The sequence below is a fragment of the Echiichthys vipera genome (assembly GCF_963691815.1).
Source record: "Echiichthys vipera genome assembly, chromosome: 5".
NCBI classification, from domain to species: Eukaryota; Metazoa; Chordata; class Actinopteri; order Perciformes; family Trachinidae; genus Echiichthys; species Echiichthys vipera.
In genome coordinates this window covers 11,912,672-11,984,760 of record NC_139830.1, presented here as the reverse complement: position 1 = coordinate 11,984,760, position 72,089 = coordinate 11,912,672, and the positions used below count along the sequence as shown (strand labels likewise).

At 40.7% G+C, this 72,089-nt stretch overlaps 2 protein-coding genes across 2 annotated transcripts; one reads left to right on the top strand and one right to left on the bottom strand.

Moving 5' to 3' along the window:
- Window positions 1–11,626: 11,626 nt before the first annotated feature.
- Window positions 11,627–61,696, top strand: sphkap (SPHK1 interactor, AKAP domain containing; the record flags this gene model as incomplete). Its single annotated transcript, XM_083914426.1, has 12 exons — window positions 11,627–11,670; window positions 38,575–38,677; window positions 39,929–40,039; window positions 51,453–51,512; window positions 51,876–52,016; window positions 52,722–52,986; window positions 53,694–57,060; window positions 58,757–58,918; window positions 59,906–59,989; window positions 60,448–60,500; window positions 61,099–61,280; window positions 61,538–61,696. 12 exons carry the CDS (start codon window positions 11,627–11,629, stop codon window positions 61,694–61,696), a joined length of 4,731 nt encoding a protein of 1,576 aa, XP_083770552.1.
- Window positions 61,697–63,260: 1,564 nt separating this feature from the next.
- Window positions 63,261–70,614, bottom strand: daw1 (dynein assembly factor with WDR repeat domains 1; the record flags this gene model as incomplete). Its single annotated transcript, XM_083914661.1, has 13 exons — window positions 63,261–63,348; window positions 63,533–63,695; window positions 66,224–66,300; window positions 66,676–66,790; window positions 67,252–67,354; window positions 67,491–67,597; window positions 68,213–68,320; window positions 68,585–68,684; window positions 68,782–68,904; window positions 69,012–69,070; window positions 69,554–69,698; window positions 70,283–70,355; window positions 70,575–70,614. The coding sequence occupies 13 exons, from the start codon at window positions 70,612–70,614 to the stop codon at window positions 63,314–63,316; spliced, it is 1,248 nt and encodes a 415-aa protein (XP_083770787.1). The 3' UTR covers window positions 63,261–63,313.
- Between the last annotated feature and the right edge of the window lie 1,475 nt (window positions 70,615–72,089).

Sequence of the window (72,089 nt, the reverse complement as noted above, 5' to 3'; positions counted from 1 at the left end):
AATTGGATCTCCACACCGGACCAGTCCCAGCCTGCTCAGATGCATGAATGAACTAATGAAGAAGGAGAAGAAGAAGAAGAATTCCTTTATTTGTCCCGCAATGGGGAAATTTAATTAGCCTCTTGGATGAGAGGTGAAACATCTTCCTAGACAAATAACCAAGTCCAGTTCTTTGGGGCGCATTTGTAATAGTTCTAAAGAGATTCAGTCTACTTTTCTGTTAAACATATACCAGAAAGAAAAAGACTGTGCTTTTGTACTCAGTGTAAATGACCAGCTGAAGGTCACTTTGCAATTATAACAATTTACAATGCAATTTATTTGCATTGATCCAGGAGCTAAAAGCAGCAGCTACAGCCTTCTGTCAGTGTCCACATTATACACATTCAGCTACAGTGTACTGTTGTGCTCTTAAAAGAATTGGACAGCAGTCACAGCCCAACCATCACGTACTTAATTGTGTAAAACTGGAAGAAAATCGACTTCAAGCTTAAACAGGTGCTTGGGGTCACAGTTAACCGACAACTGAATAATGCTGCTGAAACACGTCCTGTGTAGACAGGGTGTAACTGGTGGTGTAATAGACTGGTAGAGAAATAGTCCTCCATTGTTTATTTAGTTTTTTTTCTCCCCTGATTGGAGCATTGTGCTAAGGCTTTATTTATTCCTAAGTACCTCATGGAGCTGTGCTGCTTTAGCCCCATGACCATAACTGGTATATGAATACATCATCAGGGAGCGCTATAAATAGATCAACTGCTGCCTTGCAAACACACACACGCATGCACTCACAAACAAACAAACACCATGTTGATCACGTGCGTTTCATGCTCTCTTGTGTCCACATTCTGCCCTTTTCCAGCAAAAGAACCAAGACTGTTGTTTCCATCTGAGTCACGTCAGTCCTCTCCCACTGGCCACTGCATGGTCGCACCTGACAGGCCACATCAGACAGAGTGGCACTCACCAACCCATCCATCTACACACACCACGATCTACACCATGCCTTTACACACCAACGTGTGCGTGTGTGACACAACAGCGTGAACAGAGGTGCCTCTGACAGATGGACAGAAATGTTCCCTGACTGGATAAGCTGAGTTTTCAGATTTAAGTTGAACTCAAAATAATTCCAACATTTGAAACATTGGAAATCACAATTTGTTTATTGTTAGCTTTGCAAGTTCCTGACTCTCATGGCAACCGATTCCAAACAGAAAACTAGATTAGAGTGAAGTGCGGTAAAGGAGGTGTTTTTAAAACCCAAGTTTAGGATTTGTGTTAATCTACAGTAGACTACAAAAACATAGCGTGGTTTAAGTGGTCACCCCTCATGAAAAAGCCCTGAAAGTCTTTCAGAGGGCTAAATACTATTCTAAAGGCCTACAAATAGGAGATGTTACATGAACACAGAATATGTACACACACACACACACACACACACACACACACAGTGGATGCACACAATGATCAGGAAGTATCCATGTACAAGTTTAAAGATGCATGCATCACCTGCAATGTACCGTTTATAATCTGAAGGACACACATGCTGTAAAAGTATTGAATAACTAAAGTGTCTGCTCAGTGTTGGGTATTTGTTGACAACATCCACAGTTCCTTTCACCCTGTCAGCTCTTTTCACACATCGTGGAGAGGAGGGGGAAACCCGCACAAGGACACACATGCACACCACGAGCAAGGGTGTACACGCTTCTGCTGAAAAGGGCAGTTACACATATCGGTAGTTGTTGGTTGTAATGTAGCATGAGAAGAAGCAGTGTAACAGTTTAAAAGCAAGAGAGTCTTGGCATGTTTTGTGAGGCTGGAAATGCTTTCAGTGTTTGGTAAATCATCAAATCAGACAAAGTCAGAGGGATGTGACATGGGCTCGTGTCATGTTGGAGTAACTGGGGGCGAGGAAACTTGTCAAAGAGGAAAGTCAACTGGCTTCATATTGAAGAACTTCCCTGGGAAGATGCACCTGTTTTTAATGACAAGTGGTCTCATCAATAGCAGCACTTGCAAATATCTAAAACGTTTCTGCACCTGATTGAGACATATATTAAAGGAACACATTTTTGTTTGTAAGAAGCAGCTTCTTTGCATTGAAGTAAAATACCAAAAAACTGCTTTCAAGTGAAAATTGACTTGGTTTAATGATTTCAAATTCTGGAGCAGCAAAATTCTTTTCAGACCAACTGTTACAACATGTCAAGTTCTCCAGAAAGACAGCCCACTGTCAGCCGGAGATGTGCTCAGATTTGGCTACATATTTAATAATGTCCATTTGTTAGTTGACTAGCAGTCACAAGTAAAAACTGACACTAAAACCACCAACACTGAGCCAGCAGGAGCATTAGCTAAGCAGCGTCTGTCCCTCCTCCCCACTGAGAGAGTGGGCTGGGAGCAAAACACAAGTGGGAGAGAAGATAAAGAAGCAGAGGAACACAGACAAAGAACCAGCACAGTTCTTGTGTGAGTCAGTATTGAAAGACTGATTTGTTGTTACATTCAGTTAACATTTGCTCCTGATAGAAAGGACTATACGACTACATAACTGTGTCAGACACAAGCTAAAAACATTTTTCATAGATGATAAATCATTTTTGCAATGGTGTTATAGCTGCTGTTGGTGGTTCCTTAAAAACAGTCGGTCTTTTGCCGCCTTGACTTGAGCAGTAACGGGTGGATGATTCATTTGAAAATCACTTGGCATCCTTCGCAAATTGTTTAACAAACCTCTACAACAACTCCCAGGTCATTTTGCAGACATCTAACTCCAATTTAGGGTGCTTTTTTGGCAGATATAAGGATTGAATGTCAGTATTTTTTTTTATTTTCTTTTTGCAGCGCTTCTTCTCAACAGTGGTCCGCGAGAGAAGATTTCAATGCACACCAGAACAACATGAGTTGCGGGATCGGTTTTCTTAATACAATGATTCCTGCAACTTGAATCAGAGCACCATAGATATCTTAGTTCTACTTTTCTTATGACTATGAAATGTGACATTTTGTGACTGCAATTAGGGGTAGAATCGGTTAATTCCGACATCCCTACTTTTGAGTACTAGACCCCCAGTGCCGAGCTGACAGGCCTTGAGGCAATCAACTGACATCCTTACTTGTAACTCTGTGAACATGTAGGAAATATGGAAAATAAACACTGATGCGCTGATTTTTGTTTGATCATTGAAAAAAACATACAGGCCATTGCAGTGACAAGTAGCCTGTCTACACCATGTTTGATCTATTCCTTCTTCCAAGGTTCTTTACATTTCCTCCTCCAAAACTGCCTCCTCACTCAGCACTGCAAATGTGCATATTCACGTTCCCTATTCAAACATCACCATGTTAAGTTCTGCTGTTGGAAATAAAGAAACATACAGCAGCATAGCTAAATAATACAGAGAAAAGCAAACATTCTGGGTATATTTCATCACTCACAACAGCTGAACCCACACAAAACTCCTTCAAGTCAAACAAAAAATCCATAGCCCCATTTAGAAATCTCTTTATTCAATACAGTACAGTCACGATGCCAGACAAGCAGGCGGGGTACGTAGAATCAAATTCATACTGGGTTATCAAATATGCAGTAGGTATACAGCAGGGGGGAGGGAGGGAAGAGAGATGGTATGGCACTGATGAGTGTGAGAAGAGATCAAATCTGTCTCGGTTTAAAGAAAGCATCATTTCTAAGATGGCTACAGTACATGTTTGAGTTATGTGCTAATCACATATTGATACTGTTAAAACAGTGTCTCACCTACACTACAGCTGTCACATCACTGTCATGTACCGTCGACAGTAGAGAGAGGACATGATCAGTAAGAGAATTAAGAGAGGGAATGTTACTGAGCAGCTCCGACAGTGTAGCTGGGATTAAGGTGTAGTTGAAGCTACTGTGCTCCCATCCTCATCAGAAAGGAATCTTTATTCAGCCTTTATTTTCATGCTGTCTCATACAAACTAAACCAAAGGTCCTTGGATAGGTTCTTTCCCCTTGTCATTCCTCCTCGAAAAATTGATTTATTTCTTTTCATTTTTCTTACCCATCATCTTGATAGCCTTGCTGCTGTGTGGAAACACTGGTTGTTTTTTTGTTGCTGAATAAAACAGATCGGTTTTATTTGACCCGAGTCTGGTTAGAGATCTCTGAGTCAATGCTCACACCTCCAATTTGTTCAGTGATCTGAATACTGAAGGTCTGGTGTTGTGCTCATCCAAAGTGGGTTAGAGAAACACTGGACCAATCAGACCTTTTGTAGGCAGCATTACCAACAGTGACCTCATCTCCCTACGCAGCCTACATAGCAGAACAATGGTCCTAATGTGACCGTACAAGTTGTTGTAGTTTTACTATGTCACAAAATTTACAGTAACTGATTAGCACTCTTACATACTCTGAATTACAACTCTTCACTCCTGGCTCTCCATGTGCCTGCATGAAAACTTATGCCACATCCCATGTATATTTTATCAGAGCTTTTTATTTATTGAAGCGCATGCACCGTCCTTCCTGATGTGGTGCCACTTATGAGACCGACAACCTGCTCCAGGCAACACTTTTTCCAAACTTTCCCCCCCAGTCTCCTTGCTTCCAAGTTGCTCAGTTAACGTGCCCTTATACAGCCAGTCTATATTCCACACCGCTGCACACGGCCGGCCAGGAGCAGACGTTTCTGTGGGCAGAGCGAGCGCACACTCTGTGGACCATGGTAATGGGTATGAAATGTCAGCGCATCTGTCCATGCTTTCTACTATCCTTCCCTCTGGCGTCATCCTTCCTCCTCCTACCTTTTTTTTTGCTTTTCCGTGGGGGCTTTTGGAGCCATGCACTCACACCAATAAGAAATCACAGACGGTAATGTGCCACTCAGAAGGCACCGTCCCTTGATGGGACGTTGTTTGTTTTTTATGATGAAGAAGTGTTAATTGATATTTTCTTTTTGCTTCACCTGCCTCCCATATACTCTTTATGGTAGTGGGAAACTAGCGAGCAATATATTCTTCTGCACTGTTTTCTCGTATACAGCAGTAATGAAAAGCAGCTATTGTGGATTCAGTGTGTCATTTGAGTCATTACCTGTCTATCATAAGACTTCAGTCCCTCTGCAGCTTGGAGCCAATAATGAGCTTTTAACGAAACATCAGTGAGTGACAGTACCAAGTTCACCCCCGAGTGAGGAGTGACAACGAGCAGATTTTTCCAGAACAACCAGGGACTCTCTGTCTCTCACACATTTGCATAACAAACTGTGACAACGTACACACATTGCTACTATACTGTTCCAAACTGACAGGCTCTAAGGCTCCCCATGCAGATTAGTCCTCCAAGACTCATTTGCTTGACACCCTCTACCCACGTCATCCACCCTTCCAGGAGCCACTTTGTCACTTACTGACAACCTGAGAAGATACAGAGATGATTTTAGCATGTTACCACTGATAATCCTGTCATTGAGTGCTTTAAAAATGAAATTGTAAGATTTTCATCTAGTTTATTGTCTGCTAAGTTACTATCTACCATAGAGTGAGTTAAATCAATGGTGATTGATCATATGAACCACTAATGAAAGCACTTGTACTTGTCTCTTTGCAGAGTATTACAATATGTGTGTCTGTGGCGACATTCCCTCTCTAGCTAACCCTAACCCTAACCCTAACCCCCTAACCCTAACCCTAACCCACCCTAACCCTAACCCTAACCCACTCCCTAACCCTAACCCTAACCCTAGTACAAATACGCCACCATGTTAGTGACCGGTTGGCTGGTGGAGTCCGTCACTAACGGCTATGCTGCATTTCATTGTAATCAGAAATCGGGAACATACGGCTTCTGAGTCAGGCTTGTAGTAAGGGCAGAAATGCAATAGGAACACGTGTGTGTTTGTGTGTGTCTGTGTGTGTGTGTGTGTGTATGGATGTATGGCAGTGCCAAGATGGAGATCTTTTAAAGAACAGGCTCACCTGCAATTACATCGTATCGCCAAGAGGCTGCTAGAAACATTGTATTTCAAATCTTGTGGATTATGACTTGCTGTACAGTATGGAGCTTGGGCCCAGGTCACTGATTTATGGGTAACTTATTTCTTCTCTAGCATCTAACTGTCAAACCTCCTTTTAGGCACTCTGAGAAGAAGCTGGGTTACATTCAAGTCCAATAGTTTATTCGTGCATTGTTTTTGTTAATTTAAAATAGTTGGATACGTTATAAAGAAAATTAATAGAACAGTTTACCCATTGCGTGTAATGACTACAAATGAGGACCATGAGTTTTTAAACACTGCTGATTTGGTAATTAGCAATTTAAGCTACAATGATTAAAGCACAGCAATTAATACAAATAGCATTAGTGAAAAAAGTATTCTTGTAATTACTGTATTTTCATAGAGTTTAAAGAGGCGTTGATATTAATAAGGCACAACATATCACAGCGGGTAAATACTGGCCTAGATAGGATTAGATTAAGATAAGATGCTTTATTACAGCAGGGAAGTTTGCAGTGTTACAGCAACAACAAGGATACTGCAGAACCAAAAGCATCAGTAAAAATCCATGATATCATGAATAAGTAAACAGGGGAGAGGGAAGTCTGATTCCACTGATGGTGTTGTCTTGTTGAAAATATTCACTTGGCAGCTCTCTGCGTGTAGAGATGCGTGTATGATTGTGTTTTCATGAGTTTAAGTATAAGCTACTAAAAGAGCAACTATGCAGCATAAGTGAAGTGACAAGTGTGTGAGACAGCACGCAGATGGAGATGTTGTAACCGAGCAAGTCATTTATTTTTCGGTGAGTGTCGTGAACCAAAGGTGCCAAGCTCTCATGGGCTTACAGGGCATTACAAACATAACAAAAAAAGAGCAGTGACATAATGAGAGCGGATGAACAAATATAACGCATATCATACACCTCCATACATGTCAAACATACATGTCAATCAAACCAACAAACATAAACAGACAATGTCACAGCAGATTCATCAAAATCCTGCTCCTTAGGCGTTATGTCTATAAAACCAAACTTAGACACTACAATTGTCTCCACATTGATCTCACAGACCGCGGCCAGACCGACGATCAAAACAAACAAACAGAGAAACTCAAATTACAACACACACAGAGGCAGAGTGGCTTTATTATCTGCTCACTACTCCAATATATCTTTAAATATTTGTTTGCCGCTTTATTGCTTGAACACACCAAACATAAAGCGCTCTCCCACACTGATGGCAGGTATCTAACCCAAACTGAACAAGATGTAACATTTTGTCTGTAAACAGGTACTGAGGTCTACATTCATGAGACACAGAAAACAAATCAGGGCATTCTGCAGGCTTTTTAAGGAAAAACCTGTGTCTGAGAATGATATAATGGACAATAGAACCAAAAAGTGTATTTCATTTTAAAATCTCCCAGATCAGACATTTTTTATTTTGCTCTAGAATTGAGCGGAGGCATCCGATTTTCACCACCAGAGGCAAATTGGGCACAGACAGACCTCTGTGCTTTGGTCAGTTTAAGATTCTCCATAGAAATTTGTCATTTTTAGTCAGAGTAGTATTTACCAACCACGTCTGAGCAGGCTTCGGTTTCATGCAGGTAAAGAGTCCGCGTGGAGAGCAAAAAAAGGCGCAACGCATCGGCTGTCAGGTAATCATAGAACCCATCCACTATGTCTGATGCCAATTTAGCCTTTCATTCGCTTTTTGCTATTATTTATCTGTCATCGTACATACTGTTCCAGAAATCAGCTTTGTTATAGGCAAGTGAAAACTATAACCTTTCCTTATAGATTGTAGACTTATGTTTCCATTGAAAGTTGAAGGTTTTGACCTCCGTCTTACTTTAGGATTGGGGTGTTTTGTAGGGTTGGACCTGAATAATCGGCCTGTTGTTGGGTAGATTTTGGGTATGTATTCTGTTTTAAATTTTGGTATCCAGATAATTGTTTGTTTGTTTTTTTTACACATTCCTTAAAACACATGCTGTAAATGCTGGTTGTAAAAATAAGCAACTGTTCCGTAAGAAGTTTGTATCAATTTAAAAGGTGATGATATGCCCGTGTTGTGTTCACAGTTTGTTTCTGCTGCCCCAGAGTGGTCAAAAGATCTGATATTTCACAGCCTGCCTGGAGAGACACTTCTATTATTACACTTCTGTCCTCTTTATAAACCCTTTATCACAAAGTTTAAAGTGGTGACGTTTTTCTGAAGCGTTATGGCAAGAATGCAAAATGAAGAAATTCCTGCAGTGATCAATATAGCAAGGCAATTGTGTTTTTTCGTCTGTGCTGTAGATGGGTTGGAAGAGACCAACGGAAGGAGCCAATCAGAGCGTGTCTGTCCAATGAGGCATGATGATGTTCGTTACAGGCTTGGTGTGCTGCAGCAGGAGGGATTTGCTGCAGAGAGAGTGCAGATGCATTGAAACACCTTCATCCAGGCATATTCTGTGGAAGAAAAGAAGTTTGTTCTCTTTGTACGTTGGTTGCTGATGTAAAAGGGTGCAATAGTGTCTTTTCTATAGGAACCTCTTTGTTTGGAGGAAGAGACAGTGATGAATTACATGTTTGTTTCCCCCAAAGCTTCAAAGCATCTTGTTCTACTTAGGGTCGGATTAAACTGTCAGAGGTCCCTGGGGCAAATATTCGTGTTTTTCCCCACTCTGTAGATTGTGTATAGTTTTTCTACGCTGGTATACTACCTGCCTCCAGACCTGCTGTGTGGTCATTTGAACAAAAATTTCCTTCAGGATAATGCAACATGTAAGCTCTAAACTGCAATAAAAAAAAGGTCTTAAGACTAAATTTTGACAAAGCAACCTTCTTTAAGTCAGGACCTCATCATGTCAGTTGACATTTATAACCTACCAAACAGCTGTTGCATATTGCATGTTTTCTAGGAAATCGTTAGAATAGATCACTTTTTACCCAAAATAAATCCTATTGTTTACACATCTTTAACCTTTCAAATGATAGTGGTTTTGGTACACTTTGTTGTTAGCGTTTTGCAAAGTTTTATGTAATGCCCATGCTGCTTTCTGTTTTCCTCTTCTTTGGAGTTCATTTTCCACTTTGAACTCAAGTGAGGTGCAGAGGTGACAGTGAGATGACACAAGTTAAGAACTTGTATTCAACATGTACACCATGCATCAAGTCCTCCAAATGAAACTACAAAATATTTTGTTTGCAACTGCCCTCCAGGGGATATTATCAACCGGATAACATTATTTGTCTGTGACCTCCACACTTTTTTTTTATAATGTGCCAACACTGTGGTTAAGGCTTAGGGCCTGTTTTCACCTGGTTTTAACATTTCTTCCGAGTGATCGGATCACAGGTGGACAGCTCTAACTGCGTCTGCTCACACGCAGACAGCAGAATGTCTCTCCACATGTGCCTTGGTTGACTACTTGTGATCAGATCTCACTTCCTCGCACTATAGAAAAATAAACGCTTACATAATTCCTGTTTGCATAAAACAAAAAAATTATTACGTGTGTGTGTTGCCCTGCCCACTGTTTTTTCAGCATAGACAGAGCTTGTATGCATGTTTAAAATGCTTAATGTCTTCTGGGACAGGGAACAATCATGTTCATGTTCAAAGCAAGTTGCCTGTTGGTAACTCGTGATATACTAATACACTTGTGCACTAATGCATTCTTGAGAATTAATCAGGTTTGCATCCATCTTCAGCAGTCATCAAGAGGATGTGACCTTACTATGTTAAGGAAGCAATTAATGCGTGTATGTGGAGATTAACTTAAGTATCAATACTAGTCTAATGACTTAATCATTGTGTGCTCTGACCTCATTAAAATGCCCAATAACTTCATTAATGTGTGTGGGAACCTCATTACAATTTGCCATGACCTCATCACAGCGTTGGGACAACCTTCGTGCCGTGTAACTATAATCTGGAATCGCACTGAAACGGAAGCAGAGAAGTTACTGTTCCTGTTTGTCCACAGCTCGCTGCAGTTCTGAAACACAAACCGTAAATACAAATTAGAAACATGAGCATTTGAATGTCTGTTTTTGAACTGACTCTGCTTTGATACCATTGAAGTTGTAATATTCTTCTTCTTCAAGTTTATCTTCAGGTTTAAATGCTTTCAGTGGGAAGCCCAAGTGTCTGTGTACTCTGTGTAAAAGGCTCTCTAACACACTGACTCCAGACCAGGAGTTATGTATTGATATGGCCTCCTTTAAAATACATGTAGTGGATGAAATGTTAATTATTCACCTTTAGACGATAATGTGTAGATTGTGACTCAAACTTCAGCCATTAGCTAGCTCTTCCAAACTACTCACAAGATCACTCGTTTTAAGCGTTCTATATAAAATATATACTCAATTATGAACACAGTTATTGACTAAAATTAGTAAAACCATTGTTTTATGACTTTGCATTGAGATTGCAGTTTAAGCAGGAAAATCAGTAGGCTAACGTCCTATTTGGATGGGATTATTTTTACGTGGGGATGTGAGGTAAGAACATTTTTACCAGGGGTTTTAGTCCTGTCCAAATGCGGCATGTCAGTAATTATTCCAGAGAATGTCAGTCAAAATTACAGCATTTTTTTTCCTTCTGTAAAACGGGCCTGAAACACACATAGGTAATACTAATACGACCTTCTGTAAAATGTATGTAGATGTTCCGTAGCGACAAGGAGGTGATGGCAGTGCGTAAATCGAGTTACCCCTCCCACCTCTTGTAGAATACAGGAATTTCTTTATCCCGTGTGAATTCGCCCTTTACATTACAGACGTCCCGAGGTAAAACATTCTTACCCCACATCAAACTAATCCCGTCAAAACAGGGCTTAAGTGTTAAGTGCAAACTAGCAACAGTGTTCTGAGCTTATACCCAATGTAGGGTGACCATCTGTTGTACAGAAAACACACAATATCAAGTATGGATGTTTCCATGTAAAAATGTTGGTGAGAAGCAACAAAGCTGCAGCAACTAAAGTCAATCTCAATCAAGTCAAATGGTGTAGATCGAAACTTTGATATCGAAGACTTGTCAGCTGCCTTTCAAATTCACATACTACAGTAAAACATTTGATAGAGTTTTTTGTTTGGTTTTCCTCTTTTGCCCTTTGTTTAAGTCAGTATATTTAGTGAATCATAGAGTGAACTAAACAAAAGTGAACTGTTTTGCATTTTATCTGAATTCGTATCAAACACAACAAGCGGGTTCTGTGTCATCACCCGAGATGTATCATGTCGGCGCACTCCTTCTTGATAGCTGTGTGTTTGTTCATGCCTTACTTTCTTCTGTACAGACGCTCACTTATGTGTGTCTGTACAGTGTGCGGGGGAGAGGTGAAGACACACTGCTGTGCTTTTGAATTGCTTACATCTCTAAACACCTGCCAGATGATGCGGAGGAAAACTGCCGGACAAAGATGGCCTCAAGGATAGGCAGCCATCTGTCCCTACCTTTTGACACTGATTATAGCGTGTGCGTGTGCGTGTGCGTGTGTGTGTGTGTGTGTACCTTAAGTACAGACACAGGTTTGTATAAGCTATTTTACCCATTCAGCTATCTTTCTGTATTTCAGGTGAAGAAGCTGGACTAATACTTTAGGAACGTAGGCGGAGACTCTGACTGAAGATGCTGTCATCACTATTTTCTGTGCTGCGGAGCTTCACTGAGCAGTAAGAACTACACTTTCTTTTGTCAGTAGCATGTTGTAGGTGTATTTCCAACATTATATTATCACTGCAACCAAAGTGTGCCATGTTTTTTGGTAGCTACAATTGTGTCACCTTTTCACCTTAGCCAGATGATACAAGTACTTACACAGATGTCTTTTTTCCAAATAAATGATGTAACATAACAACAACAACACAACCACTCTGTAACATTTGAGCCAATGCTAAGCTAACTTGTTTTGTTACGGCTAGCCATGGCCACACCTTCATGCAGAGGTACAGTATGATCGTATTATCCTGTTTACGGTGTGACAGGCTGTATTTCCCAGGACATTCTGTGCCCCAAATACCTCAAAGAAAGGGAAGTAATAATTGAAAGTCACACCCATAATTCACACACGGTGACAAGGGTTGAGGAAAATCATGGATCAAGAAATGCCTCAAACCAAGCTACAGTATTCCAGGCCTGTAACACTTGTTCAAACTGCATATAAAAAAAAAAACAGCTCAATCCTTTAATGCAATTCTGATACTTTAAAAGGGATATATTTTTATATCCCCATTAAAAGATTTATTCAGGATTAAAAGACTTAATCCTTACCTCCACCAAATTTGTATTTCACATCAACATATCGTTATCTAACCCTGTCATATAACAAATGTTATGAGTTTGCACTTTTTTGATTGAAATTTTGTTAATACATATAGTGCTCCGTGTTTTTTTTAACCTTTTAATTTGAGTTTTTTGACTGATATGTAGTGAGTGGCTACCACCTTTGGCTAAAAGTGCAGAATGCAGATCTCTGTCTTTGTCTCCCAAACAGGGAAGAGTTGAGTGTCACTCTATTGTCCCTCCTGGTAGAGCCCTGCAAAACCCACAAAAATAGTGTCAATTCAGATGAAGTTCTGTGAGAGGCTGTGAGAATACTTAATTTCTGTCCATTTCATGTAAATGAGAAACATTGTTGTTAGTAAGAAGAAGGGTCAATACTTGGATAGAATTAAAATTATACTTGGTCACATGGTCTTTGGTGTATTATGTTTGCCGAATAACAGGAGATGCTTGGGAAGCTTCAGAAAGAGTGGTGAATCTAATTTAATTGTTGCTTTTGGTTGGCTTTGTTTGTTTATAACTGAGTTCTGTTGATACGCAGTGGTGTCTGTATCAGGTTTAATATTCTTTTCAACTTCATTTGTTGTCTGCATCCTTCTTAGCCAGGCATCACCAGAATAATCACATATACATATTACTTTTGTAACACTTCTAGACGCAGATGGGTAGACCTACAACCAATCGGAGCCATGAAACGTGACCTATAACCATTCACAGCAGCAAAACAGCAGTGCTGGCTTAGTGGAAAACAGTACATTAAAATATGTTTCTGAAAACATTTTAAGTGAGAAATAACACAGTAACAGGATATAGAGTCATATTTGATGAGCTTATGCCTGGAAGGAAATAATAATTCTGGGATCTACATTCATATTTTCTGGTGTTAAAACCTTTCAGTTGAGTAACTCACATATTTGCTAAATTCATTCTGCTTTTTCAAGTTTCTATTTTGTTGATTTCAGGCATCACTACTTTTCGCTATGGGATCATTAAATCTCAGTTTATATTGTCTTAAACCGACGTGATAAAACAAAAAGAGCCACCCCTTGCATCTCTAAAGCCTTTTTCCTCCCCACCACATAGGGGCACACTTTGTTGCTCCACTCCACTAACATGTGCCTCCAGTATCGGGGTGATTACGACATTTAATTGCAGCACTCTATCATCAGATCCCGGTGCTGGTTGTCCCGAGGGGACTCAGGTTAGAGAGAGAGGGAGAGGAAAATGAAAAGGCAAACACTTGCATGGGCCGGGGACTGCTGAGGCAGAGAGTTACTCATAAAGCGCTAATGGATGCCAAGCTGCTGAGAGAGCACAGGCCTCTGACAGACACCTCATCATCGGCAGCAGCACGGTATGTACTGTATAACAGGTGCCATAACCTCCGAGTCAGTCAGAAAAATAAATGGGACAGATGGTGAAAAGTGAGGAAGCGTTGTGTGTGTTTTTGTGTCCTGCTGTGACTGATTTGTTTTAACTTTCTGTTTAAATGTCACTATATCTTTATTTCCAACAGCCTTTGGTTGTATTCATGTGGGCAAGAAGTTAGATGGGAAAATCCAGACGTTGATAAATGCAAAAGACAGTAAAAATAAACGGCATCACGGGAGATGTGCAGATCAAACTTCAGGGGCGCACTATGAAGGACAGAGGTGATAAATGATGAAGGGCATCAGAAGCACCTGCTTCAGATGCACTGTGATGGTTCTGGCTGGATCACCTGGGACAGACTGAAGTAGGGCAGAAGATAATTGTAGGTCAAAATGCACTTTGGGAGAAGAACCTGGATGTGTATGCATGCACAGATACTTGAATAGTGGCCCTTACCATTTACAGATTTTTATTTAATTTTCCAGGATATAGAAAGTAAATCTGCCACAAAGTACTGGTAGAGTTCAAATTAAACATTACATTGGACTAAATTTTGTTATCTTTCATTTTTTCTTCTTTTCTTTTTATCTTTTTTTGTTGCCTGCTTACAAACCTCTCAACCCCAGCCTAGATGTCTGATTTCTTCAGCTCTTAAATACATCAGTGAGTAATGATGATAACAACAATTACTGAAGGGAAACGTGGGTGACCTACATTCAATACTGCCCAAATGCTTCCTTTCGGTGAAGTCAGACACGGTGCACTCGACTCAAGCGGGTATAATGTTTAGCATGGTCACAATATTAGTTTAGGTTGTTAGCATGCTCATATTTTCTTTATTAGCACCAAATACAAAGCACAGTTGAGGCTGAGGGGTCAGTTACAGGTATTGGGTCATAATTGGACAAATAAAAATGTTGTCCTGATAATAGCTGAAAAGCTAAGAATCTGAAACTTTACAACAATCTATCTTAAGGGGAACATGAATGTGTGTGCCAAGTTTCATGGCAATCGACCCAACAAATGTTCGTGATAACTTGCATCAACGTAACGGAAAGACTGACAGATGTAGACAATGGAAGTGCATGCTTTTAGCATTTCCAACCTATGTTATCCAAATATTTATCATTATTCTTCTTCCTTTCAACTATCAAAATGTTCAGCTCCTTTAGCTGCTTTATGCTCATCTTCAACTTCTTTTTCAGACTTTTTCATATATTCAGCTCTTTTTCACATTTTTTTAAATAATGCAAACCATTGGAGATCTAGTCCCACATACTTCCACCTACAGAGTTCATTCTAACTCCTAACGTACTGCAAGACTTTGAACTATTTCATTCTTATTCAGTTTTTTGATATCTTTTACAGTTTTCCTATAATCACGGTTTATGTTTTATGTTTTTCTTTAGACCTGATCGGAGTTTATAATGAATGTGTATTGCGCCGGTAGAGAATCTCTTAGATCTCTCCCCCTCTCTGGCGTTAAGGTGTGGGTTTCTTTCTGACTAAATCTTCTCTAGCTTCCACTACCTTTACTTTGCGATATACTTTTGATCTCAAATTTGTAGGCATTCTTGTCTTCTTTCAGAAAATGTGCTCATTGTAGCACTAGGACTTGTGGCTCAATGAGAGCAGGCATTGACTTCATGCTGACTCCAATGTTAAAATGTGATCAACCGGACGATCGGAGAGAGATAACGTAATGATTTTAAAACTACGATTTATCAGTAATTTTTAACTTTTTCCACACAAAACCCTCATAATACTCAAAGTGAAGAAATTTTAACGATACAAGTCATAGTTGTTCTGTGAGAAAGAGTTGTTTCAAAGCATGTTTTTATGCATTACAGTACAGAGACCAATGCTTTCGTTTGACCTACATATGAACTGATCTCCATGGCAACCTATGATTTGTCTCAGCTGCGTTATTAGGTCAAAAGGTCAGTCCTAACAGAACTTGGCTGGGAACCGTAGGGTCGCTGGTTCGAGTCATTGTATGGGGGAGCTGGCCTCTGATTGGCTCTCACAGAGCTGGCCTCTGATTGGCTCTCAGAGAGCTGCCTTTTGCACATATTCAGCTGTTTTAATATTCTCTTCAAATATTCAGCTTTTTCATACTTTTGCACATATTCAGCTTTTTAATATTCTTTTCAAATATTCAGGTTTTTGTACAAATATTTTTACAAATATTAAGCTGTTTTTCACTGTAGCTTCAGCATTAAAGCATTTCCATGTATTTCCGCACAAAAAGCATTTTCTAGTTAATGTCTTACATACTCACGTACCCATCCCCCAGCCTCCACTGCCCCAGTCTTAAAACATTTAAACCATGGTACATGACGTTGCATTTACATTTTTTATAGGGTGTAAAAGTTGAACCTGTGGAACCTCCTAGAAAGCACAAACCTGAACTGTAATATCACCAGCTAGACTGGAGTCACCACTCTTTTTGTATATGCAGCTTGAAGTCCTCAAGTCAAGGGTTTGGCACAAAATTGTTGAGCATATTTATGGCAATCTACACAGTCTAGCTTTATAGCTGAACAGACAGTTGGACTCAGCAGTGATCCCATATGGCATGCATGACACTCCAGCTTGGTGTTCTATGGGCTATCGGCTACCAGTGTTAAGGGCAGTGTTCTCGCTTAGCTGGAAACACGAATTGGTCTCAAATCAAGAGCTCTTCATGCAAGAATGGTAAGCAGGGTTGTAGTTGTTGCTTGGTGTGCAGGTGTCTGGTTCTGTAAGCATGTAATCAGTGCTCAGGGGGTTATCTCTGAAGTAGACTAATCAGAGGGAAGACGTGGCTCCTAACAGCAGGTGTAAATCAGCAATGATTATGTCTCTGTCGCCTCACTTTTTCAGCCTCTTTCTGCTCCTCTCTTGGCTTGAATGAGCTCACCATTAAGCATAACAATGCTAATGGGTCTGTGCCTTCCAACCACACTGCCCCTCGCCAGGCTCCGGCTTTATCTGTCTTCTTTGCTCTCAGCTTCTTGCGTCCTTACTGCGCGCTCCGATCCTAATTCATAGATGCATGAAGGGTTAGGTTAGATATTTAGCTGTATAGCTGTTAGGACTGCACAATAAATACTGTTTTATCGTCATAATGATATCAACAGAGCACTTTAAAATAAAAACCATCACTCTTTGATACTTCTTTATAATGGGGTCTTTTGTGTTCTTATTACTTAAAAAAAACAATTTGAGAAAAAAAAATGAGAGAGGAAGAAGCCGTGTTTAGACTTGTATACGCGAGCCAATCAGAGTAAAGTCACTGTGTAAGGGGCGGGACCAGTGGACAAGTTAGTGTGAGAGTAGGTGAGCACAGAAGATGAGGAAAAAAGACCAGAGAAAAAAAGAGAGAGAAAACCAGAGAGCTAAGAGAGGGTGTGTGGAGATGTCCACTACTCATGGTCCTGATATAAACTTCCGTGTGCCCTGCAAGGGGTGAATATGATATGTATGCCTGTATTTTGTGCTATATCTAACTGTTATAGTGAAAAGAGACTGGATGTGTAACACGTGTTAGCGACGTGCTAGCTAGCACTAGCATTCGGTGCTAATGTGCAGTATATTGGACATTGGGATATTTCTGAAATAAAGCAAAGCTAATGCTAATTCGACATGAGATAGCATTTGTTATTGTTGTTCAATTCGGACAATATGCAATATGCTTTAAGGAGACGGACGTTGTAGAGAAAGAGACACGTTTTCCAACCGATGGCCCTGACTTTGCTTCCGCGCCATTGCCCTCGCGTGTGTTTGGGTTGTGACTGCCAATGCCATTGCCATTATCATCGTGAGACTCAGTCCCCATTCCCCTTCTACCCCAACTAATAAAACCTTAGATTCGTGAGTACTATTCTACACATGCATCTCATCTAACGTGTTTCATATGAAAGTGTGTGGGCCCAGAGGTAAACTATTGAGTTTTGAGTCGTTGTAAATTAAATAAAACTGTATTGAAGGTAACTTAAAGGTACTGAAGGTTTTTAATTTTAAGATTATCTAACCATTAGTTTTTATGTTAAGAAAAAGGAAAGGTGTAAAACCCAAAAAGAAGAAACTGAGGTTTGTTAGTGAAACCCTCTTTATTCCTACCTTGAACAATTGTGCATTTTATTTTTTATTCTTAAATACATTCAACTCTTATTCTTGTGTTAATATATACCTGTGAAGGGATTTCTGAATTTAAAGTACAGTTGATGGGGTAATTATTAAAATAGCAAACCTTATTAAGGGTAAACATTTAAAAAGTAACATAAAAAAGTTATTTTATCCTACAACGACCCCAGGCCCAGTCTCATTTATTAACTACTCTAGCTTTATTTTTAACTACGTGGGACCTGGGTTACATAAAGCACAAGTCATAGAATGTGGTCTTGACCTACTATAAATGTAAAGTGTCTGGAGATGACTTTTGTCATGATTTGGAACTGTAAATAAAATTAAATCTAATTGAACATACTGTTGCTGTTCCTTGTATTTTAGCAATATACTGGAAGCAGCAGAACGGGGGGCACCATTATGTTTTATGTATTGAAGGTAATATTGTGATATTTATTTTATGATATTTATGATTATTTATCACATATTACCCTCATATTGTACAGCTCAAATAGCTAAGTTAGAGTAAAGCAAAAGATTAGAGCAAGATGGCTGGAGAGGTTGTATTCCTCTTTTCTTTTACCTCTTGCACTCGTGTCTACCCTCTACTGTAAAATGTTTTCTTCTGTAAAGGAGAACACACATTGATTTTCGGCAGAGGTACACAAGAGTGACTTTGACTTTTCGAGCCGATGGTGGGAGGTGAGAGGCTCACTTGTGGGTGCCAACATCACACCTCTCAGTTTGCCACCAGGTTCAAGGAAAGTGTTTGGAAACTGTTGCAGCATATCAGATGCCTGAGATCATGTGTGATTTGTCTGTATGTAGAAAAGCTATATTACAGTGTCTTGCAAGGCAAAAATTGAGAATTGACAAGCTTCCGTCAGGTGAGGGTGCGGGAAGTAATGTTGAATTTGTATTGCATGTACCATCACCAGGGGTCTTGCCGGGCCAGTGGCGAGGCTGTTGGAAGTGCTCTCATTTGCAATCCTCTCTCACCTGTAACAAAGCAGTTGTTGGGCACCTGCTTGAGTGAATCAATGCTCACCAGGGTGAGATTGTGAAGGCAAGAGGCTGGAAAAGTGGTACATTAACTAAAATAGGAATAGAATAAAAATAGAAACTATTCAAAAGCAAAATCAAATGCTAAAGTCATAGTGGTGTGAGTCACAAGTCTGTGTAAACAATCTTCACCAGACTAATATATGATATGATTAAGTACTTGTATTGTGTTTTTCTGTACTGACATGATGATATGATATCTTTTAGAATATGATGCAAGAGTCATAATATAGTGGGGAAAAAAAGAAAGCTGTAACATGCTAATGTTTAGCAAGTGTAATGATTACCACGATCACCATCTGAGTTTAACGTTGACATTTGCTAATTAGCACTGAACACAAAAGAACAGCTGGTATTTGGCGATTAACTAAAATTAATAATTTGAGCCAATAATGGCACAAGATGAAACCTTCAAGGATCACCAAAGTGATTCATCCTGTGGGGGCCATGATTGTCAATATCATTCCATCCAATAGTTGTTGAAATATTCCCCCAAATCCACATACGTGAGGAGGAAAAGCAAGAGGATCCCTCAACCCTTTTTCTTTTCTTTTTTTTTACAAAATAAAAGTTTTTCTTGAAATGTCTTGGTTGTTTAAAAAAAAAAACATGCTAGTACAGCAGAAGTATAGCCACAGTGGATATTCTATCAAATTCTGAACAGAAAAAAATAATATTTCAAAATAAATCAAGAATTAATACTTTGTTCTCTAATTTTGATCTCCACTGTATATCTTGGAAATTAGTGTGAACCCAATTTAAGCCAGAGCGAATTTTAAGAACTCTGGTTTGGGATGAGAATGAAAGCTATAAATTACATACATAGTCTGAGGAACATGAATATCTGTACAAATAGGGATCTGTAGTACTTGTACAGTGTCAGATATTGTAGCACTCATATGACATTAGCACATGACGGATGACCTGCTGAGCAGCAGGCCAGGCTTGCCACATGAAGGAGCAGGAATAATGAGAAGCAGAACTGAGGGTCATTAGAGGGTCTTTTTCGCCCTGGTGGCTGAAAGACTGCCTGTAGACTCTGCTTAGAAATGTGAATGGGGTGCTGTGTTTAGGGATGAGCTTGGGACAGTAATGATGTTTTTACGGTGTTGTAAATTCATTAAACTCATTACTGTAAGTGATTGCTGTTCTGAAACACTGTTTCACTCATCGACTGCTCTTGTTATTTCAGTCTTAGCTCCCTTTCTCACGCATCATATCCTTTCCTCTTAACTCACCTGTCGCTCTTTCACTTTACTGTCTCTTTTTTCCGTTTGACTGTTTCTAATCCTGTATGGACTGTCATTATTTGGAGATTTGAATGCCTCTGTAGTAATCTGCATCTTGGGCCCTGCTGGTGATACAATAAGGTTTTTATCTTGAAGAGCAGGGAGGAACATATGCACTTGTATGCACACTTATGGGCATATTGCACATACTGTATAGATATGCTGTACTCTCATGCATGAGCAATGCTAAACAAATATGAGGACACATAAACATAAATATAGATACCCACACACAATGACACACAGACCAGAATGCCTCAGCAGATGCTGTGTGGTTGCAGGGATCAGATGGACACTGTTGTATCTGGACTGAGGGAGACAACGATGTGGTTGCTGACAGTAGGACGCCTGATTAAATTTGGCTTGAGCCATCTGTTCCAGCATCTCTGCACACAGTAATGTAGGCATTTTGTTTATTCAAGTTTAGAGCACTCTGGAAAATGCAATGTCAACAAAGTCTGAGTATGATGTCAAGGTTTTAGGTTGGTCAGACAAACACAGCAGCTTCACTGCAGCCAACGAGTTAGATGAATGAAGATTGATACTATCAGGTCTGTAAGAAACATACATTGATATGAAGCTACAGCGAGGAGACAGTTAGTTTATCTGAGCATAAGATCATTTCACACTTAGGATTTTATATAAATAGAACAAACAATATATGACATGTTTAGTAGTGAGTTTCAGAGTTACTGGTGATTTTTTTTTCCCCCCTCTGAACTGAACGAGACTAGCTGTTAACCACTTCTTCTCCCCCCTGTGCTAAGCTCATCGGCTGGCTAGCAGTAGCTTCACTTTAAGCACACATACATGCGAATGACCGAGTAGCTTACCGATCTTCACTCATCTACCTCTCGGCAAGAAAGCCAATAAGTGTATTTCCCAAGCCGTCAGAACTATTGCTTTAAGGGGATATAGCGCTTACCTTTAAGCTGTAATATATGGACGTGCCTGCTCAATTGGGAGCGTCCCTTTGTTCCCCGGGTCCCATGTTCCGTATGTATAAAAACGAAAAGTTCCGATTGATTTATACTGCATGGAAAATTATTAGTGTCAAGGAGCAGTTATCCATGCAGAGTCTTTATGAACAGGCTACTTTGAGACATGCCAATAGTATCGTTAAAGACGTGAGTCACATTCTGCACACAGAGTATGAGCTGCTGCCCTCTGGTAGGAGGTTTAGAGTTCCTCTTTCTAGATTAAACCGATTCAAAAACTCATCTATTCCTATGTCCATTAAGCTTCTAAATAGTGGCAGATAAAAGCCAGAATAGGCCCGGGTTCACGTTTTTTTCAAGGCTACTGTTGCACTTGATGTTGATGACGATAGTCTATTCATATTTATTATTAATTTATTTAAGAGTTTTTGTCACTTCATGGATATTTATTTATTTGATCATCAGAAATGTGTTTAGATCGTGTGTGGCACCATGTTGTGTATTACACACCATTAGGGTTATTTTAATATTTGCTGTATATTATCTGTATCATGTTGTGTTTGTTGATTTTCATCGCTGCAGCATGGGTGAAGTGCCCAAGACAATTTCCCACTTGAAGGACAATAAAGTTAATCTTTTTTTCTTTTTTCTAATATCTTATCTTGTGTTAAAAAAAGTTTCAGATATTCCTGGCTTTTCAGTGCGTAATTCCAAGGCAAATAGGCCTTTGTAGACCCTAACACTGCCCCTTAACCGTAACCCCTAACCCTGACAAAATGCAGAATTAAATCAGTGAAGGCAGAGGTGTATGCAACCAGTGGAACATAGGGCTGACCCCACTCAATTGAAAGCATTAACACCAAATATTAGCGTATGTAACTCATTTTAGCAATTTCAAAGATCGGGATCAGGCCTTTTTTCAGCAAACATTTTGTCATAGAAGGAAATGCGCAGGTGCTACAAATAACATTAACGATGGCTCAGTTCTATTTAAGTGTCCCAGTAAGTCATGCATTACCAGGACTAAGAAGAATCCGGGTCTGTGAAAAAGGCCTTTAACAATAATTGAAACATGAAAATGTGATGAGAGCATCAAAATAATGGTCCTCCCATTTCAAAAACGGTCATTACAAAATCACAAGGGAAGAAAAAAAAGGTGTTGCAGTGTCTCAAGCCAATCTAGTTAAACTACAGCTCAGAAAGTGCCAGCTCAGTACACCATTCGACCGGAGACAAACTGTTCGCTTACAGCAAACTCCCACAGTCGCCTCACTCATGACCTTTCAAATGATTGCTGATTAGGAGCACTCACTCGCCTCTAGCGAGGAGAAATATAGGCAGTAGGCAGAGGAGAGATGGAGGAGGGCCATCCTGTCTAAACAACAGTGTGTACAGTATGAGTATAGTATTTTCATTCAGTCTGGGCTCAACAAACTGCTGATAGAAAAACATCAGCCACTCACTCAGTTAAGTTGTTCTTTCAGCAAATACTACTATTACTATTTCACTTTCAGGGTCTTTCATCATCTGAAAGTGCTCCAGTAGATCACTGTTGGTCTTCAGGATGGATGAGACTAACAGGTGACACATGGGTTATAACTCGTATTATACATTAGTAAGTTATTCTAGCTCTATAGGTTTAGCTGTATAATGCTTTTTTCTACAAAATGGCCAGAGTCAAAATCCCAGCCAGTTTAAACACAATGTACATGTAAATCTGTCTCCAAAAGTTACATTTATATATTATAGAATTACTTTTCCTGATTTTTTTCTTTTTTGGGAGGAAACTTAATTGTTACATGGATTATTGTCACTGGCCATGTGAATATCATGCCTATGTTAATACTGAAAGTACTGTCTCATGTCAAACAAACCATAAAAACGTGGCTTTAGTTTTTTGAGTGGTGCATTAAAGGAAAGTCCATCCTGATCCAACATGTCTATCACAGCTATACATTCAGAGATTTTTCACAGCATCATCCATAATAATGATCCCTCATGTGTTCTGGGACCCTGTCAAGCTTTGGTCCACCTGAATAATTTAGGGTTTCACTCTCATCTGACATAGGTGGTCCTCTGGTTGCGTAATCTATTTGTCATCTATTGATATGTGGAATTTGCGTCACACCTGTTCATAAACATAATGGTTATTGGGACCAAAATGTTGTATGCATTTTTTTATTGCTCCAAGGTTTTCAGTAGCTTCTACTCTCACTTTATCACTCTAGATTGAAATACTATTTGTTGGTGCCAAGAAAAAGTCTGTTTCAAAATGAAATTCAAAAAACATTTGCAGAAAATAATTTACTTGTCAATGACAGTGACTCTCGTGCGTGTGCGCACGTGCAAATCTGGGTTTATTACCTTCTCTGCTTAAGGAAGCTGTTTTTAGACACACAAGACTTGATGCATCATGGTAACCTTTTATGTGGGAGCATAAAACAGCTGATTGTCACTCTGTTTTGAATCTTGCTGGATGACTACCCCCTTTGTCAAGTTATGACCATACCAACTACAGCAAGAAGAATGTTATCATAATAATAAAAAAAAAGGTCTCCAAGGTGTGCCCTCACCCCAGTAAAGAGTGTACTGAAACATGAAAGCATATTACCAGGCCGTATCACATAAAAAAAACAGTAAAATAAAAAACAGACAAAAACAAATGGAGCTGATCAAAGAGGGTGGATGTGTGATGAAGCAGTGAGGAGGGGGACAGAAAGAATGAGTCAGCAGCAATAGCTTTGGCTCTCCTCCTCTCTAAGGACAGATGTTTGCCTAAGATTAATATTTCCACTCAGAGTTTATTCATCTGCGTTATCCCCGCCCTCACCAGGTGATTTCATGCCTCCCGAGCAGCCAGAAAGGCCCTTTTTACTGCAGCTGTGATGTCCAGCCTGTCACAGATTTTGATAAATGATACTGATAAGCCAGGCTTGCGGGACGGAGCGTAAGGCAGGGCTAAATTTAGCTCGCCAAAGAGCGAGCATTGATCACAACTGTTTACCCTCCGCCCTCCTCCCCATGCGCCATTCATAGCTTTTCCATTTCTTCATGAATTTTTTAAACTGTGGAAATCTTTACCATTAACGCCTCTTCCAGGCCAGTCATAATTCACTCATAGGCAGCTGTTGTGCTGTACTAAAGGCAGCAGTCATTACAGCTGCCCCCATTCACTGTGGTCTTAAGTGATCACTGATTTGATATATGGCAAATAAATTATGAATCAAGTTTCCACCGACGTCTGAAGGTCCTGTGTCCTTTGTCTTAGCCAAGTGAAAATGATCTGCCCGAGGTCATTTCCCAGCCCAAGAATGGTTGATCAGATTTCAGAGTGCACACCTACCCTGTGTACTGTATATACGCCTGAGTTTGTGTGCATGTGGAAAAGTAAGACACTCAGTTTAATCTTTAGTCATTGTATCCTAAGACATGAATGTGTAACCGTGTCTCTGACGGTTATCTTGTACAGCCAGATCCACTTCCCGCTCTCACCTTCACCTCGATCCGACTTCACCCACAAATCCTTTTGTCCTATGCCATCTGATGCTTCGTTTAATTCCCTTCCAATTACCTCTTCCGACAAAGCTGAAAGGTTTAGCCATCACTTGTCTCTTTGCCAGCAGGGAGCGTGGAACTGTTACAAATGGATGTGGCTTAAAGGTGACGCTTTTTGCCCGGAGAAGAGGTGATTCAGTTCTTGGATTTTTGCCGTTTTTGTCACATTTTCAGGTTGGAAAGTCTTTTATCCGGGACTTCCAAGTTGGCAGCTAAACAACTTCAGTGCTATTTTTATTGAGTGCCTTGGAGTCTAGAGAAATTTTACTGCAATTTAACATCAATGCCAAGGACATCAGCATCAGTGAAAGGCACATTTTATTTTGTATTTTTGTATTTGGAGGATTTTAGAGAGACACAGTGTGTGGTATGAAGAGACATTAAAAAAGATAAATACACCTTGAGTTTTATTAGCACGTATTTGCTCCATGTCTATATATTAGACAAAGTGAAGACATAATAAATAAATTAATAAATAAATAATAAGACTAAGAGCCTACAGCCATGCTAGAACATTCATTTATTTTCTGATTTATTTACTATGCAGAGAAAGTTCAGTATTGAAAAACTGTAAGTCCAAGTGTCATGATGACTGGATCACTAAGACGTTTGTTTCCTGTACTGTGAGCTTAGACAGATCCAGTGCTCCACAGTAATTATCTCCATCAGAGTCACATTTCCCTCATGTTTGGTGCCCTTACAGTTCCTTTAATTAGACAAACGCTGCCTTCTTTTACCATGCTTATTAAACACTACCACAGACGGCATGGTTAACCTTTTAAAGAGAGCCCTTTGTCCCTTAATAATGCTCAGTGCTGTTGCATAGTATTCCATAATTATGCCACAAGCTTGACCTTCACTGAGTCTGTTGCCAGTAAGAAGCAATAATTGAATTGTAGAGTCAAAGCACCTGGTAGTCCATTTGTACTTCATGTTAATTGTCTATGTTAATTAGGTTCTATCTTGTATTGGCAGTGTTTTCAGTGTTTTCTCTTTCTCTGTTTGTATCCATACAGCCAACAGCTGCTGACGCACGTGCCTTACAGCAAAGTCAGACCAAGCCAGACTCTGTTCCCTTTGTTATAAAGAACTGGCAAACTTTGGCAAAGTTAACTTTTGGTTTCCATGCCAACATATTGAATCGTATTGAATTGAACTGATCTGTTTGTCTGTGTTTGTCAATAATTGTATTCCAGGGTTTTACTAGTCATGATTAAGACAGCACCTCAGTCCCTTAAATCCAATCACATGGCGGTGAGATGGTATTTAAGGCCAAATTGGGCCCAATATCGAAATGCCTAACAAGAGTGTGTATTAATTGTATATATGCACTCATCTTTGCCTGCATCTGTCTCTCTACCCACACAAGTGAAGGGTGTAAACACAAAAGTCAGGAGGCTATTTCTCCGCCATGCGGGGAAGATTAGGGTGGACGGACGCTAATCAGCTGCCAAGGGAGAGCAAAGTGATGGATAGAGAGAATGAAGGAGAGATTTGTTGTGCATTCAGAGTGGGAGAAGGCAAGAAGAGTGGGACCAGGACAAAGACAGGGAAAGAGAGAGAGAGATATCCAGATAGAGAGGGAGAGATTATACTGACTCTTCATGAAATCAATTCAAACTGCTGCTCAGGTTTTCAATGAGCTTTGCAGCTTAGTGAGCTAACAGTGAAGTCTTGAGTCAGACTTCAGAAATGTTGCAGTCAGATACTCAATCTAAAACCACACGCTAATTCAGTTCAGTTTTATTTACAGTGCCAAATCATGACAAAAGTTATCTCAAGACACTTTACAGTTAGAGTAGCTAAAGACCACATTCTTTGACTTGATTTACGTAGACCCAACAATTCCCCCATGAGCAGCAACAAGTCACACTGCCAGTGACACATTTACTCAAACAAAACTATAAAGACTGATCAGCTAGGTAACGTTATGTTAACATTGTACTGAAAAACGAAACATAGAGGTATTCACAGGACAGCTACCATTCTATTTATCTTTAATAATAATAATTATTAGTATGCTGTAGTTATTATTTATAACCTGACTCCACCAGATGAATTGATTCACATAATTTGCATTTGCTTTGCATATCCATCTGGGAACTCTCGGTTGGAGATCTTTTGGGAAGAGGCGAAAATACTAGTTGCTGATTGGATAATTCATCTATCCCCACCTATGTTGGTGGGACGGACATCTGTCTTGACCGACAGCCAGACAAACACAGACAGACAGACAATCCTAGAGATGCAAGCAACCACAAAAGTAACAGTAACCATAATAACACCTACTGTATAGTAATGTGAATACATGATATGGCAGTTGATATACCAAGTAGAAACAACTACAGCTAAAGTTATAGAATATGATAATGATAATAATGGTGGTAAATATGATCAATGAGGTAAATAATTCAAGGTCATCTGAAGGAGTTTTCCCTGTCTACAGTATATACGTATGTACTGATATTCTCATCAGAATTAAATACAGCTTATTACATTATTACACAGCAGGCTTGTCACTGACTTGGCTCAAACAAGGCCTCTGGCTGTGTCTGGTCCAAACCCGCAGGCATCTTCCCAGCAGCAGACAGGAACCACAATCTGTCACCTCCACCACTCCTACTGTGGTACAGTGTCGCTCTGTACCGCTATCACCGCCTCTCCTGCCCTCCTCCTCATCTCTCACTTCCCTTCATCAATCCCTCCTACAACCTTCACTGCACCAGCTCCACCACCCTGCCCTCAAACCCTCCATCCATCCTGATAATCCAATCTCCTTAACACTATGTACTACACTCTTCTTCATCCATCATCTACATTTTCAGCAGAGAGTTTGATATTATATAAGGATTGTGACAATTTTCACATACTACAAGTAGGTAAAAGCAGTGAAAAAAGAGGATGGAAAAGAGAAACAGGATTTTTAGGGAAAAAACTGGATGACAACAAAGGAGATATGTTAACGTGACATATTTGAAAAGATGAGTTTTCAGTCAACGACCCTCCCCCCATCTGCTTTATTGAATCATAATGACATCAAAATGTCACTGCAGATGGAAAACAATGACATGATGTCCAGATAGGCATTCATAGCACAATAGACCAACTGTAAGTGTGTGTGTTTGTAGCAATATGCCAGTGCTCAGCTCTTTTAACGTATATGTTCATAATGTCAGATCTTGATTGGCTATGGAGAGATCAGGGGCTACCAGGTAAAGCTGAAGCAACAAAAACAACAAACCAATTTTACTCTTCAAAATCTGTTTACAGGCCTCGGAAAATACTAGTGCATTTGTGACAAAGGAGGCAGCACATGCCATGGATTGCAGTGAAGTAATGGAGCGGGTTCATAATTTGGTTGTTAACAGCCAAGTTTTACGACGTTCCTTTAACTTGTTTGACAATTTCTGCATCGTCCTTTACCAACAGAAGGTCCCGAACGTCTTTTCGTTAGACATTTTTGTTGCCATGGTTGCGTAAATGACCCTTCTTCATCCTCAGAGGTTTGTGTTCTTCCAGATTTCCGCGTAAATTCTCCGATGAGTGGCTCGGTTCAAACACAAGCTCGATTGGAGACAATCTCTCTTAATAGGGAGCTGGCGGGGTAAAGTTGTTTGATGTAGCTCAGGTTAACGTTATGAAACATGCAGGGACAGATCAATAAGGATTCAACAAGGACAGTGAGAGAGCCGAACCAACAGTCTGACTTTTATTTTCTGCAAAATCAGAATGAAATAAAACGATAACATTTTCATACTCACCCTTAAATGTTCAGTAATACATCAAAGCCACTTCTCTTACATAGAGAGAATTGGAGTCTAGACATTAACTAAAGAAAAACTCACAGTCAAATCCAAAATGCTATAGAGGTGAATGCTGGATGGGTGTTATTATGCAAACGCATGGATACCAAACAGTGAGCAGAAATATCTCTGGACACGTTTATTATGCTGCCCAAGTCTGTGAAAGGGTTTTCTCTCTCAGTACAGAGACAGCAGGTTTGCAGAGGCTCGATCTCGTGGATGATGGAGAGTTTTATCCAAAAAAATAAAGCAAATGATAAACATTATGAAATACATTACTAACAGTGATGTCACTGAGAAGGAAACCAAATGAGTCTGTCCTTCATTAACCTTTTCATTTGATTATAATGATCCCGTAATCATAGGTTTCCACTATAATGACAGCATCGGTGGAAAAGAAGATGGACAGAAAGGTTAAACAAAAATGAATCTGGAATAACTGAGGTGAGTGAGGCTAATGATCAGTCTGATTATCAAGGTCATTACCACTAATTGCTTCTAAGATCTGATTGTCAGCTAGTTGGTACTGTTTGTTCTTTTCTCACCACAACCTTGCGCTGTCCAGTTGTTGTTTGATTTAGTCTCATGATGCGATCGCTAAGAGAGAGCAGCTTACATTTGAAATCCAGGCTAAAGCTCCATGCCAAAGTAGTTTGTTTAAACCAGAGAGGACAATTGGCCTTTTAAGCTACAATCCTTGAACCTGCAATAACTCTGTGAAAACAACACTGACATACTATCAACTTTTAAGTTGGTACAGTAAACTTGTTAGGAAACAGTAAATGATTTACTCATAAGCGGAGGAGAATTTTTTATTCATTTGGTGTCACGTTTGTGTTCATCTCTACTAACTGCACGGGGAAATATCAACATGTAGGACTTGCTCTTGGGCTCCCTCTATGGTTGGGAAACAGTACTTTCTTCGACTACTGTCGTAAAACTACTTACTAGTAATCCAACGGCATAAGAGCTTAGTCGCCATCGGTGGTGAATGCCTCTTCCTCCTTTAGCTTATGCTAGCGAGTGATCGCTGGGCCAATATTGATCCATGTCCGCCCTTAAAGATTGTCAGTATTCCTTCTCTTTACTTGCTCTCCTAAGACAAAACCTTTGTTTTCTTTGGATTAGTTTCATTTTCTGCCTTGACATTAACACAGTACACACAGTCTACACACGCTGTACCCGCCCAAAGACAGGCATACTGATGCTACACTAGACAGCTGTGCTCTGGAATCCAAATTTGAGGAAATGGAGGGGGGGTGGAGTTTGCTGTAAAGAGGTCAAATTTGTTTTGTAGTTTTTTTGTGCACAGTGGTCGACTCAAAATCCGAAGTTGCATTGTGTGTCTAAGAGCAATAAAGCGGCAGACTCTGTCACGATACCACAGATGTGTCATTAAACTTATTGCAAGTTGATGTACCATCACAAGGGTCTTGGAAATATATTGTTAAGGCTGAGAAACTACATGGTGTTGCTTTACTGGCTAAATGCTCTACTATGTTCACCTGCTAGTCTAAAACTGTGTCTACAGGGAGTTTTTAGAGCTTTTATCCTGAAAACAGCTGCCTGCTGTGGCCATATGTCTTCAAATTGCATCTTGATATATAAAACATAGATTATTGAAAAAATGCCACCTGTAAACATTATCAAAAACGTGATTTGATTTCATGAAAATCTGAAAATTCCATGAAAAATAATTATTTTAAGTGCTCATTTATTTTACTGAAACATTTACAGCTATTAAACTTATTGAAAAGATTTGTTTAAAATGTTTTTCAATCAAATTCTTATACATAAATGTGGGTTGATCCCTCGTCCTCTATCCTACTTATCCACACTTCCTGTCTGACTGAGGCAAATTGTGGCTTAGCATCAAGCCAGTTGATGCTTCACTTAATGCGTGCCAGAAGACAGGATTGTCTTCATCATCCTTTAATATCATACTCAGTTGGTTTACCCTCACGCACACAACTTTTCAGGCTGCAGTAACTTTTGAATATGTGTTTTACATATCAGAATTTGACCTTACTCGCCACCTTACTTGCCTGTTTTAGAGTTTATTGGCAGAGTTTGGAGAATTGTCTCGACAGCTTATACATCACTGCGGAGAGACAAAATATATACTGACATTAATATCTGAGTTCAACTTCTATTTTATCTGTTTAAAATCTAATTCAACAGTTTATTGCTACAATGTTACCAGAATATTGCATCTGTACTTGACAACACAATATCTGTTGTGAACTAGACATCAAAGCAGAGCTACAAAAAGTCCAGACGTGAACTGCAGGTTGAATAACATGCTCTTCGACTTCCAAGCTTACAACTTTTCATTTTCAAGACCTGTTTACTTATACATGACTGAACTCCCAGCCCCCCCGCCCCCTGTAAGGTTGAACCCTTTGCACTCCTGATGTTCTAGAATTATCTTTTTTATGTCACAACCGCTCAGATTCATCATCTCATCTTCTCCTTACTCTCGCTTTCCTCCTCACGTGCCGTATTTTTGTTTTGTTGTCTGTAACTAAATTAAAAATAGCCCCACTGAGACATCAATACTGACAGTGGGAGCCTGTACTCCAGCTCATTCTCTCTTCAATTTTTTTCCCTCTCAGCTCCTTTTCTCAGATGTCTCCTCTGTGCTGATGAGAGCAGTCTGCGCTTTCATCTTCACTTTATTTGTCCTTCTATCTTTTATTTTAAGAACGTGTGCAATGGATTAGTCCCCCCCACTACCCCACCCCCGAGAAGCTGTTGGATTAAGATGAGTGGAGGGCAACAGAGAGGATGATGATGATGGAAAAGAAAAAAATAATAACTTCAGGGAAGAAGAAGGCATGATGAGGAGGAGGAAAAAGTAAGAGGAAGTGGTGTGAAGAGCAACAATGGGGAAACACTGAAGGAGTCAAAAGAGGAGCATCATATTTTCTGTGTGTTTTGGACTAAACATCTGTGAGGTTTGGTATCCAACATCTGTGCAGCTTCATGTGCCACACTTTATATTGTACGTCTTCTTGGTAAGCTGTTACTGGTTGTTTATTATCTGTCTGTCGACTCCTTTGAAAAACTGTTGCTATGTGTTTATAGCTGTTTCAAACCAGTTTGAAGCCCTGCGATCTTTCGCTGGAACGCATGCTGAGTCTGAATGCCACGAGAGCTGTCAGAGCTGTTCTTTCTGTAAGAAACAAAGAAGTTGCTCCTTTTGTGAGCTGTCAAGAGTCATTTTCACATATGAACACCAGTCAATCCCAGTACCGGGGCCAGTTGGTAAGTCTTTCAAAACACCCTTTTAAAAAAGATTACATACTACATTGTTGGTGCTTCGGTTAATGTGTCAGGACTCTTATAATACTACTGCAAGGGTCTGGTGTTATTTGGAGCAGTATTAGTGGTTAAAAAAAAGGTGTTTTATGCATTCAACTTGCCGTCCCCAAGCTTATCCATGTTAGCTGCATTTGGCTGTACGCGACTGTTAGCGTCTGTCCCGGATTTCTAGTAGTTTGTACACAGAAAATATTGTCTTGATGGCTTATTTCATGAGTGTATTTGCCTTAAAAGAGCCTGGGATGATTTTACACCGGAATTTCACTTTAATGCTTGAAGTTCTTATATCCTGTGGTCTCTAGTTAGACACTTAAGTTGCCATCTTTGTGTAAATCCCAATTCTTCTTCACCCTCATAAGTTTGTTTTCTTTTGATTTTGGCGAGACAGTCATTAACAACACACCCACTAGCTTGCGGTGAATTCTCTGCACAAGTGGCTGTATTCACACACTTGGGCTGCTTCAGGATTCACACAGCAGTCGATTGACAAGCAACATTTAAAGACAATGTGAACCGTCAAACAAAAAATCGGATTTGAGCAATAAATCGGAATGGTGCATTAAGACTTGCAATGTGAACGTAGCCTTAGTGCTGACCTCACATGACCCCATTTACGACCGACATTAAAATGTGATGTGTACCTGGATACACTCAAAGATGGGGGTAAAAACCTGCAGTCACAGAGCGCAGAGACAAATGAGGATGCGGAAAGTCTCTCAAAGGCATTAATGATGTCGCTTTGGCTGCACACACAAGAAGTGACTGAAGTTGTTGTGTGAAGAATAATGAGATCTCTATAAAGAAGTTCAAACCCTGCTTACTTTCACAGCTCTGCAGTTAGTGGCCATGGTTTCTTCGGATTGCTCCACCAGAAAGAGTGCTTCAGAGAATTAAACAAATCCTTTGTTTGTGTTGGGATGCATGCCCCAGTCTCACGTTGTATTGCACTATTGAAATAAGTCTGAGTTTTTTTCTAAAAACACAATCAATGCAATACATACAACAGGGAATTAGAGCTATGGATTGTCATACACCCCAGATACTGTATGTGCTGACCAGTAAATTCTACTTTAGGTAACAACTTAGGTATTGGCTTAACAACGAACAATGAACGGTTCAGTGATTACTGTACTTTTAAACAATGAGCAAAATAATTTAAAAGCCATCAATATACGTCAACCATGACCAACTAATACAAATTCAATATCTTTCTTATTGGTTGCAGTGATTAAAAGTGCTTTTTCTTGTACTGTCTGATGTAAAAAAAAAAAGTACAAATCTGTGCAACAGCATAAAACCCAACACATCATCCCATACAAATCTCTGGCTTTGTGGTGATGCTGGTATACTCCATGCTCTTAACTCTGATCCCACATCTATATTTAGACTGTGCAGGTGATGAAGGGGATTGTGTTGATGTTGTATTTGGGTCACCTTTTAAGGTCACTCATGCACAACACCGAACAGCAAAAAAATCTGAAAGATGATGTGGGAGTTTCTGTTCTGCCAAAATACTTTTCAGCTCCATACTTCGTACCTAATATCTGTTCTTGCCTCATACACATGCTTCTACTGAAGTTACTAGTTATTTGATCAAAACTGCAGCCTGTAATATGTCGGATTAACTTAAATCAGCAACTTAATTACTTTGATGTATTGGAAATATAGCGACAATAGCAGAAAGAGAGAGCAGATCCACTGTACCTGGTATTAATAAGGCTGGGTACCAAACTTTCATACTTTGGCGTTGACCCAATTGTCTCCATAATATTGAATATCGAAAAAAAAAAACCTTGTCATTCAATACCCAATTTCAGTACTGATCTGTACCGTAATGTGTAGGGTTGTCATTTATTTCTGTTAAAATGGATTTTACGAAATTGCCATCAAAAAATATATAGTATCAAAGTCAACCAGTACCGAAAATGTTTTGATACCCAGCCAAAAGTAAATACACTCATACAGAGAGTAGAGGAGGAAAGTGTGTGCGTGTGCGTGTGTGTATGGGTATCACACATTATAATACATTTTGGTCTCTTGGCACTTGATTTCAATAAAAAATATTCTGCTGGAGAAACTGTTTCCTTCAGCCGTGGAGCGTGAAATCCGATGGTACAGTACACAACCACAGAGGTCATTATCAGATGGTGAAAAATGCTGGCTAATGCACAACTTCTGCTATTTATATCACAATCTATGATGGGAGATTTGGGAGTTAGTTATGTCCATACACAGAGCTGAATGAAGACTTTGGGGACTATTGATTAATTCAAAATGCTCAAATATGAATAAATGGAAAAGGTATTTCATTTAAAAATGTTTTTAAGCTAGGTCTAGTTTGTGTTTTGTAATCATGCATTCCCTGTGAGTTGCACAACTACACTGAGAAATCACAGAAATCTGTTTTTTGATATTGTTAGTTGAATAAAAGCAAGTGGCATCCAGAGGGAGAGAAATATCAGGGAACACATAACAGCATGTACAAATCTTCTTTGAGGTAGATGCACGCTGAAAATAAGCATTCCCTTTGGCAGATCCTTTTTAGTAGAGTGAAGATACTTTGGCCACCGTACAAATCCACAAAAGCATTTCACACACACAAACAAACACACACACACAGATCACAGCAGGACCCCTGCTTTCTCTAAAATCTATTTTCCCGAATATCCACCATTTTCTCCGTTCTCTGCCCGCCACTTTCTTACTCCAGCAGTCTCAGTAGGATGATAGAGAGCTGAAGGTTGTGACTACTTAAACCCCTGATCCTGATTATATATTGGTATGTTATAGAACACATCCATTACTCTCAAGGCTCTTTTACTGAGGCTAAGGTGATGAAGATTACTGCTGTCTCGAGTGGCAATTGGGAGTCTGGGATATATGTGTGTGTGTATGTGTTTGCAATCCTTATATTTCAGCTCAGAGGGGGGGCAGTGAAATTATGTATGCTGTTTCTCTAAATAACAATGATTTTGGCCACTAAAGACAATTTTCACTTGCCAAATCAGAAAATTGACAACTAGTATGCCAGTTGCTGACCTGATTATAGTGTGGCTCATTAGTTGTACAGCGCTGGTATGTCAGGCATTCTCCTCCCCTTCTGCTCTCTCTACTATTGGGCTTAGCGCCGCCCTGGACCATCTTCATTGGTTTGAAGAAATACAAACAAGCCAGAGCGTTTTTTCACCTGTCCCACGCAGAATTAGCTGGTGTAGCCAGACCATACTCCAGCACTGTAGGTCTGGCTATGCAAGAGTACCTTCATTATAGTAATACAAAAATGTACGATACAACTTAAAAGCTGCAATTTAAAAAAACAAAACAAAACTGTAATATTGAAGTTATCACAGATATGATCACCAACAGAGCAGCTCCCCTCAGCCCTATGGAGTGTTTTACGGCTCTCATCAACCTGTTTCCGAATGCAGTTGGCAGCAAATGAGTGCTATCAAACTGTACTCTGTCTGCTCGGCACCAAACAGCACACAGACAAAGTTTGCAACTAGCTGGTGAACACAATAGAGAATTTAGCAGGTAAAGAGGCAGACATTTCCCTCAGGAGTTGGTGGAGGCCAAAAACAAAGCTTAAAAAAGGGTGACTGTTAGACTTACATTTAAGTCACCTTAAACCCCTGCTCAATCTCAATAGTGACTCTATGTTATAAATAAATGTCACAAATTATCGGCTGATATAAGCCGGCATCAGCGAGGTTCTGTAGGCATGATTCATGTTCCGATGTATTCAACTGTGACTGTACAGGCAGTTACCACAGGACTCAACGTTCAAATCCACTCACTGTAATTATACCAAAGAAGATGCATTGAAGACTGTGATATTACCATGGAGACTGCTCTATGAAAGAGTCTAAGTTGTTCTCCTATAGTTTGGAAACACCGTCAGTGACATCTGTTGCTGGGAAATAAGCAGGTGTCTGTGTGCTTGTTGACGGCAAAAGGCAGGTCAACCATAAAATTGCTACAATGAACAGGGGAAATAATGAAGGGGAAATTCAGATCTGAAAGTTGGAGTGATGTCTGATAGTGTCCTTTAAAAGCACGTCTCATCTTTATAGATGGGTGATTTGTTTCAGATGTGATGGAGATATTTAATGACCATTTATTTCCCCTTTATTAATCCCCTATTTCACCATTGTTGCTGCAGTTGGTGCTACTTCTCCACATCAGTGTTTAGAAATTAACCACATACAGTATTTAAAGGCTCATTAATGTATTAAGTTCATATTTGGTGTATTAGTAGCAAAACAACTACGTACATGCGCGTGCGTCTGTTTGTATACATGCGTCGACATGGACTGACGGTATCCATGCCCTTGCCTGCGTCGTGCCGCTCATTACGTTTTGATCTTTGCTGGGCTCCTGAGCCTGCACTCGGCACTTGGCGGAGAGACGCGCAGGGCAGGCAGTGGTGTGCTGCTGCTGCTGCTGCTGCTACTGCTGCTGCGGGCTCACTTCACCACAGTCCAACAGTCACGGTAAAGCTGTGTTGGATTCCTTCAGCGGTCGGTCGTAGGTGCGCACCTGGACCTGTGAGTGTCCCGGGGACAATTACGCATCGAGGCGCTCCGCTGTACCTCTCCTTGTGCCCCTGCCCCCATAGAGGAAATAATCACATCGGTTGAGGACAGTTTGGCTATTTTTGTCAGAATGGCAGGCGCAGAGTGTCTTCTGAAAACGCCAAGGTAAGAGGCTGTTTTTTTTTTTTTTTAATGTCGATGATAAGCGAATATTCCCAAATCAAGAGAATGTCTTTAGACACTTAAATTGCACGTCATGTATTCATTCGAAAACATTTACTTATTTATACTGTTTTTGTAATATTCCCCAATATTCTACTATAATAATCCACATATGGATTTGCTGTCATATTTGTAGCACTGTTCTCAATTATAGTATTTTCGATCATTTTACAAAAGCACCTGCAGTAAGTGAGTGTGATGTTCCATTGGATCAAAGCGTGGTCTTTCGATTGTGCACAAGTGTTTCAGTTTGTGTTCGGGGGGAAGCGCACCAACATCCACGCAGGGTGTTGTTGCAGTAAAGCCGCTCTCACAGTCGGCTGTGAGTGTTTGTGCAGTAAACAAGATGTGTCAGCGTGCCTGGCCTGGCTTACAGAAATGTGTGGCGATGAAGAAAAGTGCACATCATCCCAAACCTGCCACATTGATTATTTTGTGCAGCTGAGCTCTTTTTCCAAGGCACTGAGATCCCAAGTGTGCCTGCAAAAGTTGCCTGTTTTGTGCTCCACTCCATTGGCCCACATGCTTTCACAGTGCATTACAACAAGCGGGGCCGGGGGCAGTCTTTCAAAAGCCAGACATTTCAGGGGTTAATTGTGTCCTCCACACCAGGATGGCTGCTGGGGGGGGGGGGGGGGGGGGGGGGGCTTCGGGCCGGGAGCGCGAAAGCGAACCGACCTGTCAATCACCACCGTGTCGTGATGCAAAGGTCGTTAAGTGCAAAAATGAGAAAGGAGGTCGTGTGTGACGAATCCTGTCCCGCTGGTCTTCTTCGGCTATCTGCAGAAATCACTCACTATTTGCATGAACACCACAGACACCAATATGTCCTTTCGTCCTTTTTACTGTGTTTTTCGCTTAAACATTTTTTTTACAGTCGTGTCATTCGCTTCCACACTTCTGCTTGCATTCAGCATATTCACTGCATAATCTGTGTGTGTGTGTGTGTGTGTGTGTGTGTGTGTGTGTGTGTGTGTGTGTGTGTGTGTGAGTGAGTTGCCTCCCAGATACAGCAGCCTATTTTAAAGCACATCATATCCACTTATTTCCAGTACATCATCTTTTTTTTTCTTTTTTCTCTAAGTATCCAACATTCACTTTTCCTGTGACGCAATCATGTGCATCAGGCATGTTAATTAACTGCAAATACAGTACATAGTGTTGTGTGATCCCTCAGGGCTTTTAAAAATGAAATATGAAATATGTGGATTACAGAAGAAGAAAAAACAGCTTCTCCTATTTAAATATGCATCCTCAGCCTCTTAAGTTTTCCAAATTGATCCTCATTAATGCCATTCCAGATAAGCTTTGATTTAGCTTATCTCAGTGAAAGCATGCTTTGAGGATAATGATGCCTTCCTGGGATTTTTGAGTTTCCTATGTTGTGTTTAGCTGCGCCGTCTGACAGACATTCCCATCACCACAGGGTTTTTTTTTATCATTTTGTTCGTTGCACCAAATGAAGGTCACATGTTGTTTGTTCTGCTGTAATTTCCTGTCGCCGTTGCTGTCAAAGTGAATTTTTGACACTTTAATGCTTATTTTGGTATAATAGCCTGACAGCCTTCTACAAAAATCTACAATTCTTTAAGGGGGCCCAACATGCAGTGGGCTTTGTGTTCTGTGTCATAAGTGCTTTGATGCAGAGAGAGAGAGAATTGCTAAAGAAACTTTTCAGCTTGTGCTACAATGGCTTTTCATAAATAATGATGTGATAAAAAGGTCTTGACATCCAAAGAGCAACCCCTTAAAGCACTCTTCAATAAACGACGGGAGGTGTCACCGTGGTTGGCCATAATCTTGTATGTATTGTTAAATGGGGCATTAGAGGTTGCCCTAAAGTGGCGGTCTTCCTAGCGTGGGAATAATCTAAGTAAAGGAATTAAGCATTGGGCTCTTGACATTATTCTTCTGTCTGACAATAGCCGGTTAATTCATTGGCTCTGTGCCAAACTTGTACAGCATGAACACATTTGACAGGCAATGGGCTGCTCCCACATTACTGATCCCAGAAAAGGGAGATGATGAGCGTTTGACAAGAACTTGCTCTGACAAAGTCATCTCTGTGCCTTTTTTGCCTTCCAGTAACTTCCAGTCATCTGCCATGTTTGAAGGCTCAGAGGCTGTCGAGGTGGAGGGAGGCGGCACCGAGAGCACAGTGGCCTCGTCCATCAGTGCCTGCAAGAAGGTAAAAAACAGGATGGAAGTGTACAGCTATCTACCTGTGTGTCTGCCGTGTGACAACTTGTCAACCCCTTCTGCTTTTTGTCTCCTTTTTTCTCTGTTTGTGTGCCTGTGCACCTGTCCACATCATATCTGTCTCCTTATCAGTTTATCTGCAGTGCAAAATATTTTCATTTCCTCCTCCGGGGTGCCTGTGACACCCAGGGGTCGTGCAATAAGAGGAACAGCAGGGCCTTCGGGTCAGCCCAGTAGATTTATCTTCCCTCCAGTGCCACAGAGACAGGAGGGGAAATGGCACAGATCAGTGGGCTGAGGTGGAGGCTGGATTGAATTTTCTTTCAAATGTGTGTATTTGTGTTACTTGTGTGCATCCCTTACTACATGTGTATGTGCCAGTGCTTGTCCCTAATTAGCCTACCACTCTAGATCTTAACTGACTTCCACTCGATTGTCTTGTAGTGGCACAAGGTGTCTTTCTTATAATTAGGACTCAGGCTCCGCTGACCTGCGACAGCAGCCTTTGTTATAACCACTCTCCGTGAGATCAACTACGTCACCTTTACCTGGCCCAGGGCCGGCACAGATGGTCTGTTCCTGAGGCAGCAGGCATGAGGGGGCATGATTTGTCACTAAAAATACACAGTGCACACATGTTATATCTGTCATGTGTTAAATGAATGCGTATAAAGGATTTTATTTATAGCATGCTATTCTATGCTTTTATCTGCATTACATGGGTGGTGCAAACATTTTTTTTCCCCATCTTTTACAAATTAATAAATGTATACTGTATATGCCATATGGTCAAACTCTAGCAACGTGATAAGCATCAAGGGACTCTTTAATTTCACCCTTAAATAGAAATTGGCATCATGATTGAGTGGTTATTAAAACAGAAAGAAAATCTATAGTTAATGATAAATCAGTATGTCAGTCAGTGCACTTGTCTGTCATTGACAGAGGCAGCTCAATGACTGTAGGTTTCCTCCTGAAGACTTCATTAAAATGTCCCTCCAGGGAGGAGGCAGTAACTGTCGTATATACACTGTGCAGTGTCTGGTTAGCTGACAGATTGTTCATCCTGTGTCACAGACACTTGTCCTCAAATAAAGGTCCTTGAGAAAGGTCAATTGATCCAAACAACCAGAGGGGGAAACGCAGATCAAAGTGTGTGCGTGTGCGTGTATGTGTGTTTTTGAAGTCGTATGTGTCTCTGTATGGCGTACCTGAGCAAGGGTTATTCTGTGTGCTGCAGGTGCTGTGCAGTAACAGTGTGCTGGACTCGTCTGAGCACTGGCTGACGAATGAGAAAGCTCTGTGCAGACTGGGCCTGATGGACGATGACACAGAGGGCAGCTGCACCATGGTGAGTAGCATACTGTAGATGATGAAACATTCACACTCGTTTGGCAACAAAGAGACCAAGGAATCTCTTTTGTAGTGTCTCAAAGCTGCAGGAGGCGTGTTTGTGTCCTCAAATGACAGCGAGTTAACGGTTTGACAGTAATTATGACATCTAGACATCTTTCTTCTGCTTCTTCTGTGCGGCCTCATGGAGATGTTTGGTAAAAAAATGGGTTTGCAGCAGGTTGTTCGTGCGCCCTTGCTGCTGTTTAGTTAGACAGTCCTTGTTCTTAAGGTTTGGTGTCTCATTTCCTGTGTTAAGTAAATGTTTTAAGAAAATGGTTGTGATTTACAATGGCTCTACTTATATTACTGAGTTGTGCAACTGTACAATATATTAAAATCTAACAATGGAATGTTAATTTCACTCTGTTAACATGCACTTTTTTCTGTTAAGAGAGAATTTTGTAGACAACGACAATACTGTAGTAGAAACTGTATTTTAAGACACTACTGCAAATAACTGAAGAGAAGATCTGTTGAAATTTGTGATTGACCAGTATTTGCTCTAAAAAAGTGAAGCCTTTTATAACTGTACTTCAGAGGTGGAGATGGCAATGAACCGCTGCTTTTCGACCTGGAATAAAATATCTGAGTGCCTTGCCCATTGGTTATATGGAAGGTAAACAACACCTTAAATTAATCACAACATCATGTAGGTCAGTTAGGTCATATTTATGTGTGTTAGGTGGCACCCTCTAGTGGCCGTGGTTGTTTTGCGAGAGCAAATGAAGCAAAGTGGCGCTGTATAGGAACCATAAACTCTGCGTAAGGATGAAGTTTGGTGTGGTGGATGGGTCAAACAATTGCAAAAATTTCACCCAGGAGACTGGAGTTCTTGTCCCATGTGAAACCAAGAGTTAATGGTGACATTTTGTAAGCTAACCAACTTCCTCCTGTGACGTATTTACATCTGTGAAGTACTTGTGTCCGTAACCCATTTTAAGCCAATCCATGATCTACGCTAACCCTGAGGGTTTCACGTAGTTTTATTTCTAACATTAACAACATGTTTAAAACTCCGCCCGTTTCACGATAGAATGGTCATTAGTTACAGTCACATGATTAAAACTGCTACTGCGGTCAAGTGTTTAAAACGACCGTTTCACAATATTAACTGTAATGGTTATAAATGTCATTCTGGGAATCACTGGCAATCGTCTTAGCTAATCTGTCGTGTGGGTATGAGGATGTGTTGCATTCATTCACAAAAGAAAAATCGACATGTTGGCATTGTTGCCGGTTCTGTGAATGAAAGGAGGAATTTATTTGTGTTTTGCATTCCTGAAAATAAGTTGGAAAAGTATATTTACATAATAAAATACTTCACTTTGCTGCTTGCAATATACCAGAGGATTTTCATAGGGAGTCGATGTTATAAACTAGGCAATTTCATTCTGCAATAAGACTGTTAAAAGCTCAATTTAGTCTCAGCAGGCAATGTATTAAAGGAAGATGGTTTCACCATCTCTGTTGTGATGATTTTATGACAAATTAAAAAGCTATCATCTTTGCTGTAACACAACCTCTTGAGGATTTCCATAGTTTGGCTCTCTCCTTCTGATAATGAGAACTACACTCTTGCTGGACTTAAGTCCTCCATCTGCTCCTTCTTTCTGGGGTCTCCGCATGATAACTGTACACATGTGTTGCTGTTGCTATTAATGAACCATTTTCCGGCTTTTCCTGCCTTCTGTTCAGTTCATGCTGGGGTACATTTAGCAGAGATGCAAATCTTGAAACAGCATTAAAAAATTGTAATTGATATTTGAGCTGACATGTCGGGGCAGACTGTTTCACATCCTGTAATCAGATTCCTACTGAGCTTATGTCTGTAACCATTAAGAGTTGCTATATATAGTTTTTAATTGTGGTGTTTTCGGCCTTTATGAACACTGATCTACATAATTTGCCGTTCTTTACATGTTGTCATGTGTCACAACAGTTGCTAAGGAACAACAACATTTTGAGACAAGAAGTGGCAAATGACACAACACAGAAAACATACTATAACTTGTATTAAAAAGTACAAGATATAATGTTTGAAATGAAAAGAAGGGTGTAATTTGCCAACACAAATCACTTGTTCATATGTCTACTTTCTCTTCAGAATTTGATGTTCAGTGAGGATATTCTGGACACCTACGTGTTTGGATGACTGAGGACATTGTTGGTCGTTTAAGCAGAGACGTGGGACTTAAGAGAATACATCAAGGAACAGAAGCAAAAAAAAAAGAAAAAGAAATACAAAAGCTTTTAGCTGTAGAAGACACAGATGCTTTATCCTCTCTGTTGCCAATTCTGATGTGTCACCTCTAATCACTCACTCATTGTAAAATGCAAGTTAAGCATGAATTGTATCTCTCAGTGGTTCAAAGGCAGCCTTTCAAAGAGCCATTTTATTCTTATAGTGTATAGATTCAATTTTACAACAGGCGTGGACCAATATAAACTCCATCTAGACATAAAATATCATATCCTGAATCAAGCCCAGGATATTTTATAGAAGATCAGGTGTGCTTCAAGATCTCTACTGTAGGTGGGCCTCATTAAAGACAGTCTGTTCCCTCTAGTAACATCATCTGAAATATAGTTTCTGAAAATGAAGCTCATATTCACCCAAGCTTAGCTGAGTGGCCTGCAAGAGCAGTGGGGGTCAGTCTCAAATATCTGGATGGTCCTTAAAGAAATCTTCTCAAGGAAGGATGCTCAAACACTTAAAAACATGTTTATTTGCAGACTAAAAGATGATTTAGGGAATGCAGTTTTTCCACCACTCCTGGATGGAATGCCATGAGATCTGGTACACACATTCATGGTCTCCTTTTAACTTTTGAGTCTCGCAAAATTTCCATTTTTCCAAAACTTTGGTTTATGGCCAAATATCTGCAAATCTAATTGCCTTCCCATCAGTCTTCACTTTTACTTTGAAGCCATAATATCCTGGATACGGGTGCTGCCATTTGGCTAATTTAAAGCCAGTCTGCACAGCAGCGATTGGACAGTAGAGCCAATCACAGCTGTCAATCATGACATTTCAACCTGTTTTTATAGCATCTAATAACTAATCAAAACCAAACCTATCAGAAAGATGAGCACTTGAACAAACATCAGCATGATAATAACTAAATGACAACTAAAATGACAGAAACCATCTTTGATAGAAAAAAAGGTAAGGTTTAGGTCAAGGTCACTATGACTTCATAAATCATGTGCAGTGTCAGAGTCATTAGCATGGCTGTAAACTATAAGTTGTGTTTTAGTCTGATTTCCATCTCTCAGTTCATAGTACAGTTAATGTTTTAATGGGAGGTTAACATAAAGAATTAAATAACAAACGGATGATTACTCACAGCAAATGACCATAGAGTTTTCAAGCCGTAAGTAAAGGATGCAAGAGCTACTTGTCATCTATTTATAATTCCAGGTTTGAATTATGCAGAATACATGCCAATGAACATGTAAAAGTGTGTTCCCATACTCCTTCCTAAAACATGTTTGATTGCCATTACCAAGGTAACGGGAATAGTAGTAATTTAGGTAAGAGCACCGTTCTCACACACTCACATCACACATCACACACATTCATAAGTGTGAGCATTTAATGTTCCTGAAACCCCCAGACACCAGCTGTATTATCTAGGACAGGATGTACACTGGACTTAAATAACAAACTGCGATTTATCAGATTTTTTCAGAATTGTTTTATATGTGATACAGCTCCCATGATATACTGATACAAATTTGGCAATACAGTACCCATTCATTAAAGTTTAGTGGATTTTTTGAAATGCTGTTTGTGACGCCTGCCAACTAGAAAACAAAGAGACTTGAAGACATCACTCCTTGTCTCTGAAAAACAGACTTTTCTGCCTACCTCAGGTAGGGATTATGTAGACAGTTTTATCTTCATTTCACAAATTTTTTTTGAGAAATGTAAAAGCAAAGCAGCTTTATCTTCAGTTTTTGTTTCAACAAGACACTGGTCGTTTGTTTTTCTCGACTTTGTGCATGTTTTCTATGAATCGGAGGGAACTTTAATGCGAGCGAAACAGATGTGGCCCGTCCTCCCACGGCATCGCTCTCGGACTCTGACATGACAGATCGCTCCTGACTCTCAATTTGCCGTTCGGTGTTTTCGTGGCCAATCAGTCAAACGGGACCATACGATGGATGACACTGTGTGAGAAATAAATTCTTCCGTCCCGGCCTGAATTGTACAGGGAGGCGGAAAGAAGGCAGAGTTTGAAAAACGGAGAGGAAAAAAAGAGAAGAGGGTGAGACAATGCTGATCCAAAGTTCTCTGTCAGCGTAGAGCGATACATAAAGACACAGGCCACAGGGTAATGAGGAGTTTGACAATTTTCATTTTGCTGACTTTGCCTCTTTTAGCTTTAATGGAGCAAAGCTATTATACAGTAGTACTGAATGGGGTTTGGTTAAAGGTTAAAAGCAGCATACTCTGACTTAACTGGAAGCTGACTATAAACCTTGATATCCACAGTAAAACAAATTATTCCATTAGGTTGAGTTTTCTAAGAAATGTGTGTTTGAGACTCGAGATAAATCAAAGTTTGCGTATTTAGGAACAGGAATAGTCCAAAACACTGAGAGAAGAAAACAAAAAACTGTGAGCTAAATAAAAGATAAAAGCTTTGGATTTCCTGCGTTTCGCTCTATCTGTCACCGCTGGCTACATTATGTTGTCATCTTTGATCGCTCGCTCATGTTTTAATGCATGAAGTCACAGAGAAGTGTCATGTTGCTGAGATAGTCACACTGAATTTCATCACACCCCTGAGAGATTTGACAGGGGGAGCATTTTGAAGAGGAAAACGGCACCTTTTTTGTGTGTGTATTTGCGAGCCAAATGGATACATAATTGCTGTGCATCTGATTTACATGTTGCATCTCCTTCTGTTTTGATGTTTATAATGTATGTGACGCTTAAAAATTGAGGTTGCAGTTGTTTTTTTTCAGTTAAGTTTTCAAATGCAGAATATCTGGTCTAGTGAGCATGCAGCGTCCCTCCTCAGCGCTCATCTGTCTTCCTGCTTTGAACCTGGAGTCCCTGGAAGAGAGTGATCCATTCATCACCCGGATTCAAACATTTCACACTCTGGTAGTGTGTTGTGTCCTGATCTGTCCCTTTCCCGGCCCAGAGAGAGGGAGAACAGGATAAATATGCCATCAGCCGCCGCAGCAGCCTTGACTTACAGCAGGATCAGAGCAGGAAGAAAAACCTCCTTCCTTTCTTTTTCCTTTAGACTGTCCATTCGACATTATGAGAAACTACAGTCTTTGGTGCAGGGTTGTGCTCTACAAGTGAGAGCTTCTTGCTTAAAAGTAGCTGCCCTAATATATAGAGCTAGGTTATATTAGCAATAGATGTTATTGGGAACAAAAATGTGTAAAACAGTTTTTTTGAAAAAGGGGAACATCAACACACCACCAGCAACATTCAGTGTCTGGACTAAAGCCGGCTGCAGGCATCCACTCTGTCCTCACTGGGAACAAATGAAAAAAGACTCTGGCACTCAAAAAAAAACGCTATGTGAACAAAGTCCCTTTGGAGATAAGATCCTAAGTGTAATGGAGCACACGGATAGCAGGTGGAAAATGAGAGCCAAGTGCATCGTCATCAGAGTCTCACATTTGGCGTCGAAATATCAGACAAAAAAGTTAAATGGATCAGAGAACTGTCACACGGTTTCATTGCTATTAAATAGCAGTCTGAACCCTGAAGCACACGCACACACACACACATACTCAGAGCTGTTTGAAGTGCTAGCTTAAAGTTAGCCTAGCAAGGAATCAGATTCAGCAGAGGTAGCAGGAGCTGTGGAGAGTGACAAAATTAGAATTAGATTGAATGGTTGCAAAGTTTGCTGTTTGCTGACTACAACACTGGTCAATGCAGTAAATGTGGTAGTATTACTACTACTGGAGTAGTATCTCAAATACTGCTACTGTCAGTTGCATGAGTGAAATCTTGAACGTGTCCTTACATTACAGGATCTAAAGAAAAAAAACTACTGTTACAATTCTGACATGAATCACAGACGACGGACCAGGATCAATAGATAGCGTAATAAAGTGGCTGTACTTTTGTCTCCAAAAAGGTGATTTAGTGTTGTCATTCTTTAAGGTGACTGCACCAAGAATACTGGGGGAAAAAGTGGACCAGGCTCTCACAGTCGTGCGTGCGTGCGTGCGTGTGTGCGTGCGTGTGTGCGTGCGTGCGTGCGTGCTGCATATTTCCTGTTTCTGTCAGAAGAAGAAAATGCACAGTTGTTCATCAAGGACACACCATCCAAGATCCTTTTTTTGAATTTAGTGGTAAAATACTTTAAGCAAAAATTTTGGATAAGCAGCTCAGTCAAAGGTAAAAAGCCTCGACGACCTCAATGTGTAGCATTGCAATCATCGTATTTGCTGTTATGCTTTGTGAATAGCTGATTTTATCCATTTTGTTAGCACATACTTAAATTTATGAACATAAAATAAGGCTGTTCATAGTCACCAGCCTGTGAGATCAGCATGACTGTCTTGTCTCTACAGCTTGTGGGTCGCATCACAAAATTAACATGGCACAGTTACAGAGCCTTAATGATGTTACCCCCCCCCAAACTTCATTTGAATAACATTACAAAATAAAATGGATTATAATTAAAGTTTCCATTCCCCGAGATAAGTCAAAGCACTTAACAATAGAGGGAGCTATGTTTAGTTTTGTGACCTCAGAATGAAAATGAACCTGTATATTTGTAGCAGCATTAGAGACATTTTCAAGGCAGCATTGGTAGAGCTTCACAGGGGCTATGGGGAATGGAAGTTTACCTAAAATTACAAAGAAGCCATATTTTATTGTTGATTTTTGGAAGAAAGACCACCATAAAGGGCAAAAAGTACAGTTTCAAGTCATGAAAGAGCAAAAAAAAAAAAAAAGGAGTCACGGTTAAAGAAAAAAAGGGAGACAGAAGGGCAGCAGCTGTGTGTGGGAGGATCAGAGTAGTGAGCAGAGAGGGAGGGCTACTGAGGAAGAATGAAGCTTTGATGGAGAAAGGATACTGAAATGTTAGTTATGATTTGCTGTATTGACCACGTCTTTGCACATAGAATTGTATTCAAACTGTGGCTAAGTATCTGCATAAGCTCTAGATGTAGGTGTGTGTAGTAGAAAGAGAAAAATCTGCCTGCCTGACAGTTTTGTAAATAAAAGGCCAAATGGGATTTTATGCCTAAATCAATTGGGACAATTGAACCTGTGTGTATGTGTATGTCTGCATTGAACACACAGACACACACACACACAATAGCCGAGTATGCTGTAGGACAGTCTGCTTTGTTGCCTAAACTTAAGTAATGTTAATAGATTTTTTTTTTTTAATTCACAACATTAATCATGTGTTAAAAACTGCAACCGTGGAACATCAAAAAGTTACCTTATGTGACGAGTAGGGAATGAGAACGGGTTGCAGCAGTTAAGAAACGTTGCTATTCAACTTATTTGCAGAAACACACAACATTGGTTTATTCGGACAGCGATAAATCAAATAATAATTACACGAGTACCGTGTAAATATTATGACAGTTATTTTTAACGTATTAAACACAAAGTAAAAAATGTAGGTAATTATTGTTTGATGATGGGAAATCTTCATTTAACATGTATTTTATCTGTCATGTTGACAGACAGCTGCTGAGCTCCCATCCCAACAGACTTGTATTTGTGACAATTGAGCAAACTCTATCTGTTGATGAAAACTGTGAAATACAGTTGAAAGCTTGAAAAGTGCTCAATTGCAGCATTTAAACTCCTTATTGTATTGTGTAGGGAACAAAAACACTAAAGCGAATGACCTGCATGCTTTTTTTTTCCTGAAGGTGAAAACTAAAGCATTCCCTTTTCCGCTACTGCCCATTGGCTCTGAGGCTGCTTCCAGGTTTCCCTCCTGCGGGGGTTATTACTGTCCAGTTTGATCGTAGCGGTCCATCAGCACAGGTGGCCAGAGTCACCCTGAGTTTCACTTTGCTTGGCTGGGCCGATGTTGAGCACAGCTGTGGAGTCACACGGGTTAGCTGCCTAGTCAAGAGAGACATGAAGAAACGCCACATGAAGCGCTGTGTATTGCTTGTATTGGCTGTTTGTTTAAATCGTTTAACATTCTTTACAAAGTGAGGATATTTGGTTGCATTTGGTTTGTCTCTGGTGTTTCTTCCATCCCTGACACCAACCCTTAACCTTAAAGTGGGTATAATCCATACTTTTACACTAACACATGATGGAATGAATGAATATGTGATGGGCTAGCCTTTGATTTCCCCAAGACTCTGCAAGCTTTACAGTGTCCTTTATTAGTTCATGGCTTTGGTTTTCCTCTCTGGAATTTTGCTGTTTTGGTTCACTCTCAACACTTACCATGACGTTGCTATTAGCTTGCAGCTGTTTCAGCAACAAAATGCTACAAAAACAAACCATGGTAGCTGGTGAACATAGTGGAATGTTTAGCACCTAAAAGCCAGACATTTCTTTCAGGAGTTGGTGAGACCAAAGTCAAGAGTGAATATCAGGTGGCATGATAGGACTCCAAATTAATGATAATAGGCTTTGCATCTGCTACATTTGTTGGCTAACAGCCATTTCTGCTGCCCCCAAGTGGCCAAAGAACCCATTATTGTGGGTTTAACCATGTAGTCTTGAAGAAAATCAATGATGTATCAGTCAACACTACTTCTCTTAACAGTGTTATGACTGGCTATCTCTCATCTGTAGCACTACCCAACCCTTGAGTGTATCACTACACTACACTACACTTCAGTTTATCAATTTGTCCACACATCAAACTATTTCTTTCACTCTCTCTGGGTCTCTTGTTTTGTTTCTTTATATTCCTCAACTGTTGTTTATATAGTCCGTGCTTCAGAGACAGGCTGGCGCACATGAGCACGTCGTCTAGCATGTCTGTGAAAAACTGATAGAATCAGAGCGTGTCCCTGGGCTCGTCTCACACATGGACAGAGAAATGACTAGACAGTCCTTTGCTTCCCAAATTTAGAACAACTGCCCCTCGGCTCTCACCGCCTGACGGGGTTAAATTGCTTCAACCCCTTCTCAAGGTCAAAATCGTGGATCACTCGCCTCATTTTTCCTCAAACTGTGTGTTAGCTGCAGGCAATGTGTTGGCAGGCGGGGGAAGGTGTCTTTGCTGTATTTCCAGGATGATTTCCAACATCAAGTGAATACTGCTGAGGTGCTCTTCAGCAAGTGTGCCAAATGTCTTATATATATGTTGTGGTATGGATAGAAATTCAAATTTCAGTTACATACATAAGCTACTATAGCTTTTTCATGTTCAACACAACAGAATTACTAAAAACTTAAAATTAGTAAATGGCATTACTTGTCCTTTAAATTGCTAAAAATTTAAAGGGCATATTTTTTTTTCATCAAACTAAAGTCAGTTAGTGGCAACATCAAGCTTTTGTCTTTGGTTCCAATAAATGCTGTAGAATAATCTCAGGTCCTATGAGTATGCTGTTGACTTATAACTGCCTTTCTGACAAAAAGGTCCTCCTCGCACTCACTAAACTGATCTGAATAATAGACAAGCAAATAAACAACCTTTTGTGCTCCCCAGTGAGTAGATAGCTGTTATTTTGAGGGAAAAGTAACAAAGGAGCAAGCCTCTAGCTTTTCACATGAATGTTACAGGTGACAGATGCGGTCCATGAGGGGTAGAGGAGAGAAAAATCATGAAAATGGTTTGATCAGGGTGAGACAAGAAAACCTTTTCAAATATTCTGTCATTGTCAGCTGCCATTAACTTCCCATTTTATACTGACTCCATTTTCAAGCAGCAATTTTCATCACATTAGACTTAATAGTTTGGAAAATATTATGTTTGACTGGAGGATGAGGAAATTGGAGGTGAGGGGGAAATTGGCCTATTCTGAATGTGCCGCTTTACCACTTTAACTGAAGGATATTCGATCTGGCTTTGCAGACCGTATTCGTTGTTCTCTACTGTTCCTTCTTTACCTTAGGTTTTGCACTGGTGAAGCAAACCTAGACTGTCTTCTAAACTTTAAGGAAGAGAAACATGTCAAATGTGACAATATGTCGACCTTATATTGAAATACAAATTCATGAGCATATTGACCTACTTATTATTTCAATTCTTTGGCTTCCCTTTCAAATCTCTAGTGAGAACACAGACAGACAACATGGCATGATTTTAAAAGAAAAAGTAAAAAAAGTACACACTCCTTTATGCCGGATCTACTGTGGCATCTTTACATTGAGTGGTTTTCCGTGGATGAATCCTGTTGAATTCAACACGGATAAATGAAAAAAAAAGAGATGAAAATCATGGAAAACATATGCTATCTCACAGAACCTGATGCTGTTTAGAAGCCTAGAATGAACCGTGCCTCAGGTAGTTCAAGGGAAAATATTTCAAACAGCGATGTGTGTCAAGATGTGATTATTTCAAACTATATATATTTTTTCGCAGTTTTAGAGACGAGAGAAGGGGGGAAGATAGCAGCAAGCAGAGCGGATATGGAGATGGCAGAGGTACAAAAGAGACAGCGGGATCCCACCTGTGCGTGTTTTGCATTGAAAAGATCGAGACTGCCTCAGTGACTCACATTGGGGTTCATTAGTGATGACAAGCACGGCATACATAAAGATGTTTGTGTTCGTGACTGAGACTCAGATATGTCACTTCTCCCAAAGCACATAAACAGCCTGGATATGGGCGCTCAAGTGGGACCTAACCCCTGCTCCAAAATGCTGTTGGTGGCGTGTTTTATCCATTTCGCCACACAGGACTAACTTAGCTCTGCCAACTTAGATCAGAGGCAGTGTTGTAGAATCGGCAGCAGGCGGACAGTCCCAGACCACCAGCACTGACATGAGGACTCGATAACACACGCCATTAAACGTACAGCCGGGTGAAATGGGAAGAGGAGGAGGCAGAGGGTGTGACAGGCCCAGTGAGGGAGTGGAGACAGCGGAAAGACGGAAAACGAGAGACAGAGATGGAAAGAAAATTGTGATGTAAAGTCACTGCTAGCAGCCCATGAGAGACAAGAAAGTCCTCTTAGGAAGTGCTCTGCCAATGAAAGACAATTGTTATTCAGCCATAACAGACAGCTGCTTTAGTCGAGTCACCTAGAGGAAAGCTATCAGTCTGTCTGGTTTGTAAGATTTGTGCAGTGAGACAAGCACTAACTGCACTAACTTTCCCTTTAAAGCACTCTCACATCTGGTACTTTTATCCTACTCAGCTTCTGTGGTATAATCCTCTCATTCACACATGCCACTCTTGGCTGTGTTGTCCTTTTTGTCCTCTTTTTTTCTCTCTCAGATCTGTTTTGTAAATCTGGACCCGCAGAAAACAGACTATCGCGATGACAAAAGCATCAAGGTGAGCAGAATACTCATTCCACATTCTTTCCAGCCCACTTTTCATCTCAGAGATACTTTGTATCTCACATATAATCACTAGCTCTGTTGCCATGGATTCAAAACCATAACCCAGAATTAGAGGGTTGATTTGTTTAGATAATATGCAGATTTTGCAGCCTTTTTGCTGCCGGCGGTGGCAGCTGTGACTGATCAATAAGTACCGCACATGGCTCAATATTTCTCACAGGAAGAATTTTATAATAATGTGTCCCGGAGTTGGAACTGCAGAGAATGCGCTTTGTTCCGTTTTGAAGTCACTTGAAGAAAAGCTTTTTTTCTTGATCATGTAGAATTGTCTCTGTGCTCGGCATGTCTCCTGTAGAAATTGGCAACGGTGTCTCCAGATCTGCCAAAGCTCGTTGAATTGCTGACTGTCCACCAGCCAAAAGAAAATGAGATCCTACTGCTTGGTGGCCTGGAAGCCTCAGACACTTGCCAAATGCACCCACTCTCCCCCTCTCAGGTGAGTTTCTGGTGACTCCTTAAGAAAAAACTCCTCGCAGTACTTTCATTCTTCGAATTAACTGGAAAGGAGTGCGAGGCAGAAAGTGCAAGCGGGTTTTTTTGTTTCGCAATTTTGTGTGAGTAGATTTGAATGTTTGGTGCTAGAATTCACTGGAGAAACCTCATTCATTTTATCTAGTATTTCTTTCCATTCACAGCAATAAAAACATCTCATCTTCTGTAGAACAGAAGCAAAAACAAATCCATCAATGCATGACTTATGTGATATTTATTTATTTGTTTTTTGTTAGGAATGCTTCAGACAGAAAAAATACAAACTGGCTGCTAACTAATATCCATTTCTGCTTTTATTGGTGTTTATCTTTAAATGCAATGTTCCCTTACAGCCACTGACCATCTCATAGACTTTTTTAAGCTCACCAAATACATAATTGTATAAAACCACTGTTGGAATCAATGCACAGCCCGAGGAGCCTGCACAGGCAATTGAACTTACATGAGCAGATACAATGAGTTAGTAGTATATTGAATAAAAGGAAGAAAAAAACTGGCATGATAGCAACATAAACTCACTGACTCTGAAGGTTTAACGTTTAATATTATATCTTGTATATGTGCATGTGCTGTCCACTGTGTGTTTATGCATGTAGGACATTTATGATTGCATATGCATAATAGGTATCTATATGTATGTTCCATTCAGAGCGGGCAGCAGAGGAGTACAGGTGTGTGCTTGGTTCAGTATTCAGGACAGAGACGTTCCACACAACATTGCGACATTATCTTGGACATCAACAAGTTCATGATTGGTCTGCAATGGGCAAAGGAGCGACAGCTTCAGCAGGGCCGAGCAGCCGGGCAGCGGGTTGATGATGACACCAATCGTTCCATCTCATCCATAGAAGAAGACTTTCTGACTGCCTCAGAACACCTTGGTGATGACAGTGAGGATGATGGTTTCAGAAATGGTGAGCCTTATTACCTCCACCGTAGAGGTTTAGTTTTCAGCCTTGTTTGTTGTTGGATATCTCAACTACTATGTAGCATACTGACTCATAAGATGATAGATGTGATGGCTGTAATGTTTAAAATGGTTGTAGTTTTGTTTTGAGGCATTGTTAGTTAGGTCTTAGCCCGTTGAATGATAACACTGAAAATTATGGTAGTCCTGCTAGACTACTTATCTTACATAGATACTGTCAAAGCTTAAGGCAAGAAAAATATGTTCATTGCAAAGTAAGATATGGTGAAAAGTCACACTGTCAAAGTTAAAAAGTAGAACTACTCTGACATTATTGCTAACATTGTTTTTTTTATTGAGCAGAAATTAAGTTTAAAAAACAAATATTGCGTTCAGTTAAGGTTGCATTAATTTCCTTCTGAGGTAGCAAAAGCACTATAGAGGCAGTTGAGAAGCAAGCACTGAAAGATTTCTATAGTGACTGAGAATATTTAACGTCCTGGTAATAAATGAAAATTGTTAGGCGGAAATAATTCTCTGGAATTTTACCCAAGGGGAAATTGAATTGGACAAACAAGACATAACCCGGCTCCAATATTATTATATTGGGTGTTGAAGCAGGGAAATGTCCTACCCTTGCTGTGGAACTGATGGAGCTGCTTTCTAATTGGTGTGTACATGTTTCATTCCCTGTCTTTCTCTGTCTCTTCACAGAACCAGAGAGTGGTGACCTGGCAGAGAGCTTGGTAGAGATTGCACAGAAACACTGTGTCAGACTTGCATGTCAGAGGAGACAGCTGGCCCATCAACAGAACAGGGAGGATGCTGAGGTGAAAAGAGAAGGGCATAGGCAAGCGAGCCTCCATACTAAGGAATCAGCTGGTCACTACGCCACCAACCTGGCTGAGTCAGTACTGCAAGATGCCTTCATACGGCTCTCCCAAGATGAAACGTCCTTTGTCTCTGAGGCTGCTGTAAGCGTGTCCCTCTCTAGTCGTCCTTCCAATGCCACTGGTCCTTCAAAGACCAAAGAGCCTTCCCAACAGCGCACCTGCTCTTTTGAACTCCCCAAGATTGTTATAGTTCAAAGCCCTGACAGTTCTGATGGGGCTGCAGAATGGCCAGAGACTCAGGTGTCTCATGTGCCTGACCAGGTTATCCCTGCCAAAGCCAGAGAGATGCAAGCAAATGGGACACAGGCTCACATCCCCCACCACAATGGTGATCACCCATCCAAACATGTAGAAGTGGCTTTGGCCTGTGCTGCAAGTGTCATTGGCACCATTACCAACCCACAGCTGACAGAACAGCTTGCCATGGAATCGGCTTCAGGGGAAGATACAGAGGAAGAGCTGCAGGAACCAGAGGAGAGAGGTGACTACTCCTTCTCCTCAGCCATGTGTGGCATGGCTCAGGTAGCTGGTGCTGTAGCAGCTGTGGAGCTAACAGAGGATTCGGGGGAGTGTGGCGATTCTGACACAGATTCCGCTGAAGTCTACACAGCATCCCGTGGTCTAATGTCTGCTGCCGAAGCCTCTGCGGCAATCACGCTGCACTGCAGTGTGGCAGAGGGTACCAGCGTCGAAGCCTTCCGTGCCAATATCGCTGAGATCCTACACAGGGAAGCAGTTGAGGTGCTCACTCAACCACAAGGCTATAGGAGTGTAGCCCACCTGCTGGAGGCCACACAGAACAAAATAGTAGACGGCATTACTTGTCCAAAACAATCCTACATGGATGAAAGAGAGATGGATGACCTAATAAATGAGATGGCAGACAGCTTATTCAAGCATGCTTTAGAGAAAGCAAAAAAGAAGAAAGAACTGGAGGGTACTGGAAAAGATGCACCAGGCCTTCAGGTTTTTCTGCAGGACAGTGTTAACAATTTGCTGTTCCATATCCTTTGTCTGACACAGAAGAAAATCAGTCACATCTCTACATGTGACCAAGGGTCATTTGAGAAACAAGAGGTTGATTGTTATGTTAGAGAGCTTGCTATCACCAAAGAGAGCAAGGATCCATTAAGTCAATTACAGTGCTTAGTTGGCCATGTCCAGTCCACTAATAGTGAGAACCACTGCAGCATACTGCACTGCGCAGATAAGCTTACCATGGTTTCTGGGCTGAAGGAGGAAAGTGATCTCATTACATCTCGCTCCACAGGAAACGGCAAAGAGCAACAGCAGCAGCTGTTGTGCAGACAGAGTCAGTCTAAATCCACCTGTTTGCCTGCCAAGGACATCTCTGACCACCAACAGGGCAGTGGTGCCATCAGAGAACCTTTGAGTGAAATTCAAGTTAATAGCGCAGACAGGAGGGGACGTCTAGTGACAGGCAGCGACAGCCAACAGGCCTCCCTCACACCCCAGTCCTCCCTAAACTCTTGCAGTTCTCTACTCTATTGGAGAATGGATTCCGAGTCCAGGACACCTATTACTTGCTACGCTGATGATTTGGCTGCTACAGTGGTGTCTATGGCCACGGAATTGGCAGCCATCTGCCTGGAAAACAACACTGGGAAACAACCCTGGTTCTGTGCCCTAAAAGGGACATCTACCGAAGGACCAGAAGCCTACTTGATCCCTGCTTGCCGCACAGTACTCAGAAGGAAAGAAACTCAGAGCAGCAATGCTGCCTCCAAAAAACATCGGGCCCCACGCCTCAGTGAGATAAAGAGGAAAACGGAGGAGCAACCAGAGCTGATGGAGCGGCTGGTGAACCGGGTGGTGGACGAATCAGTAAACCTGGATGAACCGCAGGACCCATTTGCCCTCTTTGCCTCTGAAGTCACGGCCAGGATCATGAACTGCCCGGAGCTGAATGTGGTGGATACCTCCAAAACAGGCCAGCCACGCAGCCGGTTGCAGTGTGAGAGGTGGAGCCGTGGGAAGGCATCTAGTTATGAGAGCATTCCAGAAGAGGACGCAGACCCCTCAGGCACAGCCAAAACCCTGGGCCTCGGCAGTCGGTTAGGTCAGAACTTGAGCCGTGGTAGCTCGATCTCTAAGCAGTCCAGCTGTGAGAGCATCACAGATGAGTTCTCACGGTTCATGGTAAACCAGATGGAGACTGAGGGCAGGGGCTTTGACCTGCTGCTGGACTACTACGCAGGAAAAAATGCCAGCAACATTCTGACTGCAGCTGTACAACAGGCTGCATCAAAGAAAAATGGTCACCTTAATGTCAGGACCTCATCCTGCCTGTCCAAACAGTCTAGCACAGAGAGCATCACAGAGGAGTTCTACAGGTTTATGCTTCGGGACATGGACAAGGAAAACAGAGAGTACGGCATTGCCAAGACTAAGGAGTGGAACAACAGCCTGTTCCCCCCTTCTCCTAGAACACCCTTCTGTATACGACAGTCCTCTGTCCCAGACCGGCGAGCCTCAGACTCGCGACTGACCGTCAACTCACCCATCAAAGCCAACTCTTTTGATGGATTTGCCCGCAATGTGCATGGAGACACACTGAATGTCTTCCCCTCTAACTCAGTGTCAGCCACAGGACTGTGCAAGTCAGACTCCTGCCTCTATCAAAGGGGTAAGACTGACCAGATTACTGATATGCTGATTCACGAGACCTGGTCGAGCTCCATTGAGTCCTTGATGAGAAAGAACAAGATCATTGCTGATACAGAGGACAGTATTGAGCTGGAAGCTGCAGGAGACTCCCAGCCCCATGTGCAGCAGTTTGCCAATCGCCTGGCAGCTGACATTGTAGATATAGGCAAGTCTGCCTTGGGGGGCCAGCAAGATGTAGCTGGGGGTACACCTGGGACGCTCCCACAGCCGCATATGCCTGTTGGAGAAAGGAGGAGGGGATACAAACAATCTCATCTAAGTTGTAGTCGGAGTAGGTCCAGCCAGGAGCAAACTGGTACTGTAGTAGGGTCTGGGACAAGTGAAAGTAGCTCGGCCCGCCTGAGGGGCCCCAGAGATGTGCCACTGATCCATATTGAGGGAGATCAGAGGGATGAAGAGGCTCTTTCAAATCCTGAAAGGACAAGAGGAGGACCTCAGGGAACACCCCAGGACACATCAGCTAACAGGCGTATAGAGAGAGCTACGACCAACGGCAGCAGGTAGTACACTGTTTTTTGTTTTGTTTTTTGTTTGTTTTTTAAGCCCGACTAGAATCATCATACTGCAGATGTGGAAAGTAGAGATTAATCTGTCTGACAAGAGCACACGTGAGGAATGCAGAATCACATGGTTATTTTTAAGTTAAACATTAAAAGCTGTCCAAGAAAATGAACACTAAACAAAGACTTTGACTTTGGCTTAGAATTAACTGCTAGTCAGACTTTAGATAGAGGGTCGGAAGTCCTAATAAAAGCCCACAGTTAGCCTAGGGACAGGGTAGCTAGCATTTTAGGCTTCAAATAGTCTAAAACTAAACTAATCTAGCAGCAAAGTTTCTGTAAGACTGGCCTAACACCAAAGAACAGTCTTAAATATCTTTGTGAAACCAATCAAAGAAGAGTGCCAAGTAACAGACAATCTATTAACTGTGAAAAGTGATCCATTTCAGCAGTGTGTGAGGTTTGACAAACCTGCGGCTTGGCTGCAACTCACACTGTCTGGGTGATGAACTGTGTGTGCAAAAAGCTTTTAGTGGCTTCATCTGTTATCCACTGCGGGGCAGTTTGACTCACCTTGATCGGTAGAGGCTGCACTCACACTGGGCTAACTCACTAAAACCACAAGACGCTCAATAGGTATTTAGATTACATTGACACAACTAAAATATCAAGGAATGTGGGTGTCACATTAGATTAAGGCTTGCTTGTCAGAGGTTGTTTGGCAGCAGGTTTTCTGAAGAATGGTGTTTATGTGGAGTCCGTTCATTTGTAGTAAGGGTGTGTAGTCCTTCTGATTAATTCATCTTAGATATGGACTGAAATTTTAGCCAGGCAGGCAAGGTGTTAAAATTCACTCTAATTCTAAAAACTTAAAGTGTCTGAGTGGCCTTTCAGAGAAGAAAATGTCTCCCAGAAGACATTAAAGTGGATATTCTGGGGCTAATAAAGACCGGAGCAGTTCAAAGTGCATCTGAGTCTGGACGTGGAAAGAGCTGCTAATGTGCAAGATAGGTATATAGATGAAATTTAATATGCAAAAGTGAGCAAGCAGTTTGTCTGTTTACTCTGTGTTTGTCAAATAGATTCAGATTCTCCAAATAAGAAGTGTTGAATAGTAAATGAGAGGAAAACAGCGGAAAGGCTCCTGTGCCTCAGGAGAGCCACAAGACACGCTCCTTTTCACTTTACAATACATGTAATCCAGGAACAAGTGGAGTGCATCTGTTCGTCCCTTGTGTAAGAGCTGAACTCAGTCACTTGCCTAGTCAATAAAACCTGATTTCCCTCTGGAATTGTCGAGGATGGCAGGCTTCAATCATCTGATTATGACTCAATTAAATCAGTTTCCTGAGAAACACTGAAAATCCAGCAGTTCCGCTGGGGAATGCAGTTTGCTGATGCATTAAAGATATTGAAATTAATTAGCGTTCTTTTCATGTGGTGCATAGTTATTTCAAGTTCCAGAAGCGTGTCATTTGAAGGAAGTTACTGTGCTATACTGTATCATTTTTAGGGACGAAACTTTCCCGATGCCTGTGCCTTCACTTTCTTTTAAACTCAGTGTTTAGAAGAATAGTGAACAGAGGAACATTGGAACAACATTGGGAAAACGGGCAAATTAATCACACATTGCAGCAGACTTTGTGCAAAAATATCCGATGGTCATTCCCAGCATCTTGCGATTTGCTCTCCCCAGCAGTGAGAGGGACAGGCCAGCTGTGGCGGTGGCTGCACTAGTGAAGAGCGACAAACGTTCTATGAGTGCTAGCAGTGAAGAGAGCATGGAGAGCTGGTCCCATATAACCCCCGAGGATGACCCCCACGAGGAGACCAGTAGTTTTATCCAGCTGAGCGAGGGGTCAGTAACCGTTGCTCCTTGATGCTGCTCCAAACGCTGCTGCTCCCACCCTCACCCCACTCTCATTGGCCCATTGCTACCGACACTTGTGCTCTCCTGTGCCACTGCAAATGTACTCCCTGCTGCTGCAATATCCACGCCTGCTAAGGCGTTGTATGGCATAGAGCTCAATCCACAAAGCCCTCTCCATAGCTCGCACACAGGGCTAGACCCCGCCTGCACCCCACGCACAGCTCCCTGCAGTAGTAGGCTGCGGTGGTATGGGGCAGTGACCTCTCACATCAAAACCCACTGGTTCAGAACATTTGCTATACCATGCTTCATCAAATTCTCATTTATCCAACTACACTAAGGTTTTCAACTTTGAGTAACTGCTCTGTGCTTGTTAGTTGAAATAAGATAACCCTAATTTCAACCTTAAAAACAATTTACATGCTATGATTATGGACCAAATAATATTACAAACACCAAAGTAAGTATTATGAGCTGCATATTTGAATGCATCTTTTTCTAAAAATACTGATGTGTAATAGAGAGGAAAGAGAAAGCTGTTCAGCGTGGCAGTGATGTAAGATATTTTCTTTTGGCTTGATTAATTGTGGTGGTAGTTGCCTGCACAACCATAACACTTCCTGCTCCTTGCAACCTTTCCATCTACCTGCTTATTTTAGCTTCACCTCATCCCTGTTGTGACACAAGGGTACGGCTACCAGCCCTGCCTGTCCACCCTACCCTAAACTACCTCAAAATCTCCTCATTTTCATATTCAGACAGGCTTGCTGCTGGACAGAAATCACCAGCTTTCCCACCTTGAGCGAACGATTCCGATGCAGCTGCTATTTATATGTTAATCACCAGTTAATGAACAACATGACCTGCATCGCTGCGCCTGGTTATTGTTGTCTTCACAAGTCAGTGATCATGTCGGATGTCTCGAGATAATATGCGAATGACGCTATCTGTTGTGTGTTTTTTATTGGTTAACAGGAACGGAACCAGCAGCGCATCCAGCCTAGGCCTGGCAGACCTGGATGCTTTTTCTGATGTGCCCACTCAGAGCACAATAATCAGGTAACCGTCATGGTCATAGGTTGGTGCTGAAATATTTCTCATTAATGTGTCTCTCTGATCCCCATAATGACATTTTTTTTCCTATTAAGACAGGGAATCTGTAGGTATAACGCCTTTTCTCATTTCGCACCTAGAGCACAGCAATCAGGTGTCATGTGTCTGTGACAGGCTGCTGGACTAGCACTCACGCACACATGACAGATACTAGCTAATTACATATTACATCATTCTAGCACAGATAATAATGCTCTGTTTAATAGACATAAAAGCCTCTCCAGTTTGCTGCATTTCTTCTACTCTAGCTTTAGATCTATCTCAACTGTAATGCTTAAAACACCTACATATTAACGATGTATAATATATACTTACATTAATAAATAGATCAACATTGCAAAAGTCTATTTTTTTAAAGTGATACTGTTACTGTAACTTTCAGTTGGTGATTTTATTTCTCACAGTGAGGGGACAGAGAAAGGACACCATCTAACAGGAAAAAAGGAAAATGTCTTTGGTAAGTATAGTGATGGATTCTCATAGAATCTCAATGTTATCATAGTCTTTATTATCAACTTCCTTTGTTATAAACATCTCTATGATTCAACTTAACCAAGAGCTGCTGAGTGAATCGATGTACAGTATGTGTCAGGTCTGTGATTAATCCCTTAAATGGATATGGTTTAATAGAGGCGATGCTCCTCTCTGAATGAAAGATGGTCATCAATAATTGAAAAGGGCCTATATTTCCAGAAGTGTTTCAACACAAAGTACATCTTTATTTAATGACTTCACTCCAACAAAGATAATCTCAAAGCAAGGCTGAACCCATTTTATGAACCTGAACATGCTGTATGATCCTATGCCAAGGTTTAACATGTTGGCCTTTGATGTTCAAGCAGGTATAGAAAAGAATAAAATGTCTGTGCGTTGATCCAGGGCTTTGATTTATCGTTGGTATGTAGGGATGTCCTCCTTCAAAGTCAATCTCTTGTCATTATACAACTCAGGGTTGCACAACGAAAATAAGTTATACTCATTTTATGCTACAAAACAAAAACACAATGCAAAACAATAACAGCAGTGCATTGCTGTCATTTTTTATTGTTTTTCAGAGAGCAGTTCAGCAAGGACAGCAAGCGGCAGCAACCTCAGGGTGCTGTTGGTGGTAAACTGCGACCTTGAGCCTGAGTGCGTGGACTCTGAGCTGAGAGTGGCCTTACAGTGGATCGCTGCCTCCGAGCTTGGCCTTCCTGCTCTCTACTTCAGGAAGTCCAAAGAGAAGCGGGTTGCAAAGGTAGGCACAGCTGTCAAATCAAAAACATGAAAGTAGGATGCCTCATTTTTCACAGTGTGACTGAATATATACGTTAACATTATACCCCAACGGTGTTTGTCGAAAGAAGTCAAAATATAATTTGTCCCAAAAATGCTTAAATCAGTCATAGGATAAAGTCTCTAAAGCAGTCAGAGCATAAAAAAAAGGGGCATCATGTAATTAAGCCACAGTAGCACTAGTTAATGTAATTAGATTCTTCACGTGTCTTCTCTCAGTTCCAGAGGGTGGTCCACCTGATGTCTCAGAGGGCGTGGCGTATTGCAGACTTGTACAGCGCTGTGGTCCAGTTCTGTAAGCTACATGAGAAAGAGAAAGAGGAGGAGGCGGGACGGTCGCTGTCCAGCCTCTTTGATTGGCTGTTGGAGACCCTGTAGGGCCCTCAACTTCCTCATACCGCAAACAAAAAGACACCTATTCGCTGACACTTGTAACATGTTCCTCAGTGTTTGCCCGATCCTGTCTCATCACACCAAGTGTCTCCTACTGCAAGCTGAACGCGATCAGCATACTTGACAAATTCAAACACCTCAATCTGTCCATGGAGGTCAGGTTTTTGTCTATTGGCAGCCATGAATGGACCAGTCTCCCTTTAATAAAAACATGTATTTGTTTTCAGATTCACCTCTCTAGTGAGACACACAAACACAGAGCAAACTGTAGGTGCACGGGTTGGACATTCCTGATGGTAATGAATTAGCCTTCAAGAGATTATAGTCAGCAGGTTTTAACTGCTCCAGATTATATATATATATATAAACATATATATGTATTTACAGACTCTCACAACCAAATTATGCATTTTATTTATTCCAAATGAACACACATGAAGCAAAGTACTAATAGAATACAGGAAAATCAGGTGAAATTCTCCCCACAACTGAACCTGCTCAAACCTTTTGTATTAAAACTACTTTGTAAAAGAGGCTGTTGAAATGTAAGCCCAGAAAAAGCTCTTTCACTTTCTTCTGATAGCCACGTAGAAGTGCACATTTGCTTAAAGTAAGCAAAATGCCTATATTTTTGTTGTTTTCATTGGCCAACCTCTGTTGTGACCTTAAAGTTCAGTTCTAAGTAAGTATGTTATCTCGTTCATGTTACTTGAGAACTGATTATTTTGGATAGCTGTATTGTATATACTGTAGATTTGGAACTGCTGCACCTTGGGAGTAGCAGACTGCTCTCTTTAGCTTTTACTGTGTCAGGAAGACAGAGTAAGGTTTGTAATGTTGAATTCGTATGTGAATCTCGTCTGTTTATTTCTCTACTTCGTGGTACTCGTCTTGCATCAGCATTGGGGGGGAAAAAAGCACACAATTCAGCTGTAAACTCTGTCACTGTAGAACTGAATGTATTTATCTTTTGACATCAATAAATTTCTGTGAAGTGCAACGCAACCAATCTTGAGAATTTGTAACATTCAGCCGGAAGGGAACTGAACACTGTTTAGTTGTACATTTATCCACATCTGTATTACATTGTAGTTTTCTCGTTGTCGCAAATGCAGTGAGACTATACCACAGGATCTTGAAGCAAACATTCATCATTTTATTCTGCTCTCAGAAAATACTGCTTACAGTGAGAACAAAAATATCTGAAAATTACCTTTGTTAGCTGATAATGTGCACATTAAGAGAAGCTAAAAGCCTACACAGCTTGATTTAGTATCAGTTATCTCTGCAAAGCATTTTCACATCATATTTTAATAAGCCTCAAGGAACTGGTCACACATTTTGGGAAATATGATTATTTACTGTATTGGCAGGGTTTAGATGATAAGATCGAGAACACTCATGTCTGTAAAATAGGAAGCTAGAGCTAGAAGATGATTAGCTTTGCTTCACACAGAACCTAAAGGGGGAAACCGCTTCTGTAGCCTGGCTTTGTGTAAAGTTTAGAAAACCACTGGTTTGTTTTCTCAACACAAACATAAATGTAAAGGGTTTGTGTCCATGTGAATGCCCGTCTGAGCCTCTTAATGGTCAAGGCGATGGTCAGTACCAGATCCGGCATGTGTTATCCTTGCTGCCTACAGGACAGCACAGACAAAAACAGGTGAATGCACAGAAGGATACAGCTGCACACTTTCTATCTAAAATGTGCAATTAAGCATTTGTGACGGCTGGTGAGGAGCGGTTAAATCACTGCTCATGGCTACATTTTAACAGTACGTGATTGTCAGATGTGATGTGTGTGTGTGTGTTAGTGTATACCTGTAATGATAGTGTCACCCTCATAGTTGAAGACGCAGGAGAAGATCTCGTCAGTGTGCCCCTCCAGGACTTGTAGGCAGACCCCAGACTGAACATCCCAAAGACGAGCTGTCTTGTCTGAGCTGGCAGTCAGGACCCTGCTGCCCTGGGGGCTGAAAGAGATCTACCAAGAGAGGCAGGAGAGTCAGTCTTATTCAGAGGTGTGGGTTTTGGGTGTGTTTTACATGAGTGATAGAGTGAGCAAAAGAGAGTGCTGAATAAGAGATTGTGGCAAAAGTGGTTGAAATGACAAAAGGGAGCAGGACGAGGGTGAATTTACAACAATTTACCACATCAGCAACATTATTCCACAGAGGTCATTCAACTTTAAATACTTGAGATGAATAAAGGCACCAGTGGCACTACTTAAGGAAGAGTTTTTACAGTTGAGTATTATGAAAAGAAATGCTGAAGCTGATTCCCATGTTTATTGTTTCCTTAATGTTCTTTTTTTAATCTCCATAAAGGAAGAGATGATTAAATGAAGCTGGCTCTAGATGGCCATTATAGTAAAGTATGTTTTTATTAAAGCTCTTAACTGAGCACCAAGGAGTGACCCTAGACAGGAAATGGAAACTGACTAGAGGAGAAGCTGACAAAGATAGAAGACCGGAGGTAGAAGATGAAAGTGGAAGGTTTAACATTTACAGAAATTGAAATAAAATGAAGACGAAAAAGAGATGCGAGAAAAATACACAAGGAAAGAATAAAAGACAGGAAAGGTGTACATAAACAATACTACAGCAGTGTCCCAATTCCACATTACATAATAATTTTAACCTAACTTCCTAAATAGTGGCTTCACACTGCAAAAGCAACTAAATTATGTATACTCAAAGTTGTCTGCATACATACTACAATTGCTTGATTTTTCAGTATGCAGTTGATGGATGCTATGTAACCTGAGGTACAACTACCTCAAGCAGTCATTTTCCTTTTCAAAAGTATAACTGTTGATTGCCCCTGTTTTCTTTTAAAGCTGCTGTGTGTCTTCAATGCAGAGTGAGAGACATTTGAGTCATCTTCTAAATACAATCTCCAAATTAAGACTTGAACCTAATTAAAATGGCCTCATTGGCAAGTCTAACTATTAGGTGACAATTTTATGACCAAAAATAAGTTTCTACCAGGCCCTACTAAAGCGCCGAGTAGTATCTTTCTTTCCCATCGTTGATAAGTTAAGTGCTACTATAAAGCTGATGTGTGTTCAAAATGGGAAGGATTCCGCCAGCAAGGACAAAACATTTGAAAACATTTTTTTCATGTGAGACATGAGATGCTATATAATGTAGAATCCACATAGTTTACATACTTTACAATCAGTCATTCCATTAATGGTCCATCATTTATATTTCCCAGATTTAAAATATGGAAAGGCAGCCAGGTAAATTAACTAGAACAGGGACTGAGACATGGTGAAAGTAAAAGTAAATGCATTCAGAGCAAGGTACTGAGAGTATAGTGGGACAGACGGCAAATGAAAACATAGTCATGGTTAAGAAGCATGGGGGGGGGGGGGGGTCCTGTTAGGGAGAGATTAGTGTCATAATCCTCTAGAATGATCCTCCATGCAGCCTATTCATTACAGACTGCCTGATGTTTCAGTAAACACAGGTAACTTCTTTGACCCTAATACATAGATAGTAACCCTCTGAGCCAGAACCTGCAGAACACACTCACGTAGAGCAAGGCACCTGGAAAATGCTAAATGGGTAAATATCTCCCTTTAAAGTACAAGGTCAATGCATGGTCCCCCAAAAAACACACCTCATGCCAGAGTATGTGTTTGTTGGACCCAGCTAACGCTGGGCAATCATATACTGGGGTAAACGTTATTTTTGATGTTATGGACAGGATGATGACAGGTGGTATTTGTGATTTCTCAGAGAGCAACCTAGAAAACAGCTAAAGAATAGAGATTCAACTAGTCAGATCATCAGGACTATCACTATATTCCTGTGTCCTACTTGCAGAATTTTTCCATGTGACAGAGTACGCACTAAACAGCCTGAAGCCTAAACTCCTGTCCCTTCATTTCAGCATCACGCGTTATCCCATGTTAACAAGGTAAGTAGGGGCAATGTCCTATTTACAGCACTGGTGAGGGAGCTGTAGCTTGACACTGTGTTACACAAAAATCACAAGCTCATTTGCATCCACAAACTTGTGGTTGTGCTCCATGGGCCATTACAATAATACTGTTCTAGTAAGGGGTAAAATAATACTTTGTTAATATCAAAAGTTGACAGGAAGTAAATGTTGCTCATTCTGTTGAGACTATAAATAGAGAGTGTGACTAACTTCTGTGCTACTCTGTATCGATGTGAGCCTGTAGCAGAGAAGCTAAAGCAAAAGCTAAAAACAAGCATCGATTTTGTTACCATGCAACAATTATAGTACTTTACAGCTCTTAATAACCTTAGAGAGACATACTCTCTTAAATGATAAGTTATAGTAAATACCTAATCAGCTTATCATGGAGACTAAATACTCAGGTTTAAGCAAAAGGATAAGAAAAGAAAAGCTCACGACACAACGGCTAGAGAAACAAAAGTTAGCCTGCAAACAGGGTGAGACTTGGCTCTCTATGGTCACATAAAATAACTTTTCCCAGGCAATGGCAGAGAAGTCATTATGGGTCTACTGACTTACCTTGGAGATCTCTCCATCATGGCCCTCTAGGGTCATGAGACATTGATGTGTGGTTGCACTGAACACTTGTGCTGTCCCTGACAACAGCAGAGACAGGCAGGGTTGTTAGTGTCCATGCATTGTACTCTTTTTCAAAATGTGGATTTAGTTGCATTTAGCCTCAGTAAACTAGCATATACACTAATATAGTACAGTATGTTAAAAAGTAATGAAAAATGTCCTCATATAGTATGTCATAAAAATGTAAAAAAAAACATAGTCCCAGAAATTGGGAGTAATGGAGAAAGGTGGTGAAAATAAAGTTGAATGTATCTCAAAAAAGTCATAATATAGTATGTTTAAAAAATCATTAAAAAAGTCAGACTACGTGAACAAAAAATTCGCAAAAAATGCCATCACTAGTAGAACTTTAGTATAATGTAAACCTTTAGTAAATTAATTGTTAATCTCACCATCAGCAGAGGCAGTAGCAATGAGCTGACCACTTAAATCAAAACACACATCTAGCACCTCTTCTTTGTGTCCAATCAAGGTGGCCACACACTTCCCACCGACTGCCTCCCACAACTGCAACAAATGACACATAACACAAAAACCTCAGTGGCATGATTAAACGCAAGACTAGCAGTAAACACACAGACACATTCACAGTTTCATAAAATATGCTTGCATGCAGCTGGCAGCTGTATTAAGTGGCTTTACTTTAACCATCTCCCCTAGAGGAATTCTTTGAGGCAGATAATTCATCAGAGCATGACTCATCTTTGCATAATTAAGATATTAGGATTTAATCTTTCTTCTTTAAATGATCTGGGGAGAGATGGATAGTGGGAAATGGAGGAGGGTGAAAATGAATGACAAGAGCCATCCATCTCACATACCTTGTTTTGCAATAGTTTGAAATGTTCAATACACAATTATTGCCAATCTGTAAAGAGACTTTTTAACAAAATTGTATTTGGAAAGGTTAGATAAAACACACAAACACGCTTGCATGTTTTTAAGTCTTTGGGCTGATCACAACTCACCTTGCAGGTTTTGTCCATCGAGCCTGAGACTATAAGGGTGCAATCCCAGTTAAAATGAACATTGCTGATTTCTCCCCTGTGACCAATCAGAGTGTGGACACGTCTGAGAAAAACAGAAAAAGCAGCGTTAGTTGTGTACTCATGTATGTAGAATTGTTAGGTGTGTTATGCAGGTGCTGTGCAGCATAAATGATGAAACACGTGCAGAAACCGATGCAGTAACAATGATGATGTCTGACCTTCCTGAAGCAACATCCCATATAGCAACGGTGTGGTCAAAAGAGCCAGTGACAAGCTGATTTCCTACTGTGTTAAAGCACAGAGAGAGGACCTCTGCTGTGTGACCCTGGATGGAATGAAAACATAGAGCATTATCCCTCACTGTCTTATTCATGTTCTCTTATGAACTCCTCTTTCTCTCCCTCTATGGATGAAAATGCACATTAAACATACAACATTATAAACTAAAATAAACATATCTAACCTTAAAAAAGGTAGATTCTTAAGTTCTTGAAAAAAAGAAAAGAAATAATGAGCATGCATATTCTATGCTTAGCTGACGACTGTCTGCATGATTGATTCTTTGTGGTGTGAATTACTAACAGAAAAGAAAGAGCAGCAGAGACTTGCTTCTCAGTGAGCCAGCCAGCCAGTCACACCACGGACCCACTTGCAGTCTGTACATCAAAGAGAGCTCACTACTCCCCTCAGAATGGGTTAGCAGTGGCCTTATTATTAAAGAGCTGCAGTTAAATTCGCCATCAGACCATGGGTGGATATGTGGGGTAGAAAATATGCTGACCATCAGCAGGGGTAACAACACTTAATTTAGAATTAATTACTCTGAGAAGTGAATGCAAAGTTAATTAATGCATTATTAATGAATGAATGTGAGCCTGGATACCAGAAAAAAAGAGCAAGAGAGGCCTTGGGATATAGTAAGTAAAGAAAGATTGCTCACAGTCAGAGTGGCCACCTCCTCTCCAGTCTCCACATCCCACAGCTTGGCAGTGGCATCCATACTGCCTGTGGCCACCAGCGTACTCTGGGGGTTGAATGCCAGGCACACCTACACATACAAAACTCTATTTTACTATTTTACTAGTGCTTGTTTCTGCTACAAAGCCAAAAATTATTTGGCAGACCTATTTATAATTGAATCACAAGAAGATATTACCAGTAATTTAAATGCTAAGTTGGCCTTGGGCCCTACTTAAGGTACTTGGTACTGCAGTTTAAACATGTACATTAATACTGAATGTGTACAGTAGCCTATAGCATATGATGAACCATGAATGAACCATTTTCATTTAAAACTGACTGTCATACGTACTATTTCTGCCATGTGACCGCGGAAGGTATGAAAACATTTGCCCGTCTCAGCACACCACAGTTTGCAGGTCTTATCAAAAGAGCCTGTGGCAATCTTGTCTCTAAGTTTCAGAAAGATAAAATAAAACAAAGGAACTGAGAGTCAAATAGAGCACTGTTGTCAGATGCTATGAACGTTATGGTGAAACAGCTCATTACCCATAGGGGTTGTTGAATGCAATTGCATACACCACGTTTCTGTGACCCTCTAGCGTGTGCAGCTCTGTGCCTGAGGCTGTGTCCCAAACTCTACACGTTCTGTCATAGCTCCCAGTTATAAATCTGCAGAGTGTTAAAGAGAAGAGTAAAGAAAAATACAACAAACAAGAACACGTAGATTTTCCTGAATTGCAAAGTGCCAGACTTTTGTGTGGTGGAGATAAACCTACCTTGACCCTGATTTGTCAAAGGCAACATTTGTCAGTGGCAGTATGTGTGCCTTAAGCTCCTACAAAAAAGACCAGAGAAAGATTAGCCCTGACCTCAAGACATGTAACAAACCCTGACCTCTTACCAATTAGTGTATGTCTCGTGTATTTCATCTTGGCATGCTTCTTATTCTAAGTTGTATATGCTGTAACCTTAACACTGCTGCTCTCTAGTGCCTCTTTAGAGCACTGGCTTATTGAAAAATGTCATCATCTAAAATATTTTTAACTGCCTGTGCTTAATAGAGTAAAACTGCTTTACAGAACGAAAAATCCACTTGTGATCCCTCAATTTGATGCCAAATGTGCCAAATATGTATATACAAATACAAAAGGCAAAGAGCTTTTCCACAGTTGTTTCATAAAACCATACAATAGGTGTTACAACCTGACCTGGAACCCTGAATATCACTGTGATGGAAAATGAATAAATGTCTTCACTGATAGGAGCTACGTTAGTGAAACTAGATGTGATGTGTGTTGAATTAAGTCCAGTGTTTGACCTTGAAGAAACAGAACCTGTGGTGGTCCTGCTTGCCCTGTTTCTGCTGAAGTCGAAGGATCAGCTGTTTGACCTGATCAGACCGGGACTCCGTGATCAGAGGCTCTGATTGCCTAATTTCTGTCAACAACTCATCTGGGTTTGTCCTGCATGGTGGGAAAAAATGAAATACTTTACACGTTTTTAAACTTACGATCCCCAGATAAGGATAATCAAAAAGTGATAACATTAGAAAAATTACATTACCAAAAGAGTTAGTAAATCATGGTATAAAAAATATTCGGTACACACATGCATAAATGAGAAACTGTTAAAGATACACCTCTTGTTGATAAAGTACACCCATGAGTGCCAATATGACCTGAGATACACTGACAAAGTTTTATCCTCAAGGGACAATTCATTTGTAGAATAGCCTTTAAAAAAGGCTTCTCTCTTCTTCTTTTTTTTTTTTTTTTTAACTCAGACACCCATCAGAAACATTCATAAACCGTATCGGTGGTAATTTAACGTTATGTCACATTAAAAAATACTCAAACTACTACAACTTACTTAGTATAGCATCACGTCATGTGAATGGTGTTATAATATAATAAGAGCAATGGCGATGCAGGTTAGTAGGGTGGTTTGGTGATGAGAGGTGAAAAGCATCAACACTCTTACAGGTTTTTATTATTATATCACAAAGTTATCAGTTAAATGTATGAATGTTATGTTAAAACTCACGCACTCTGTAGTCAGATCCAAAAGGTCGATTGATTTGCTCCTCAAACATCCTCCTTTCTCATATTCCAAGATTATACCTGAGAGCAGAAAAATAGTGAATTAAAACCAGGATAGAGACATGCCGGCTGAAATGAATACAACGGCGATAACGTGAACCTGCGCTGGCGTTAACGCTCATACCAACAATGTGGTTTTGGAGCTAGTTGGTGCTAACTGTTATAGCAAAGTTAGGCTACAAGTTGTCAACGTTGAAATACATCCCTTAAAAAGAGCTAAAGTTACATTATTCGTATTACCTGGTGGATAATATCTGAGAAGGAACCGCTTAAGTTTCATTTTGTGTCATGTAATTATTCAGGCAACTCCACATCGCTTATCAACAAACCGTTGCTATGGCGACAGACTCGGGGCCCATGCCTGCGAGCTCTCACTACGCATGCGTAGTAGGCTCCAAACATAGAGACCGGAAAAACATGAATGAAAAGCAGGATATGGCTTAAACAAATAACCAAGCTGCGATGTTATTACTGCTGCTTTGTTTTCTTTATTACTACACTAGGATGTTGGGCTCGTATCATTCCGGCTCTTGTCTGTACTTTTATGCTTAGAGAAGTGAGGAACGTACGAGGAATAAACAGCATTTTGTTATGAATTTATTGAACCAAAGGTTTGGGTTTTACAGCGATGGAAGAAGTACTCAGATCTTATAGTGAAGTAAAAGCAGCAATATTACTGTAGACATTTAAATTTAATTTATACTGTGTAGAAATTATGCATTTAAATATTTACTTAAGTAAAAAACCCAAACTATTGGCATCTACTCTATGTATTTAAAGTCCCACACGTAAAAGTACTGATTATGCAGCATTTGTCCATTTCAGAATAATGTAGATTATATTGTTGTATTTTAATTATTAATGCAAAGTCAATACACCAACCACAGCAACAACAATAAGCAATCTGCTGCAAAAGGCCCAATCAATGAAGGTAGACCTGGGGGGGGGGTTGCAATTCTCCCCGGATGTCCAGACAACCCTTAGACCAGATGCGGTACTGTGGTCTGAAGAGGCAAAGATCATCATCCTCATTGAACTTTCAGTCCCATGGGAAAAGGGTTGTGAACAGGTGTTTGAGAGAGATGGCTCTTCCCAGTCGAGGTCGGCTGTAGAGGATTCCCTGCCCAGTCAGTGTGGAGGATGCTCACAGCAATTGGGTTGACGGTAGGGAGAGAAAGACGGCAGCTCGCAGGATGGCGGAGGCAGCAGAAAGAGCCTCTTGCTGGTTGTGGAGCAGGAGGGAGGAGTTGATGGAGATGATGATTTGGTTAATGGACTTGTACTTATATAGCGCCTTTCTAGTCTTCTGACTAGAAAGGCACTTTCACACACATTCACCCATTCACACAGACATTCACACTGATGGCAGTGGACCATCTAATCTAATCTAACCACAGCACGGGGAGCAATTCAGGGTTCAGTGTCTTGCCCAAGGACACTTCGACATGTGGACCAGGGAAGCTGGGGATCGAACCGCCGATCTCTCAAATGGAGGACGACCCACTCGATCCCTCGAATGGAGGATGATCCACTCTCCCAGTGAGCCACAGCCGCCCCACTGGCAACTACTGCCGACCCACCATTGGGAGGGTGTTGCGGTTTTTATGGCCAAGGCTACATTCACCAAAAGTGAATGGAGGAGAAGCATCTTTGGATGTAATTGTAATCAATAATACATCATTATTAATGTTTTGGTAATTATTCTGCAACTTAACCTAAAGTTATTAAAAAATAAATGTAGAACAGTTTTTCCTT